General features: G+C 32.2%; 7 protein-coding genes across 9 annotated transcripts; 3 read left to right on the top strand and 4 right to left on the bottom strand.

The window, feature by feature from the left end:
* Positions 1–269: 269 nt before the first annotated feature.
* On the top strand, positions 270–6021 carry LOC124834822 (3-epi-6-deoxocathasterone 23-monooxygenase CYP90C1-like). The gene is made up of 9 exons (XM_047309617.2): positions 270–728; positions 2615–2939; positions 3036–3185; positions 3430–3711; positions 4771–4860; positions 4973–5051; positions 5152–5258; positions 5358–5485; positions 5570–6021. The coding sequence occupies exons 1-9, from the start codon at positions 517–519 to the stop codon at positions 5658–5660; spliced, it is 1464 nt and encodes a 487-aa protein (XP_047165573.2). The 5' UTR covers positions 270–516; the 3' UTR covers positions 5661–6021.
* Positions 6022–9359: 3338 nt separating this feature from the next.
* DIM1B (Ribosomal RNA adenine dimethylase family protein) lies at positions 9360–11151 on the bottom strand. The gene is made up of 2 exons (XM_047309612.2): positions 10660–11151; positions 9360–10545 (listed from the first exon to the last, which is right to left on the bottom strand). Exons 1-2 carry the CDS (start codon positions 11026–11028, stop codon positions 9865–9867), a joined length of 1050 nt encoding a protein of 349 aa, XP_047165568.1. The 5' UTR covers positions 11029–11151; the 3' UTR covers positions 9360–9864.
* Positions 11152–21232: 10081 nt separating this feature from the next.
* Positions 21233–26896, top strand: BGAL3 (beta-galactosidase 3). The gene is made up of 19 exons (XM_047309610.2): positions 21233–21592; positions 21682–21777; positions 21873–21985; positions 22093–22159; positions 22300–22392; positions 22527–22670; positions 22910–22998; positions 23077–23182; positions 23275–23362; positions 23582–23700; positions 23805–23969; positions 24130–24314; positions 24632–24741; positions 24825–24934; positions 25222–25332; positions 25415–25528; positions 25615–25817; positions 25904–26240; positions 26339–26896. Exons 1-19 carry the CDS (start codon positions 21413–21415, stop codon positions 26465–26467), a joined length of 2559 nt encoding a protein of 852 aa, XP_047165566.1. The 5' UTR covers positions 21233–21412; the 3' UTR covers positions 26468–26896.
* A 6304-nt stretch (positions 26897–33200) lies between these two features.
* On the bottom strand, positions 33201–35308 carry TRX1 (thioredoxin H-type 1). The gene is made up of 3 exons (XM_047309616.2): positions 35131–35308; positions 33661–33783; positions 33201–33542 (listed from the first exon to the last, which is right to left on the bottom strand). The coding sequence occupies exons 1-3, from the start codon at positions 35224–35226 to the stop codon at positions 33399–33401; spliced, it is 363 nt and encodes a 120-aa protein (XP_047165572.1). The 5' UTR covers positions 35227–35308; the 3' UTR covers positions 33201–33398.
* A 3988-nt stretch (positions 35309–39296) lies between these two features.
* On the bottom strand, positions 39297–41121 carry RTH (RTE1-homolog). Of its 2 annotated transcripts, none has more exons than XM_047309628.2 (3): positions 40962–41121; positions 40160–40457; positions 39297–39840 (listed from the first exon to the last, which is right to left on the bottom strand). In XM_047309628.2, exons 2-3 carry the CDS (start codon positions 40430–40432, stop codon positions 39418–39420), a joined length of 696 nt encoding a protein of 231 aa, XP_047165584.1. In that variant the 5' UTR covers positions 40433–40457; positions 40962–41121; the 3' UTR covers positions 39297–39417. The 2 variants fall into 2 exon arrangements, with proteins under 2 accessions (XP_047165584.1, XP_047165585.1); XM_047309629.2 differs by having other exon boundaries at positions 40160–40461; positions 40962–41115.
* A 1425-nt stretch (positions 41122–42546) lies between these two features.
* Positions 42547–45316, bottom strand: LOC124834813 (protein WALLS ARE THIN 1-like). Of its 2 annotated transcripts, none has more exons than XM_047309604.2 (6): positions 44862–45303; positions 44703–44765; positions 44499–44615; positions 43798–44200; positions 43384–43535; positions 42547–42983 (listed from the first exon to the last, which is right to left on the bottom strand). In XM_047309604.2, the coding sequence occupies exons 1-6, from the start codon at positions 45038–45040 to the stop codon at positions 42809–42811; spliced, it is 1089 nt and encodes a 362-aa protein (XP_047165560.1). In that variant the 5' UTR covers positions 45041–45303; the 3' UTR covers positions 42547–42808. The 2 variants fall into 2 exon arrangements, with proteins under 2 accessions (XP_047165560.1, XP_087956046.1); XM_088099920.1 differs by having other exon boundaries at positions 42817–42988; positions 44862–45316.
* A 1507-nt stretch (positions 45317–46823) lies between these two features.
* On the top strand, positions 46824–53747 carry LOC124834812 (FG-GAP repeat-containing protein). Its single transcript, XM_047309603.2, has 13 exons — positions 46824–47006; positions 47123–47281; positions 47517–47765; positions 47845–47964; positions 48437–48511; positions 49057–49152; positions 50123–50218; positions 50916–50969; positions 51064–51267; positions 51767–51892; positions 52140–52205; positions 52319–52618; positions 52930–53747. Exons 1-13 carry the CDS (start codon positions 46944–46946, stop codon positions 53404–53406), a joined length of 2085 nt encoding a protein of 694 aa, XP_047165559.2. The 5' UTR covers positions 46824–46943; the 3' UTR covers positions 53407–53747.
* Positions 53748–60948: the final 7201 nt, after the last annotated feature.

Here is a 60948-nt window from a genome sequence, read left to right as displayed (position 1 = left end):
GACTACATTAACTTTTTATTTTCAAAATTTTAAAAATGAAAAACTAAATTAATGACACTTTAAAATTTAGACAAAGATATTTAATCAAAAAAAATATTAAATGGTGTTAAGTTTTGAAGAACAATTAATGTTTTGTTGAAGAAATAATTAAGGAAGTGAGCGATGACAGAGGAGAGAGAGAGAGAGAGAGAGAGAGAAGTAAGTAGTAATGGCACGAGAGTAATATCCCTCTGAATTGAGTAAAGACAGAATAAACCAGCGTGGTGCATTAGGTGAACCCAGTATGGCCACCTCAATAAATGATTGTTTTTGAGCCCTAAATTTTCACTTTTCACTATCTATCTCTCTTTCTTCTCTTCTCTTCTCTTCTCTTCCCTTCTCAGTCTCTCTCTCTTTCTTTCTTTCTTCTCAAAACAAGTTCCTCCTTCACTCAAACATTTTACCTTTCTTTCTCCCTCTCTTTTCACCAAGTGCAATAACACATCTAGCTGCATCACAGGGTGAGTTTTTGGGAGCATGGAATGGATCATAGGTGTGTGTGTTGTGATGGGCATGTTGTTGATGAGTTGGTGGATTCTACTATATGGGAAGAATGATGAGAAGACGATGGGAAAAGGCAAAGTCCCAAAAGGAAACTCTGGTTGGCCTTTACTCGGAGAGACCCTTGATTTCATAGCTTCTGGCTACACTTCGTCTCCTGTCACCTTCTTGGAAAAACGAAAGTCTTTGTAAGCTTCTATCCCCACACCACATGCCTATATACATATATATATATGTGGATCAGTTTTATTTCTGCTTTTTTTCCACGACACCAGTGTCATGCATGTCTATCTAATATGCTCTCAAAATTCCAATGCCTTTTTCTTCTTCTGTGCATGTCTATCTAACATGCATCCTCATTCATTTGTCAATTTTCGAAAGTGAATGTTCTTTGGAATGTTATCGTGTACACACACATACACCAAATAACCAAAAAAATGAATCAAAGCCGCAAAAACTTTTTGGTATCCACCGGAACCGTATCATGTTCCTCTCTAGTGGTCTATTCCTTGTGAAGGCCCAATTTTTTAAGATGTCTAAGGTCCTTTACGATCTTCGCATGTGTTCGTCACAATTTTGTCCTCTTGGCCCACATGTTAGTTAAGAACTATTAGTTCAACTGATGGTGATGGACTATTCTTTTCCTTAATTAATATTTTCGATTTCACTTCATTCACACTGATTTTTCCCCTAATCCATATGGAAAATATGCCACATAAAATGTTTTCTTTCACCTTTTGTTTTAAAACATATAAAATAATTTCGTATTATTTTCTCTCAATTTCTTATTCAATATTCATATCTATTTGGTTTTGAGAATGTTTTCAAAATATTTGCTTTAGAAAAATAGAAATAAGTGCGAGATTGGAGAGGGGTTTCTCCAATTTAAAAAAAAATCAAATCTTCAAAAAAAAATTAGCGTTTTTTTTAGGAGGGCAAATGATCTTTCTCTTTTTCTCGATTCTTTTTTCTCATTTTTTAGTTTCTTAATAAATACTCTCATCTTAATAATAATAATAATAATATAGATCAAAGGGTTAAATTAATTTTTTTAAAATAGTACAAAATATTTAGTCATAGCTTAAGACTTTTGTCAATGTTTTTTTCTTAATAAATTCGGTTATCGAAAGAGAAGTTTTGAGCAACTTGTATCTCCTTTTTAAAATTGATTTAGTTTGCAGTTTTCAGTTTTAAAAAGATAACTTGTGATGATTTTCGTTGGCACCCTCATGTAAATGAACTAGCGATACTAGGGGTATAGCAGGCGTGTACGGACTCACCTGGACTAAGCATCGATTTTTTTACCGAGAAATGTATCTATATTTAGCTTTGTTCGTTAAGAGTGGATGGAATACAGTGTTTTGAGCATTACTTTCTTTGGAACGATCATGAAACTAAGGACGAAACACAGGATTTGGTTTCCTTTAAATGTAGAAAACGTGTCAGTAAAAAAGTAATACTCTACAGTATGTCTGTTGTGTTTTGTATATTTTCTCTACTATAACAAGTTTTCAGGAAAATAAATAAACATTAAGTTCAAATATTGACACGTTTTTTAATCATTTTGTGTGTGTCTTTCTCGTACTAGAAATTTTCGCTAATAATGGAGAGGATACACGCTCATATTGTTATGTAAATTTAACTGCTTCAAGTCACTGGAGAAAGTTTGAGTTTTAAAAATTGAACTGGAATAGTGTTATGACTGCTCCTTGTTTATGCTAACTAGTAAAAATTGAACTGGATTAGTGTTATGAATGCACCTCCCTGATCTAATAGTAAATGTCCACTCCATCGTGGTCCTGGTTGCCCTCACATAGTCTCATTCTTAAGAGATTTTGGAAGAAGAAAAGAGCAGAAAAAGCCTGCTTCTGCAGTAACTACAACTAGCTATAGTAGATTGCCTCTTGAACTGTGTGGGAGGGAATGTGATATATTTTGATCCCTGCCTGCCACTGTATCTATGAGCAGCAACTATACATATACATTCTTAGCCTTCCCTTAATAAATACTGCTACAAAACTCAGAAAAAGCAACAAGGCGTTTATGTTATATACTCAATTTCTATTGTGTGTAGGTACGGGAATGTGTTCAAGACATGCATTTTGGGGAGCAATGTCATAATATCGACTGACCCGGACGTCAACAAGGTGGTTCTGCAAAACCACCAAGGCAACTTCGTCCCTGCTTATCCAAAATCAATTAGAGAATTGATGGGAGAACAATCCATACTCAAAATGAACGGGACCATGCATAAGAAAGTGCACACTCTCATCGCAGGGTTCCTCCGATCCCCACATTTTAAAGCTCGAATCACCAGAGACATTGAACAGGCTGTCAAACAATGCTTGGCATCTTGGACTTCCCACCAACCAATATACGTTCAAGATCAAGTCAAAAGGGTTTCTTCTCTTTCATTATTCGCTCTATATATATCTTCTTTCCCAACCCCTTACTTTTTTCACTTTCCTCAACTTTTTCTTGTGCGCGTACACCAGATTACATTTCCTGTTTTGGTCAAAGTTCTGATGAGCGTTGGTCCTGGTGAAGAATTGGACTTCCTGTATAGAGAGTTTGCAGAATTCATCAAAGGGTTGATTTGCTTACCCCTCAAATTTCCCGGAACAAGACTATATAAATCCTTGAAGGTCCCATAAACTTTGCCTAACTATATTATTTTTGTTATCGTTCTATGTTTATAGAACAAATAATATATTCACATGACGGCTCAAAAGCTTTTTATACTACGCTATCATAATGTTGTAATATTGATAAACCTAGCATGTCATTAATTTAAAGGAAATGCGTCTTATCTGTAATCTATATAATAAAATAATTTATAATAAAGTTTTTTACTTTTGTTATTATGTGCTGGTGTGTGAATATGTGCAGTCGAAAGATAGGATGGTGAAGATGGTGAGGAAGATAGTAGAGGAGAGGAAGAAGCTAAGGATAGATAATGGTGCAGATGACGAAGGTGATGCAGTGAATGATGTACTGGAGGCACTGTTACAAGATAAGGGTGACTCCAGCTCAAGCGCACGCCTGAGTCCAGACATGATTAGCCAAAACATCATAGAGATGATGATACCGGGGGAGGAAACACTTCCTACAGCTATGACCATGGCCCTCAAATTCCTCAGTGACTCTCCTATCGCTCTATCTAAACTTAAGGTTCGTTCAAAATCAATAATATGGTACGTAAATAAAATTTTACTATGATGTTGTGGTAAGACAAAACTGTGATACTATGATAAAATTAACGAAACGGAAACAGTTGGTAGTTGCGACTGAAGATTGGTTTTAGTCCCTAGAAGGGATGGTCCAGGTGTGGACCAAAAAATAAATTCCCATGTAACATACCATGACAATTATTTAGGAAGCTGGCAAGGTTGGAGGTAAATTTTTTTGTTAAATTTCATCGACATAGTATGTTACATTGGGATTCTTTTGGTTTTGTGACAGTTTGGAAGAAAATAGCGTTATGCCCTAGAACGGTTTTTGACTTGTCTAAGAAGTCGCTTTCCAAATCAGCACTATAGAAACTCACACGAGGGAGTGTGGGCCTCACGTCGTGTGTGAGAGTGCTTCCTGGCCGTAGATGTGTTGTTGATGTGATTTTAACTCAACGGCTGAAAAAATAGGTCCACAAATTGAATTTCTGCCGCCAAAGGACCCATCTACTCCTGTCACATTAACACCGTAGCTGCTGCTGCAGCAGCAGCAGCTTTTCTTAACGAAGAAACTTAAAGTGATTGGCATATTTTACTTAGTTTCTTAAATGAAATATGAAATATATTTTCTAAAGTAATTATTCTAAATTCAACAATCATATTATGTATGAATGATGCTATAAAAGATTTACATTGTTCATCCATTTTAATTAATTTTATTAATACGTCTTCGCTCCTTTACTTTGATGCCTACACGTGTGATCCCTTGTTGAGTACTCATGCCCCAGCGTTGGCAAGGGCCACATATATAAACAATAGTACTTGTACTTCTTTGACATTTTTTTTTCTTTCTTTTTGTCAACTTATCATTCCCTTCGGGGTTCTTTTATTTTATTTTTATGGCTTTCTCTCTGGGTCCATAAGCCGGTATTTTTCCTGTATGGTATATATTTTCACAGAATTAAATATCAAATAGTATTTCCATATTTCACATGAGGTCACACAAGCAAGTCTAATGTTCGAAAGGAAGTTTTATATTTGGTTAAGCTGATTTTATCAGGAGGAGAACATGGAACTGAAGAGACTAAAGACTAATTGCTCAGAAGATTATGCATGGACTGATTACATGTCACTGCCATTTACTCAAAATGTGAGTCTCTAATGTTAAGCTACCACATGCAAATCAGCCGAAATAACACAATAAGTTTTCCTAGTATATGACGTTTTTGTTCATTGTTTTGCCTTCATTTCCTTTCTAAAAGGTTATCAGTGAAACTCTCAGAATGGCCAATATTGTCAATGGCATTTGGAGGAAATCGCTCAATGACATAGAAATTAAAGGTGAGTTATTTACAAGAGGAAATAGTATTGTTGGCCTTCTATAACGCACGTAGAGAAATTAAATTCTAATGCATGTAGTTTCGTCGTTCTGAATATCCAGGGTACCTGATTCCGAAGGACTGGTGTGTCATGGCATCTCTTACCTCGGTTCACATGGACGAGAAGAACTATGAAAACCCTTTTAAATTCGATCCATGCAGATGGGAGGTGAAATTCTAAAGCCATATCTCACCATGTATATTAAGGAATATATATTCAGTTCATAATTACATCAGCTATTTCTTCTAATGCTCAATTTGGTTGCAGAAAATTGGAGCTGTGGCTGGTTGCAACAGCTTTGCCCCATTTGGCGGTGGAAATAGACTGTGTCCTGGATTAGAACTCTCCAGGCTCGAGCTCTCTATTTTCCTTCATCATCTTGTTACTACTTACAGGTCAGACAAATATTACATTTGTGTATAATTGCTTAATTGATAATCGATTATTTTAGCGAGTAATTGGTTTCAATTATCATGCAGGTGGGTGGCTGAGAGGGATGAAATCCTCTACTTTCCAACTGTGAAGATGAAGAGGAAGCTCCCAATTTTCGTGCAACCCATTAGCGCTTGACTGGATTGGATTACACCATTAAGAAAATGGCGAGAGACGTAACTAGTTCACTGTTCTTGCTTATCTTAATCTATAGGGTAAATTATTGAAATTAAAGGGTTGTATTGTATTGTATCCATCACAGAAGGAGTAGAATGAATAAAATTAAGAGAGTGAAATACATAAGCATTCATAAGTATCCATTCTTCTACTACTCTTTCCCACAATGATAGATATATGCAATTAACATAAATGAAGTGAACAGAATAGACCAAGATGGTGGGCTTGAAGAAAATGGGATAATGTATTATTGTGTTAGCTGTTAGCTGATATGTCACATCTGTTTTGAGAGGAGAAAGGTACCTGAATTGATTTTGGAAAAGAGAATGCAAGTGGGGATGGTTGAAGCTAACTCTTCCATGGTGAGTGTATACATTTAATTTATGTGTGTTTGATGGCGATGCAATGGTTGTGGTGGGTTTGTTGTGCATGTGGGATTTTGGGTACATTTGGTCCCATGCCATGACACTACCTCGTGCTGCACTACACCCTGTTACTATCTCATCAATTGGTGGACTCCTAGTACAACTCTAGTACCAGCACCATCATTCTGCAATCACTATCCATCAACATCACACTATCAACATTACACTCTTCTTAACTACAATTATTGCACACATAATTAGGTTTAGACTTTACATTTTATCACGTCACGCATGCCAAATTAAGTTAGTTCGAAGCCGTGAAAGGAATGTACAAGTCAACTCTTGCACAAGTGTGGAAGGAGTTTACAGAAACCCACCTGAACATTTATTAATTAACTTGTGAAATTTTTTATTGCTGATTGAAAATGGAAGTGGCATCCCACGTCCCCTTCCACCTCCTTCCAATGATTTTCACCAAATCTCGTCTGTACGAATCAACTTTTTTCCTCTCATCATTGTTCGTGAATACTAAACTTAATACTGCTAAACCAAATTTACAAAGGTTAGAGCATTTGAGTGAACAGAAATCACGGGAATCAAAATGTTTAAGAAGAAATAAAGATTAATTTACAAAATACTACACGTTACTTTTAAAACTTAATGACCAGTCTATTGAAGGAAGAATTCACTCAAAATAAAGAATACCAATGAAATCTGAGATATATCACGTAAAAGATTGATACCCTTTTCATTAAAAACCTCAAAACAATGAGTCCCTGTGTATATGAATGCTACTAATATAAGCATCACAATTTGGATACTAAGCACAATAGTTAACATGTATACATTCTATTTGAAACTTCCAAATGGTTCAAAATAAAATATTTACAATATGGGAAGTATATCAAAATTAAATATATATAACTTCAATCTCCTTTAGTAGCTTTTTTGCTGTCCATTATGTTACAATATCAACTGTTCATATATAATATACAATCATAATAGTTGGAAAAACCAAAACCTAAAACAATATCATCTATACAGTCATAATAATTAGAAAAACCAAAAACAAAACACGTACAATCATAATATTAGAAAAACCAAAAACAAAAACAAAAAGGGTAATCTAGTATAACTATAACAATTTACAATAGTCAAAATCTATCATAATTTTAACACAATTTATTCTATTAATAAAATCCTCATATATCAAACATCATTATTCAAATGTCTTTAAAATATTTCCCACAGTAGATCAACATACTTTGACATTTGATTCTACCTACGAAAGATACTTATATTAAATAGTAGACTTTGCGTACTTATCACCTTAATCAGAATTTCTGACCTCAAAACCAAGATATGATAAATTCAGTATTGCTCGTTAGAATAATACTCTTTCACACCAATCTTATTATAGGAATCTTTATCGATTCTCAGAACTATATTTTTTTATACGAATGGGATACAAGTAAATTTAGAATAATTCTTTTACATAATCTACATTCAATGCATCTTAACTCAATATCGGTGTAATATTTTCTTTTTGAAAATTATTACACTATCAACATTCATGCAACCAAATATCATACATTGCATATCAAACTAATTCATTATTTTCAATAAATCAACATACAAGCTTAATTAAAATAATTTAAATCATAAACCAGTATAATGAGAGGAAATTTTGGGTTATTAGATTTTATAGGGGTGCAAAAAGAAATACCCACGATGTCAATAGATTGGGTATGATAAACAAACCCAAAATATGTATAAAATATTACGTCAAACAAAAAACAAGGAACCCAAATTGGAAAAAAAAAACTAAATTAAACAACCAATTTTATTTCATGAACTGTACGAGTTTAGGTTGACCTAAACCTACTTGTAGGCTTATGGATTAATTTGTTTAATAAATCTATAATACATTTTAATATAAGATAAAATTATTACAAAAGAGTATTTTATTAAAACATGTATGATTTATATGTAAAATTCTTATATATGAAAATAATTTCAATTTTTAAGAAGTATAATTTTTTCTTATTTAATTTACTTTTTCTTAAAACAAGTAAAAAACGGGTCTTTTGGTTCTACCATAACATGACTAGACCTAAAAATTGGGATGACTATAGGTTGAGTTTATATTGTTAAGTAGATCATGCAGAATGAATTCTATTTTGTTCATATTATCTTAATCCATTTCAATTTTTACAGAGAATATGTTTATTGGTTGAATACTAATATAAATAATATTTAATTTTTTAAAATTAAATATAAAGAGGGAATAAATATATAGGCGTTCGCCTCATCCTAATCCTATACATGTCTTCATTTAATTATGAAAATATATTTAATTTATTATATAATCTAAAAGAATTATGATAACTTTTTTTATTCATAATTTTGTAATTTATTTTTAAGCCATATATTTTATTATTATTTTTGTTTTTATAGTTGTTGGATTTTTATCCGATTGCTATTTCATACCCTTTATTTTATATTTGATACTTGACATTTGGAAAGAGAATGTGTATATTTTTTATATTGAATACTTAAAGATATCATATTTTGTTAGTGATTTTTATTTTTTATAAGGAATTATTTAATTAATATTTAAAATAGTAAAAAAAAGCGAATATCTTGTTTACTCTTTCCTAACATAAATGGAGATGGGAAAGAAATTTCAAATCTTTTTGGATATAATAAAGAAGATGAACTTTTACTTCGATGATCAAAATTAGATAGTTAAATCCACACTCACTTCATTGGCATTTCTAGATGAGCTCTAGACAAACATGAAAATTGAGAAAAAAAATATGCAAGAAAGAGAATATTGAGTTTGAAAAAAAAAAGGAGAAAAGAAAAAATAATGAGAGGGAAAGTAAATTTTCAAATGTATCACTTGATATTACTGAGTTATGTAGTCTCAAAAGTGATTATTCTAGACTGAAACATGCAAGGAGCCAATGAGTCTTTGGCAAAGATTTGTTAATTGTGGTATTGATGCCTGAAGAGCCCAAAGCTTGTTTTATTAATAGATATACACATGTCGTAATCCAGTTTTTAATACATTACTGTACACGTTCCTAAGATTGCTAGATCAAACGAAAAGTGCGTTTTAGATTTACAAGCTAAGATTTCGACAGAGCCCCCGATTGCACCATACTATTCCAAAATTTCCTCATCAGCAACAAATAAACTAAACAGAAATATCCTAACCATATTAAATCAAATATTCTTGTTATATATGCAATGTTGTCAAAGAAAGAAGACAGTATAATAGATTATAAGATGCACTAAAAAAAAAGTTTATTTGGAATCAAATATTTAAACCAGAAACTAACATACGCATTTTCTATCATGATCCTAAGGATATAACAGCATTCTTAAACACCAGGATGCCAGAAGCTAGTTTCAACTTGTGCTTTTGAATTGAATCCCATTTAGAAAAAAGAACTGCCCTTGCTCACTTCCATGTACTGCACTATAAGTTTGATCGCCAATGCACCCATGAGGGTACATCTTTTGGTCCTTTTTCACGTTAAGACATATAAAGAGCTGATTTCGGTCCTTCAATGTTATGATGCTGCTTTATTTCAGTAAAACCAATCTTGACCAATCAATCCAGACTAAATGGTTAGAGTTAATTGTTCTCCCTTCCCATATTCTTTCTCGCTCCCTCGTGATTTTTTTTTGTCTCAAAAATATTACCAAATGAAGAAGGCTTGAATTCTAGTAAAAAAAGAAACAATGATAGTGTTATACAGAGCCGTTGATAAACATAAAGGCAGGGTGCACTAATAATCGGCATCAAACCTATCTTCCCTCTTGAGATGTCCATGGTTTGCAAAATAAATGCCAGCTTGATTGAACAAAGAGAGCAAATGCAGAAGCTCCTCGATAGAAAGTTTTACAGGCCTTTTATCTTCAAACTCTCCCGTTCTAAGCACCCCAATAATCTTTTCCTTGAAGGAGATAAAGCCTCCTTCATCTTCAGCATCATCACCCTTGTGGGAAGAAGCTTTATCGTTTTCATTAGAGATTTTGAGCAACTCAAAGACTTTCCTCTTATTCTTAAAAATTGCCCCCAGTGTCTTGTAACGGTTATTAAAACAATTCGAGGTGAAAGCCCTCCACTCACGGAGATCCACATTGGGAACCTGAGGCTTAGGGCGGATTATGACCACAGAAGAGTCAACTTTGGGGGAAGGGAGAAAGTCCCTCTTGCTTACATTCATCACAAGCTCTACATCAGCCAGAAGCTTCACATTCACCGACAGCCGGCTAAACTCAGAGTCACCGGGATTAGCCAACAACCTTCGAGCGAACTCTTTCTGAAGAAGAAGCGTGGCACTCCGAAACGGCCTCGGCCCATACACCAGTTTGATCACGAGAGGGGAAGATATCTGATAAGGAATGTTGGCCACAACAAGATCAAACCGCGGGAACAGGACTTTCATTGCATCTTTTTGTATAACCTGCAAAACCAAAACCCACGTGTGACGCTTTCTTCCTTAACTTTCTACTTTTGGCTCAGGCATTTCATCAAACAGGTGAGGTGTGAGATACGGTATGAGTAAGTCAACAATTACCCTGAGCTTATCTTTGAGACCTTGTCTAAGAGCGCGCTTCTCGAGAACCTGGACCATGCGGTGGTCAATCTCGAACGCTACTACCTTGTGCGCAGCTTCGAGAAGCTTGAGGGTGAGGTTGCCGGTGCCAGGTCCGATTTCGAGGACAGTGTCGGTTGGATTTATGGCGGATTTGCGAACGATGGTATCAAGAATTCTAGGGTTGATGAGAATGTGTTGACCTTTGCTCTTGTGAAAATGTAAACGCTCTTCGCCAACTCCATCTCTATCTCCATCTCCATGCACTTGCCGCACTGCTCGTAACCTCCTAGAAATGAACCCAGTTACGGGTACCACCCTCCTCAACATGCTTCGTTCATTCCCAAACATCGATGTAGAATACAAACCTACTCTGCTCCTTTCTTACATTGGCCCATCAAAGCCCAAATCAGGCAGTTTCTGCCTGCAACTCCATAAATTCCCCCCTCCACTTCATATAATAAAATTCTATTTTTTGCTCTTTCTGAAGTGTACAGCGTAGAAATAATTTTCAGAAGTAAAAAATGATTTTTATATGGATTTTTGTTCGTGTAAAAAATGATTTCAGAAGTAAAAAATATTTTTATATGGATTTTTGTTCGTGTAAAAAATGATTTCAGAAGTAAAAAAAAATTAGCCTGGATCCAAAACCCAACTATATTTCCTTCTGTTTTTTGATTAAGGGGTAAAGGACTTCATGTACTTCCATATATTTCTTCCTACATTTTCATATAAAAAAAAATCATATTGTGTTTTTTTAGATTGTAAAATCTTAAAGTCAAAAATAATTTTTAAATTGTGAAATGTAGAAACTAAATAGGTCCCGAAGCTTTTTTATTTTTAGTCTTTCGAACTTTTAAAAGTCTTTTCTTTTACTAATTATACAATTTAAAAACAATTTTTAATCTTCTGTAATCTAAAAATAAAAAATAACTTTGAAATTTAACTACGAAGGTGGAAAGTATTTCTTATACAAAATAATCAAATTTGATTCACATGTTCAAAAAGTAAAAGGCCATGAACGACAAACATAATGAAGGCGATCAACATAGTTAGTAAACATTGACTCTAGTTTAGAGTCTATGACAAATTTCTATATTTCTATCATGACATCTCATGCCTCAACATAATTTACTAACATTTTGTATTTGACTTTTACATTTTTCAGAATGTAGAAGCAACCTAGGAGATCATAACAGTAAGGGAATACAATGCCCATGACATTCATCCAGGTCTCTATCACTAGCAATGACATGTGGACCACCCTCATATGTCAGAAATAATCCTTTAAACCTTTTCAAAGCCCAAGTGAAATTGTTTTCTTCTTCACTTGATAAAAATGCAAAGGTAGCTAAGAAGGTTAACCCTGTAGATGTCATCTTAACTATCTTAAGCAATAACAATCGATATTGTATGTCGTACCCATCAAGAAAATAATATTAAATGTATTCAACAATTTCATTGCATTAGATCCAAAAGAGATCACAACCCATCATCATTAGCTGTTACAATTTAGCTCTTGACCATCTCAATGATTGTTTGTAAGTATATCTTATGTGATATATTTACTTGATTATTGTAAAGTTACAATCATTATTTTCTTTTAGAGCCAATAGAATATTTGTAGGTTTCACTTGACTCTTAGTCATATCAATAAGTAATAATTGTTCAATGAAATTTAACCTCGCAGCAAAAGAGTGACCAAGTAAACTTTGTGTCAAATAATGGTTATGATATCCACATATAACCTTCAACATTCATCCCTCTCCATTAGAATTTGGTTTGCCCTTCAACTTAAAAAGACACTTGTATTTTCTTGTGTCATATATATTTGGCCGAATATCAAGTTTGTATTTCTTGTATTTTCCATCCTTTTCACCTATGACAAATATTTGATCAATTGTAAAATTATTTGTATAATCTTCCTCTCACACTTCATTAATGAAGAAGAGAAATCTAATACCAAACTCGATTTTACTTGTGATTTCATCAAACCGAAAGGATAATATTTCATCTTACAATATAATCACCTATAACATAATATCTTCACCACTCAATAACTTACTTCATTGGTAATAATACTTAGGCTTAATTACCTACTTAGTCCCCATGTTAGGAGGTAATTTTCTGTTTAGTACCCAGTTTTAAAAATGTAGGCATTTGATACCTATGTTTTGAAATTTGTATCAATTCAATCCTATCCAGTTAACGACGTTATAATTGATGCGAGAAATTAAGGACGTTAATGATAGCCTGGGTGGAATAGCTATCAAATGTTTGAATGCATCTTCATTAACGTCCTTAATTTCTCGCATCAATTATAACGCCGTTAACTGGATAGGATTGAATTGATACAAATTTCAAAACATAGGTACCAAATGCCTACATTTTTAAAACCGGGTACTAAACAGAAAATTACCTCCTAACATGGGGACTAAGTAGGTAATTAAGCCTAATACTTATAATAATACCTCAACAAATTATGAAAAAAAAGTTCCAACAAATTAAAAGCAAGAAAAACTTAAAAAAAAGAAGTAACCAAATTTTGAGGGTAAAGGTAGTAACTATATCTCGAAATTAAGTGAAGTAAGTAATTAGATTTTGAAATCATGTGAAGTCTTAATTGGATTTCAAAATTTAACGATTACGTTAATCAAATTTTGAATCTGGTGAATTTTTTATCCAAAATTTGAAATTTAGTAATTTTTATAATTAAATTTTGAAATCCTATTAATTTTAATATATGGTGATTTTTTTAAGGATTTTGAGATTTAGTAAACTTTTTAATCATATATTTCAAAATTAATTGATGTTTTAAATTGGATTTCGACATTCGATTTGCTTTCTAACAGGGAAATGCAACATAAATAACGAAAGAAACTTAAATGAAACACATATACGTGACGTCGAAGATGAACAGACCACCAACAAGAGAGATAACCATCAAAACTCTGCATGAGAAGTGAATATAAATAAAACCAAAGGAATCATGAAAGAGAAGCAGAAGAACGAAATGACCTTGGGATCACAAAGGAAAAACAGAAGAACGTAGTGAACTTGAGGTAGTAAATATATAAAGATAAAAATTAAATGACATCTTTTATTGAATATTATATGCGTCTAATTGGATAAGTAGTCATTTGAGTCATTCTCCCTGCACCTCATTACCTTCGTCCTCCACCTCCAATTTTACTTTTTTACCCTTCATTTAATAAAAAGTTATTCTCCTAATCGCACTTTTGTAGTCGCACTTTGAAGTGCGTTTATTATATATGTGCATTTTTTTCTTTTTTCATGCGTTTGCTGTCATATATTTTTCTTTTTTCATACTTTTTTTCTTTCATGTTTTTTTCTTTCATGTTATTATTTAATTCAATAAACAATTTAATAATTATTTCAATTTCATAAAAAATTAAAAAACTTAAATAAAATTAAATACATAATAAATAATATATTACGAAAATAATAATATGTTCAAAAATAACAAATTCAACAAAATTTAACAAACAAATAAAATAATTCAAAATATATTAAAAGAAAACATTTTATTTAACAACTAACATAAAAAATTAAATTTATTATACTAACCTAATAAAAATAAAATCTAATAAAATAAATATATACTAACCTAATAAAAAAAAATTAAAAAACCTATAGTTTCAAAAACCTAACAGCATTTGAAATCCGGTAAAAACTAACGCACTTCCATGTGCGGTGAGCCGCTTTCCGCAGATCGAAATGCGGTTTCTCTGCCCACCTTTCCGCACTTCCAACTGCGGAAGTCTGTGACCGCAACTCCAATGGCGTTTAAGCATCGTGCTCTCCAGCGACAAACACGAACCGAATCTCTGGCAACCAGCACGAAGCGAACACCCAACCAAGCACATGCATAGATTGTATGACAGGAAACAAAGCAGATGTATGAAGGGTACTAATCTGGACAGCAGAAACACCTGAGATTTGTGAGGAAAACAACCACGAAGGAGGACGAACGCAAACAAAGCTTGGCAAGGGCGGAGACAAAAATAACAGTGGTAGAGGATACAGGGGAGAGAAGAATGGCAGAGGAGGAGGACAGAGACGAAAGAGGGAGGAGTGATTTTGAAAGGGGTGTAGGGTTTGAGTTTGAAATGCGGCAGAGTTAAAGTTTCAGTCAACTTTTTCAAAATCCAAAATATTCTCCTTGACTGTGCCAAAAATATACTTGAAATTAAAATATATTTTGGAGGTGCAGGACGAAGGCCAAGAAGAATCACTCTACTCATTTTTATTCGGTACAGAAAAAAGTGCCTTAGGAGGAGGGAATCCACTGGATCCAAACCGACACAAGCCCAATATGTAATCTATAATGATATCTGGAAGGTCAAACTGAAATGTGGGACCTGATTGGATAGTAATTATGATTTCCTACAGTCCTTTATATGGTCAAAGGGCAATGCATGGAAAGCTTGGAAATATGATTTCTGAATGTTTACCATGCATCATTGCAGACGCGTATTGTGGGACAGAGATGGCTTTGTGTTTGACCTGATCATGCAACACCATTGGAGTCATCTTCTTGTCAATGGTATCATACCAAGCTTTCTGCTTCACATACGAATGATTGGAAACAAACTCTGGCCAATGTGTTGTTCTGCTATCAAAATGAAGAAACTAAAACGAACCAATCATTGTTTCATGGTTACTTCATTTTTGGCATCTTAATCCAAAATGATTGGGTCTTGCTTTCGTTAGGTTGTCTCGTAGTTGTGTAATCCTTTTCTATGACAGACAATAACAAGCTGATTTTTAATTTTCACTGCTCAGTCTAGTGCCAAAATGATTTGATTCAGATCTTTTTTAATCATGATTTTCTTTATCCTTAATTGATAAACTTTTCTTTTATCGTTTCTATGGGCAAGGTGTTTTAATACTCCATTAACAGCAAAACTGAATCAGGTTTATATCTAACTTCTAACTAACCAGGTTTTGCTGGATTGTCTTCTTCATGTTACTTTCCCCTCTTTCCTCAATTTGCTAAAACCAAGTAACCAGAGATTCTCACTAATTACTAATACTAATTCAGTTAAAATTTTATTTAAAACTCATTTTAAGTAAAACATGCTTTCAATTCACATAAGCATGGCTAAAACGAGAAAGGGAATAAAGAAAAGAAAATACAAAAATTATATTAGTGAATAAACACGACTAGTGTGTGTGTGTGTGTATATATATATATATATATATATATATATATATATATATATATATATATATATATATATATATATATATATATATAAAATCATATATACTACGTAATTACTAAAATATTATTGCCGTTGCTAATTATTTTATACTCTTTTGAAATATTTTACAAAAGCAAGGTATTAAATTAAAAAGTAAATATATATACAATTAACGTTTTGGAAACTTTAAAGTCATCAACAAAAAATAATTCCAAGTATACAAAACTTTCCTATCAATCCTCGGGTAGATACTTGGAATTATTTTTTATTGATAATTGAGTCATGGTACTTTTATTAATACGGACGATTTCTTACTTTACCCTTGAAAGCAAATATCTTGTTTTAAAAGAGATCGTTTTTATTTCATTTTATTATTTGGTTACAAAGAAAAAAATAAAAATGAAATAAATTATCAATACCCTCTAAAAAACAAAGTTTTCTTTACCAGATATCTTCACTTTAAAATAAAATTATTACTTTCTCGCGTAATGAACTCGTAAGCCTATGTAAGCAATGTATAATGAACTAAGTATTAAATTAATGTTGAGGTTTAATTGAATGAATGTGTGGAAGCTTTTCACGTTTTTATTTGTAATTGGCAAGCAAAAGAGCATAGAAGGAGGGAATGTCTCACTTTATATGACTGAAATAGTGGTCACTTACCTTATCTATTATTTTTGTTTTATTCCACGTATTCCGTTTACTAATAATAAGTTTGTAAATAAATGTCAATGTCAGATAAAATAACTGAATTTTACCAAATATAATAAAATATATAGAACCATAAACTCTGGCCACGACACAAATTAAATAAGGAAATAAAATTTCTAAAATTTAGGATGCGGTAAAGGTTGAATCTATTAACATATTCATAACATTCACAAAGATAAACTGTTCTTTTACAGGATAATAAAAGACATTCACCTTTAAATGTAAATTATCCATAGACGTTAATGAGGAGCTACTTTAAGGTTAAAATTTTAAATATTTTTAAAAGGAAATAAAAAATATACCATAAATTTAGTTTAATTTTATACTGCCTTCATTTTTTACATAATATCTTTCTGGAAATATAAATAATGTAGTTTGAGACATGATTTGTAAGCTAATTTAGTTACTTTCTAAACTGCGTTTCCCTTGTTTACACTAGAAACAAATTTATTAATTTTTTTCTACAATAAATGAAAAAGTTGAAGCAAACACTACCACAATTCCATGAGGATCCCTAATTACTGTCTTATTGAAACTTTAAATTGGTGTTATCATTAAAAGATATGGCTTCATAATTATGTCGAAAGATAATCTTTCTCCATGAAAGTATTAAAAGATGAATAAGAAATCTAAAAATATTCACTCAATAAGCAAGAGAGGAAAGTGTATACGGATCGGAGACAATTTAAAATGTTGTTACTTTATGCTTTTAAAGAGCATCTTAATATGACCATTGAATATTTCACAGGAGCAAAGTGCGTGGAGCGAGATTTATGGACGAATAACATAAAAACATGCTTTATTTTATATCAAAGAACATGTTTTTTTAATCGTAGTCATTCACAATTTACATAAATGACAACTATTTATATACTAGTATGACCATTGACTCAATTAATTACGGTATATTGTTATAGGATTATGGTGTGAAAATATTTCAAAGTCCAGGATCTAGGCTATGTAGTGGGTGAACCAAATCAGCGTACAAAGTTCCAAATCTCAAATCTCAGTCCGTTCTTTTCGGCGTTAAACGTTGTCTAAAAACACGAAAGCAAATATAAAAATTATAGAAACATCAAATGTAATTTAACAAGAATTTAGGAGATTGTAAACGACAGTGTGAAACGAAATTATGGGAGGGTTGAGAACAAAACACGCCCACGTGAGTGCTTCAGCTTCGGGGACATATATAATGAATCAAACAACAATATTTATGATGGGAGTACTCTCTTCTAAACAAAATCAATTTATAATAAATAACTGTAAATTTTATTTTATAAACTTAAATATCGTTAAAATTTATTGTTTGTTAAATATATTATTTTATTTAATATTAAATCATTTACTTATATATATATATAAGTAAATATAAATTTTATTTTATAAAATAATTTTTTAGATTGTATTAGATTTAAAATCTATTTTCTAACTATTTATAAATTTTATTTATTTATTTTTAACTTTTGATCTTAAATATGTCGCAGTGTTTGAAACCTAAATTAAGGGCACATGCATGGTAGAATAATTTTTCTGATATAACTAATATGGATTAAAACTAAGTATTGTAAGGAATGATCTACACACAAAGCAAGTGCACAAAGTACACTTTTGCTTTCTCTATCTTTATACTGTTTTTGCAAACAAAAAGGTGAATATTCTGTCAACGAATAACGAACTTTAATTCTTTATCTGCGACCAAGATATTCACCAAAGCCAAGCTCATACATAAATAAATAACAAGGTCCCCAGTGAGAGAATAACTCAAAACCATCCCTATTTGGCTTTGATTGGAATAACAAGATCAAAGTTTTTCATAATTTAATTTTTCATGGTTAGTTATTAACTTTAGTTTTTATCAGCTACAGATTTAAACTCACAATTTAACACTTTCTCCTTTCCCTTTTATGACCCAGTGAACCTTATATCTCTTATAAAAAAAGTACAGTACAAGTGTGAGCGAATATATATAGGTGGGATACAATAATTTGTTTTTTAATTTTTCAAGTAGTATATTGTAATTAATATTTAGGTGGATACAATGATTTTTGGATAGGAATTCGATTTCTGGGTAATCGAATTCTGATTTGAATTTTTGTGAATTTAATTGAGTTACAGTTCAGAATTCAGATTTGGAAAATCAAGTTTTGAAATGAATTTTTGAGATTTTAGTCAAGATGTATATTAGAATTTGGTTTCTGAATAGTTAAGTTTTGACTTAGTTTTTCGAACAGTTAAGTTCTAACTCGATTTTGTGTGATTTTAAACCAAATCAGAATTTAGTTATCCGAAAAATAAATTATAAAATACATCTCGATCAAATTTACCAAAATTCATTAGAATTTGACTTCTCAAAATCTAAATTCACGAAAATTCAAGCCAGAATTTAGTTATCCAAAACTGATTTTTGACCTGTGCAAAAACTATGTTATTCTGATAAATATTAAGCACATGTACTACCTTGGAAATAGAAAAAAAAAAGGCAAAGTATACTGAGATAAAAGTTCTATATATATAGGAGTGCTAAAACTTGTTTAATACAATAAAGTTGATTTTCTGTTCAATCAACTTGTATGCTTTCTCATATTTTATTAACAGAGATGCATATGATGGTTCTGAATCACTTTATAACCCACCACCGGTATATCGCTAAAATATGTGCAGTGGCCGCACCATAATCTCAACACAAACTCAGAACTTTGTAGTCAAATTTTGACTTCACACTTCTTTATTCACTTAGAACTACCACTTTGTCAAAAGTTATCCAGAAAGGAATTTTATACCCTTTTTTTATATAGCTTAATTTTCCCTTTTGGCCATATATATGACCCCCATTTCACGTATAAAAATGGACTAATTTATTTCCTTAGTACATGCCATTTGCTTTTTGTTACGGTTGGTTTTGGTGAACTTGATGGACGAAATTATTTAATATATATGCTCGAACCGAATTATCACTAGAAATTGAAAAATCTTTGACTATTTTTGTACATGACTGTAGATGTAGTATTCTAGCGAGTGTTTGACGAATTACATAATAGAAATTCATCTTTATATAGTTATTAAACTTAATTAATAATTTAATTTTTATATTTAAGTTTATCATTTATTTTTATCTTTTTATTTTTTTTATTCAATTGACTATCTATTTTTATTAAATTAAATTAATGTAGTCTATTTTAATAAATCAAACGTACCTTAAAAGGTGATTATATATTTGTTTAAACTCTCTTCTCCAATTCTAACTCCTTTTTTCGACAACACCCACCACCACCCACTCTCTCATTTCCTCTCACCAAGCATTAATTATTTAAATTAATTCTATTTAACAAAAATATAAACTTAATTAATATAAATATAAAAACTAAATCATTAAACAAGTGAATAAAATAATAATAAATAAAAATAGAGATATATATTGAAAGTGGATTTAAATTAAAATAAGTCTCAACATCATGAAATCCTATATTCATAATATGTTGCATGATACTTCTTACATCATATCAAATTTATCGTAGCTAAATAATATATTAAAAATAATAGTTAATCTGTTAATATTTATTATTATAATCAATAAATTATTTATAAAAATAATTGACTTATAAGATAATAAACTAACATTTGGAATGAAATTACTACAAAATATAAAATAATGTTAGGTTGTGGTGTGGTTCACTTAATTTTTCCTTATGGTTGGGTCGTTAGGGGAAAGATTGAGGCAAAAGAAAAATAAAGTCGGTAGGAATTTGGTATTACTTGAAAAGTCTAAAGAGAGAGAAAAAAAAGGCGAGGCTGGATTTTCTCTTTGTATGGTATCCAAGGCGAGGGTTTTGTGTGTTATGGTTATAGTAATCATTTAATTTATTATTGGTTTGATTATGCTTTTAAAGAAAATGTCGAACACTGTGAAGTTGTGACAGTGGTAAATTGGCTGTTCTGAAGACAATGGATAATATATGGGTTGGCTCACAGTTGGTTCACATGAAATGACCAATTAAAACCACAAAGAAACAAGGAAAAGGAAAAAGGGTTTCGTGTTCACATGAAATCTGGGCCATAAATATGGCATTCATCCACTCACCCATCAAACCAACCCATATATTGCTTAAACTGTTACTAATTATATTACTAATTCTATGTTAAGATCTATACAACAGACAGCACAGTATGAGAAATAACTGTTTCACGTATTGTAGCACGTTGTTCATACAAACGAAGGAGCACCGCTTTTTATGCGCGAAACTAACTTCAGCGTTTACTCGTTAAAATAACACTACTAATCAGTCAACTAAGAAGATTTATTTACTTGAGTGATTTAATTTTAAATTTAAAATTTAAAATTTTAAATAAATTCTAAATGTCTAATATTTTGTGCATTTAATTATAGAGTTGTTGCCGTGGTGATATTTATTTGGATCACATTCTTTGTGTTATGGTTGTTTGGCACAGAGAATAGACATACCGATGGGTACATTATTATTACATAATTATTGTTACGTTGGAGCATTGGTTGGTCGCACAGAGCCACGCTCAGAGCGGTGTTCTCGACACCTGTGGCTACGAATGAGTGTGCGAAAAAAAAGCATGTTTTGTGTTACGTGTTTTTCCTTTTATAAATTGGTCTACTAAGCACTCAACAGTGGGCGGAGTGAGTTTATTAACTTCACCACTCTCTTCTCTTTCTCTATCTCCTTGGATACCAAAACCATAGCACTCAAACCAACACCCCGACTCTACCTTTTTCTTTCTTCTCTCTCTTAGCATTCCCCATTCTCTTCTTTCTCAGTGGTGGGGAAAGCATGGAAACCACCTCAGTTTCCAAAATACACTTTGCATTGTTTTGTTTGGCGTTCTGGTTGGCTGTTCAGCTGGACTGGGTTCACTGTAGTGTTACCTACGACAGAAAGGCCATTCTCATCAATGGCCAAAGGCGACTCCTTTTTTCTGGCTCTATACATTACCCAAGAAGTACCCCAGATGTAATTTTCTTCTTCCATTTCCTGCTATTTTGTTTTCTTGTTTGCCCATAGAAACTTTACCTTGTTTACTGTTGTTTTTTCCTGTGTAGACGTGGGAAGATCTGATTTACAAGGCCAAAGAAGGAGGTCTGGACGTCATTGAAACCTACGTCTTTTGGAATGTTCACGAGCCTTCTCCTGGCAATGTATTTCACTGACACTCTTTCAGTTCCTTAATTTTTTTTTCTTGTTGAAATTGAGGTTTATTATCTCTGTTCTCTCTTCACGCAATTCGTTGCAGTTCGACTTTGAAGGAAGGTACGATCTCGTGAGGTTCGTGAAGACAATACAGAAAGCGGGGCTATATGCTCATCTTCGCATTGGACCTTATGTCTGTGCAGAATGGAATTTCGGGTACCTTCAAAAATCTCACACCCTTGTCTGTTGTTTGTTTCTAACTCGAGGTTTCGGTCTTGTGGGGTCTTGTTCGATTCTTCAATGACTTCTCTTGTAATGTGCAGAGGGTTTCCTGTTTGGCTCAAGTATGTTCCGGGCATCAGTTTTAGAACAGACAATGAACCTTTCAAGGTCTCTCTCTCTAGCGCGTGCGCCTGCACATACACACACACACACCAAAACCAATTTTCATTACATGAACCGACTAAAGGAAAGTTGGAATTTCTTTCTACTGAAATGGTTTTTTTGATGACCCGTGAACGGTGTTGCAGAGGGCAATGCAAGGGTTCATTGAGAAGATTGTGGGAATGATGAAGAGTGAGAAACTCTATGAATCTCAGGGTGGCCCTATCATTCTTTCTCAGGTGTTGTGTAGCCCTCCATTTCTTAGTTGCTTTTTGTGTATTTATCTTCAACCACTAGTGACTGTAGACTTTTCAGTTTAGATCTGACTAAGTGGCCATAGTAACCGTGATATATGCACAATATGCTGTTTCAGATTGAGAATGAGTATGGGGCACAGAGTAAATTACTTGGACCTGCTGGCCAACGTTACGTAAACTGGGCTGCAAAAATGGCTATTGAAACGGGAACGGGGGTCCCCTGGGTGATGTGCAAGGAAGATGATGCACCAGATCCCGTGGTGAGCATTCTCATTCTTCCTTCCTCTAGAAAGTTATGTACTGTAGCATGCTGTGCTTATATGCACCATGAACATATCTTTGTATTTTGATTTGTTATTATTATTATTCTTGTTGTTGTTATCATTATTATTATATAAAAATGGAGCATAACGAATTGTAGCCCCAACCTTTCTTTTTCAAGAACCTTGCATGTTTAGGAGTGTGGTTCATAAATCTGTTTGTTTCCTTTTAATGGCAGATAAACACATGCAATGGCTTTTACTGTGATTATTTTACTCCTAATAAGCCCTATAAGCCTTCAATGTGGACTGAGGCTTGGAGTGGCTGGTAATAATTTTTATTGTTATCCTCTAAGTTTGGAATTAAAGAAACGAGCTTGTATAACTTTCTCTCTCAAATATGTAGGTTTTCTGAATTTGGAGGTTCAATTCATGAAAGACCTGTTCAGGATTTGGCATTTGCAGTTGCCCGGTTCATACAGAAAGGAGGATCTTTTGTTAACTACTACATGGTTGGTTTCTTATCCACTAACTCCATTGAGAAATTGACAATGAAGATGATGACAACAGCATTTACTCTAGTAATTTTCTTTTGCACATGTAGTATCATGGGGGAACCAATTTTGGCCGTACAGCTGGAGGCCCTTTCATCACTACAAGTTATGATTATGATGCTCCACTGGATGAATATGGTGAGAACTGAAAATTTTGTAATTTATGTAACTGCTGGCTATTGCTGTCTTTTTATTTAGTTTATTCATTTACATTTATATCGACAATTTTCCGTCCGAAAACTTGTTCATTGGTCTGAAGTATCGCAATGTAAATGCTTTCGTTAGTTGTCCCAACATTAACCCTAGACCATATTGCTGATTGTTTAACTGACTACATTTGTTAAACAAAAATGATAGGTTTGATTAGGCAACCCAAGTATGGTCATCTGAAAGAGCTTCATAAGGCTATCAAGATGTGTGAGCGGGCTTTAGTTTCAGCTGACCCAGCTGTTACTTCATTGGGGAACTTTCAACAGGTTTAACATACTCCCTCCCTCCCTCCCTCTCTCTCTCTCTCTCTCTCTCTCCACTGTGCCGCAACTTTCTTTACTGATCCTAGTTAGTATTTTCTTTTTTCCAGGCTTATGTATACTCTGCAAAATCTGGAGACTGTGCTGCATTCCTCTCAAACTATGATACAAAATCTTCTGTTAGAGTTATGTTCAACAATATGCACTATAACTTACCTCCGTGGTCCATCAGCATCCTTCCTGATTGCAGAAATGCTGTTTTCAATACAGCAAAAGTATGTAACAAAAGTCTGAGATTTGAAATCGTATTCCTTTGGTACTCTGCGATCACCATGCTTCCTAGCACACAATTTATTCACCTTCAATATCGTCATCGATGGTATTCAACAATTTAAAATTGTCTAAAGCCACTAAATTCATCTTCTCTTCCGTTAGGTTGGAGTGCAAACATCTCAGATGCAAATGCTGCCAACAAATACTCATATGTTCTCATGGGAGAGATTTGAGGAGGACGTTTCTTCTCTTGATGACAGCTCTGCAATTGCAATCACTACTTCTGGTCTCCTCGAACAGATAAATGTGACACGGGATACAAGTGATTATCTTTGGTATATAACTAGGTAAGCTTGATTTTCTAAATTTGATTAGGCTTGCTTCTTAAGTAAGCTAATCTCGTGTTGTTTTAATTCCACCCACCACACATTGACATTTTGATCAGTATGTAGTCATCATGCTTAACAATTCTCTATGTTCATTTTTCAAATGGCAGATTACTTGCATTAACCATGAAAATAAATGGTTAATTTTATAGATGCTTAATATGGAATTGACATCATGAGATGACTTTGACATTTACTGGAATCTCTCGTAGGATCCTGCTACTAGACGTTTGGAAACCATTTTCTCCTTACTAATTATTTCATATCTATTTTTCTAGTGTTGATATAGATTCATCGGAATCTTTTTTCCGAGAAGGCAAACTACCCTCTCTCATTGTTCAATCCACGGGGCATGCCGTGCATGTTTTTATCAATGGTCAACTTTCAGGTGTGTAGTCTGCTTTCTTCTTTACTAGATCTCGCTCCCATGTTATTAGTCGAAGGAAACAAGATAAATATGATTGAAAACAGGTTCTGCCTTTGGAACACGAGAGGATAGGAGATTCAGATATACTGGCGCAGTAAACCTCCGAGCTGGAACAAACAGAATAGCTCTGCTCAGTGTTGCTGTTGGACTTCCTGTAAGTTTTTTTCCACCTTTACTTTCCGAAGAAAAATCCTACTACATCCAAGTATCGATCGATGCAATCCATTGTCAAAAGTCAATTTTTTGGAAAAACCATTTAAGGTTCTTCTTATATGGTTTCTTCTTGAGTTTTCTTATGAAAGATCTTTTAACCTTTTTTTAATTGAGCGAGTTATCATCAGGTCCACTAATTCTCCTTTTTATTATCTCAACTGTGCTTATAAAGGCTTTATTCTTGTCTATTAATAATTACTATCATTATTTTCGGATGTGTTGTCATAGAATGTAGGAGGACATTTTGAGACTTGGAGCACAGGAATACTTGGTCCTGTTGTACTCCGGGGACTTGACCAAGGAAAGTTGGATTTATCTTGGAAAAAGTGGACTTATCAGGTTGCTTAGTCTTACTTTAGTTTCTTGAGTAGTCTTGGTTACAAAGGAATTTTTTATCGAGACATGCTAACTTTTTAAACAGGTTGGGCTGAAAGGAGAGGCCATGAATCTTGCATCTCCAAATGGTATCACTTCTGTAGAGTGGATGCAGTCAGCATTAGTTTCAGACAGAAATCAACCACTGACATGGCACAAGGTAAAAATAAACAGAAATGTGCTTAAGGCTCATGGAAACCAATTACAGGCCATAGAAAATGATAAAATTTATTGGTATATTTGCAGACTTATTTTGATGCTCCAGATGGAGATGAGCCGTTGGCATTGGACATGGAGGGTATGGGTAAAGGTCAAATATGGATTAATGGACAGAGCATTGGAAGATACTGGACTGCTCCAGCTGCTGGTAATTGCAACGGTTGCAGCTATGCAGGCACCTTCAGACCTCCAAAGTGCCAGGTTGGTTGTGGCCAACCAACCCAGCGGTGGTAAGTATTATTTTTTGTCGACATTGTAGGAAATGCGTGGCACAGTCAGGCTCAGAGTCCCTTATATTTGGCACTAAATATTTCAGGTACCACGTACCTCGATCTTGGTTGAAGCCAAAACATAATCTGCTAGTTGTTTTTGAAGAACTTGGGGGAGATCCTTCAAAGATTTCAATTGTACAGAGATCAGTGAGCAGTGTCTGCGCTGATGTGTCTGAGTACCATCCAAATGTTAGGAATTGGCACATTGAGAGCTATGGGAAATCAGAAGAGTTCCATCCCCCCAAAGTTCACTTGCATTGCAGTCCTGGCCAAGCCATCTCTTCCATTAAATTTGCAAGCTTTGGAACTCCTTTGGGGACCTGTGGAAATTATGAGCAAGGAGTCTGTCATTCTCCCTCTTCTTATTCCATCTTGGAGAAGGTACTCTTCAACTCCATTTCTTAATCCAACTCATCAACTTTGCAATAAGATTTTCTAAAGACGATACCATAACTAATGTTCTTTGTTATTTATCTCAGAAATGTATAGGGAAGCCCAGATGCACGGTCACTGTATCAAACAGTAATTTTGGGCATGACCCTTGTCCAAATGTGTTGAAGAGGTTATCAGTTGAAGCTGTTTGCGCTCCAACCAAGTGGAGGGGATGAATGATTAAAAGCACCATTTTAAGTGCAGTATGCAGTGACTAACAAGAAAAAGTCAAGAACAATAATAGTATAGGTAATGTAAGTGCCATAGTTGTTTTAGGGAGACTTAGTTACTACATTCTGATATGTTGGTGCCGAAGGCACGAGGTTTATGATTTTTATTGAGTGATGTGTCAACGGGATTGTGTAAATTAGTGATTATTGAATAGGAGAGAGTTTTAAACCAAGAGTTCAAAATTTGGACCCTTGTGTGTGAATTTGGAGTGGTAGTTTCCTGCCTTCAAAGTTTTAACTACAGGCACGGAAAAGGTAGGAACTTTGGTTGGTGTGATGTTTTTCTTTTTTCTTTTTTGTTTTAGTTTATGGGGTAAATTAAACTCCAAATCAGGTTTAAGTTAGGAGCGGATCCTACTGTAACCATTCTCTGCACTTTACCTTCTATTTTTCTTTCTTTTTGCTTTTATGTTGCAGAATCTACCAATGGCTTTAATGTTTAAGTGTCTTTTTAAATTTTAACTGATTTTTCTACCGTTTTTTAAATTTAATTATATTTTTAGGTAAAAAGTTATTTATGAAATAAATAAAAATTAATTACAATAAAATTATAAAAGTTATTTATATTTAATTTTATAACTATAATAACAACAATAGTAATAATTTTATTATTTTTTATTATCATAAAAAAAAGCGTTTCATTGGTTCTAAATAATGCAAATTTAGTGTTATATTCAACGACGAAGATAAGAAGTATTATCAAACAACTTCAAAAAAGAGACGGTGTAACATCCCAAAAATACGGTGTAAAATCATATACGAGAATTATCACATGTTAATAATACCACAGATCAGTTTTACACAGAACGAGATATAATTTTGGCCGAACGGCCTTACACAATAACAGGGGATTTAAAAACTAAAGCTAGCTACTACTAGACCGAACGTTTACCAAAATATACTAATACCGCACGGTCTTTACAAAAGATAAAGCCAACACCAGACCGAATGTTCTCAAGGTTCGGCCTTCACTTCCGTTGCGTCTTCCAATACTTCTTCCAGCAGCTCTTCTCTTTCTGTTCACATCCACACAGATGATCATTGTAACAGGACAACGAAAGGATGTACAACACAGACAAAAATGATAAACAGGGTAAGCTTATGTAATTTAATTTATTCAATCACAACATACAACATTCATAACAAAACCAACAACGACCACATCATAATTCATACATCCATGCATGCAAATAACGACCACATGACTCTGACTATCCGGACTGTATGAATCCTGTGTAGCTACGACGTTCGTGCACCCGGGTGATATAGTAACTGGGATACCCTCAACAACTGTCACTCGAGGTTGATCCGTTTCGTCCAAGTTAACCTTATGGACTAGGACCTCCTGCCATTCCCACATGTGACTTACTCCTCTCTACATGAGAACGAATAATCATGGAATATCAGGATGAACGCCTGCTAAGCTTTGCCCACATTCATACTTTACCAAATCAATAACCACTTTCTGAGATATTCCTCCCTGGAATACTCGTTCATAATCAAACTATTTAATACACATCACATATCAAATTCTCTCATACTTTATCATCCACATATTCAAATGAAATAAGTTCATACGTTCTTATCATAGCCCAAGTACGACTGGTATAACGCTTCTTAGAAACTAACAAGACTGAGCGCTACTCATCTACTTCAATAAACAGACTCCTAAGAGTTCAAACCAGACGCCACGAAGCCTAGGCCGAGTACTAAGACTCTAGGCCGAACACCTTTTAAAGACCAACACTGATTTACACTAAATACTAATACTAATGAGAAACTATGGAGTAACAAACGCTATCTAGTTTGAATGAAGACTCTGATTCTAAGCACAGTAATAATATATTACAGAAAACAAGATCCAGCGCCTGGTTTAAGACCGAGCCCTGTAGAAACCGAACACTATTCGACGAGCGTTGGTCCAAGACCAAGTGATTATCAGGAACGAGTGCTACTGAGACTGAACGCTTGGTCCAAGACCGACCACTAATAAACTTACATAAAACGAATGAATTTATATATATACAATTGAGCCACCACTTATTCTGAATGAAAAAGAACGATAACGTCTACGACCGTAAGTAATATGTATAACACATTTACTAAACTGTTTAGAAAGTCTAAAGAAGAACTACTCTTAAGCTGAATACTCACTCATACATATCTACTATTCTATCATGATCGTTATTAACGAAATTCCTTGTATAAGAAAACCTAATATAAACGGACGCTTGACCAGATTACCACCTTTACTCAGAATACTACAGTTGACGATCAATCCCTATCTCAACTCAATTCACCCCATGCATCATTCATCCATCCACACGTCCAAACAAGCAGTACACACATATCTCATATTCATCAAATAATCAAACAACGTATCATGCAAACATGCTAACGCTCAAACAAGAATTTAATCAAATTATATAAGCTTCCCTTACCTCGACACGTAACCGAACGTTCAACTATGCAGAATTAGAGCTCCCTACTACCAAAGACTTAACGTCCGACGACCACGTTTTAGAAATATTGAACCACAAAGAAAACCAGAAACGCTCAGAATAATACTACCTACTCAGGCGACCAGAACTAGAGGGTTGCATGCGAGTCTAAACGAATGTGCCTAAAGAGAAAGAACTCACCAGCTCAGAATCACAAATCGATCGGTTTAACTGGAAGCTCTTGACGCCGGGAGTGTTCCAACGGTGCCTGAGAGGTGATAGGAAGAAGAAATGGTGAGGTTTTCTTAGAGAGAAGGAGGAGAAAAGAGTTTTAGCAGTTTGGAGAAGAAGAAAGACATGTAGAGAAGTGACACGTTATTTGAAATCTAGCCTTAAATATTGTCGTCACCCAAAACGAACGACCACTCTCCTGCAGCTACCTGTTTTTCACTGACTGAGACGCTCACTCCCTTCTTGGCACATGGGTCCTACTACTTGGGGTTTTTGGGTGAGTTTTAATGGGGTCTGACAGATTGGAAAATAAAACATTTAAGAATCTCACAAAATTGAGTTCAACTTAAATTTTTTTATATTAAATTGATTTATTGAATTATATTAGGAGTTTTAATGAACTTAATAATCTTTTGTAATGTAGTTGGATAAAATAAAAGACAGTTTAGTAAGACTATAAATGTAAAAATATGTAAGTTGCTAGTCTAGGTTTAAATGGCGCCTAGAATCTAGTGACACTGAGCGGTGCTTGGCAAAAAATACTCAAGAACTTGTACCTTTAAAATAACTTACATTTAATTTAATCACTAGACCAGAACATTTTGTTATGAAATGAATAAAAATATATTTAATAATAAATCATATTTTAGATAAGATATTGCTTATTCAAACAAAATAACATATTTCACATCTTTTAAAAACACGAATTATATATATAATTAATAATAATAACAATAATCTATAAATTTTAAATATTCATTATTTTAAATAAAAAAATAAAATTTAATACAAAATGAGATCAATTGCATATTAATACTACTGCATTTGAGAAAAATTCTAATTTAAGTAATGATAACAATTAGACTAGTAATACACTTATTTAATACATGATATTATAATAAAAATAATACTTTGATAATCCTAAAAGAATATTCACTTGACAACTCTCTAATAATACATAATGTCTATTAGAATTTCAAATTAAAGATAAAATAAATATGATTAAGATAATATTATTTTGAATTGTAATATGAATATGAATGTTTTTCGGTCTTTAGTATCACCACTCATATTATAATTGTTTGTAGAAAAATATGATGATGTAAATATTATGATGTAAATAAAGATTAAAAGATGTCATATTTTTCTACCAACATAGAAACCAAACTTTTGACACATGAACAACATTGTATTAGGATTAGAAGGAGGATTATGGAAAACCAAAATGAGGCTAAAGCATTGTTTACCTCTTGTACAAAGTAGAGCAAACCAAGAGTAAGTTTTTTTCTGATTCATATCCAAACTGATCATGCCAACAAATGGAAAATGACCATAAACTTTAATTTCTTACACTAAACAAGTTTATATAAAGAAAAATATAACTTGACACGCATAATATTTTACACTCATTTGATATTACTCATATTTACTTTTTACCTTTAAAAAAAAACAATAAAAATTTACTCTTTTAAGACCATTTTACTTTTTTTAAATATGTCAAATAAATGTTAATGTGTGTCATACTACTCTTACTTAGCTTAATTATCTCCTAAACTATGTCATGGATCTTCTACATTCATATTTTTAACAAAGCTGACTTCTTAATTATTGGCTAAAAGATGACTAAATGAAATTATAAAATTATGCAAAATAGTAAAAGTAATATTACTAAAATGGTAAATCTCTCTTAAGTAATATACTAATTATCTAGAAGTAAGAACTATGTAATTAATTTATGGCTTAATACCTCTTTTGGTCTCTCGAAAGAGGGGTTGTGTTCAAAATGGTCATACATTTTTTAAAAAGTAACAAATGATCCCAACTTGTGAAAAAATGGGTCAAGTTAATCCTTTTTGCTAACAGCGTCAAAAATAAAACGGTGCAGCTACCCTTGGACAAAACTTAATGACGTGTCCAGTTTATCTTATTGTGTGGTAGTTGCGTGGCAGTGAAGTTAAAATTGTGACAAAAAAAATAGATTGTGTGGCAATGTTTTGACAGAGGTTAAAAAAAGAGAGGTTGGGGTTTGGGTTCGTCCTACTTGGTGTCTGAGGTGAGGAAAGCGTTTGTGGCGAGATAGGAATGACTTCTTCCCAAGGGTGTTCTTTGTGTTCCAATAGATGGGGCAAATGATCTTTGCGTTCGTCCCATGTTGATGCTTCTTTTTACTTGCCTCTACAAAACTATCAAGTATTTTACTAAGATCGAGAACTGCATATTTTAAATCTTTTACAGAAATCCCAGTTTTCAAGCCACTAAGAACACGCCAAATTACTGGAGTGTCCTTCTTGGTGGAGAGAAGCAGCACCCTAAGCAACTTTGCACTGTACTCCACCAAAAAACCTATTTCATAAAATTCTAGGAGCATTTTGTGGATACATGCCAAGCTCTTTACACAACGAGACTTCCTTATCACAATTAATGCTTCCAACCTATCACACAAAATAAAGATATAAGCCATTTTGTGGACCACTACCTGAAACTTATCATTAGACATCCCAATCCGAATCCTATAAATTAGAGTTGTCAAAACGGGTAATCTGGCCCGATCCAACCCGACCCACCATGGGTTGGCCACTTAGTGAGCCAACCCAACCTGAGTCGAAAAAATTCGAACTCGACCCAACCCACCATGGGTTGGTGGGTTAAACGGGTTGTCTCATTGGCTCACGTAATTAACCTTTTTTTCACCCTCTTCTTTTGAAATTCTTATAACATGTTACTTTGATCGATCAAATTAAAACAGGAATAATTGAACCAATTGATATAAAAGAAAATGAAACAAAAGAAATATATTGTTATATATATTCTAAGCTATCAAGCATAAAATTTTGCCAATTTAGTTTAATGAGATATACACAACCGTTTGACCAAGAAACTACATGTAGCCATTAACAAAAATATATAGCACAAGATAAAACTGTCATGCTTGTAGATAAGTCTAAAAGATAAAACAAATGATATATTCCTGAATTATCCAATCTATAATATTATCCATTTATTAAATTGGAGTTCTGGATAAATCCACAATATTATGCTCTCTTTAAGCATTTTCTTCTTTATCTCCATCTATAATATTATCCAATCTATAATCTTAGGGTTTTATTTGCAAAGAGGAACTTTTGGAAAGACAGCAACACGAAAGGCTCTATTGCTAAGTAAAGGTTGTGCGTTTTGAATAATTAATTTAATTAATTTGATTTCAATAAAAAAAAATAGGATTTGAATAATTAATTTAATTAATTTGATTTAATTAGAAAAAATAGGTGGGTTGGTGAGCCAACCCGACCCACCACGGGTTCAACCCGTGTGAGCCGGATTCTTAGTGAGCCGGGTCAAAATTGGCTCGCATTAAAATTTTTGCATTTTGTTCCAACCCAACCCGGCTCAAACTTGTGGTGAGTCGGGTTGGCTCACGAGTTTCAATCCATTTTGACGGCACTACTTTAAATGCAAACGGAGACCACTTGAAATTTCACCTTCAATGAGATAAACACTAACCCCAATTTAAACACAGTTTTCACCATAATGTTTAATCCCAAATCACGATTTCATTCTAACCCTAACCCCTCTTTTTTTTAACCTCTCACAGTACATTGTCACATACTCAATTTTTTTCTCCCATTTTTAATTTTACACATCAATAAACCTAACTCTGTCATACAATCACATAAAATTGACATGTCATTAAGTTTTGTCCAGAATGACAGTTGCACCGTTTAATTTTTGACGCCATAAGCAAAAAGAATTAAATTGACCTGTTTTTTCACAAGTTAGGATTGTTTGTTACTTTTAAAAATTGTAAGACCATTTTGAACACAATCCCTCTTTTGAGGGACAAAAAAGTTATTAAGCCTTGATTTATCCATGTCGGATAATCTATTTTATATAAATAATGCATAATGGAATATGAAACCCCACGACACATGTTTTTGGTTGAATTAAAAATTCTCCACACTCATCAACATGTAAAATAAGAAGAACTGATGTAATTATGATTCATGATATAATATAACAAAGCACACCCACTATTATTTAAGACTTAAGCCAAGCACCAGTTTGTATCCAGAAAGAGATGACATAGTAAAAAGCTACTTAGTGCAATAGCAAAAATACCAGATAAGTCTAATACAAGATTCTAAAACATAAATACCAATGGATAAAATGTCTTTAAAGCTGAAAGTAAACTGCTGAGATAAGCAAGATTAAGCATTAGCTGCAGACACATGTTTGTCTATTGTCTGCTGCAATTCTTCCTTCTTTGCTCCCACCACTTTGCCCAGAAGAGTTCCCTCTTTCACAAACACAAAAGTCGGCATTGCCTCAACAGCAAAATCTTCAGCAACAGTCTGCAACCAACAAATTATTTATCATTATTCTCTAAACCAATATTTTAATCTCTTCTTTTTATCTGCTGCTATTTGGGTAGGAAAATTATAAACATAACTACGTGATTATTTATTTTACCTTTAATTCGTCTACATCCACCTTCAGAAATATGACATTTAAGTACTTCTTAGCCAGCTCAGCCAGGAATGGAGAAATGAAACGGCATGGTCCACACCAAGAAGCAGTAAAATCCACCACAATCTGAAACAATTACCAATGAAATATGACTACAATATATCACACATTCTTATAAGATAAAACTCACATGTTTTGGACTCTTTATACTACTTTCAAAAGAAAACATTTTTATTTTTCAAAGCGACAATTTTCAGTTTCAATTAGAGAATGTATGAAACATTTTATAGGTTCTGTCATCAGTTATATGATGATGTTAGCTACAAATGTAAGTGATCATAACTGCTTGTAGTGTACTGCAGACTGAAATTTGCAATGCATGATTAGGTTAAAATTTATGGGTATAGGTGAACCACACAAGTAGATTATCCAAGAAGACTCAGCTGAAAACAAAATAATTATTTTAACAAATTTCAATATCCAAATAAAGAGTGAAAGTTTTCGAAGTAAAAATAATTTTATATGCCCAATTTCATCAATCAAAAACATATATTTCACTTAACTAATTTTAAAAAAGGGAGTATATCTCTCATCACGTTTCCTCTTTTTCTGATTTTCTTCTCCACCCATCTCACTTCCTTATGGTTGTAAGAAAATCATAACTCTTACATAAGTGGAATTACCCCACAAATATTGTATTTCACAGATCTTGCTGATTTCAAAGCTTAATATTATCAAGCCATCGATAACAAACTAATCATCGTGTTTGATTAGTGTTTACGATGATTAACATATATATGGCACACGATTCATTTGATTACCACGAGACTTTTTGGTAAATCTGATATAGACAGCACTCAAGATCAATTCAAAATCAATTTTAAAAATCAAACTCAGGTGTTGTTTACAAAAAGTGCAATGAGTATAGCGTGCAAACACAGTAAAGAGAAATCATTATATATGATCCTCCACACACACACGATCTAATAAAACTGTAATTTCACTTATAGTCAATGAAAAACCCTATATTAACAAGTTCGTTTATATATAATGGATAATGAAAAATAAAATCAGTAGAGTCCTTCACAGTTTCTTTCCTCCTCATCGGATTCAGAGAAACACATTCTCCGGAAAGCAATACAAATCATCCCCACAAAAAAAAAAGAAAAAAACAATACTTTTTTCTTTTCAGAATCATCTTTGAATCAAGTTTCAGAACCAGCGAAGGATGAATCAAAATATAACAAGAAACGGCAAAGTTAAGCACAGATCGAATCCAACGATGCACGCTTCGGACAATTTATTAATAAAACGATACATGATATATGAGACGTCACATGATGTGAAAATGACAACAAAAACGAAAAAAAATTAAGAATCACAGCATAAATTGAGATCGATCGATCCATGCAGATATTAAAATTAAAATTAAAATTAAAATGAATAAAGATTAATGAGTTGATTGATACGTACGAGTTTCTTGGAATCATTGCCCTTTTGGAGTTGTTCCGTCCATGCCTCAATGGTGTGGCAGCCGATGACTTGTCCCTCTTCCGATGCGCCGGCCATTCTCTCAATCTTTATTTTCTCAGAAAGAAACCTTTGACAGTACAAAATTTCAATATTGAATATCGAACATAGCCATAGCAGCTGCTGTGTTACAACTTTAAATAAGCAACGCATATGGGTACCCACTCTCGCCAAAATGGGCTCTCCTTTCTCATTATTTACCACTTTGCCACCGACTATCATTTCTGCTGATGCGTACGAAATAAAAATTAATTGGGCAATAAATAAACAAAATCACCCTTCACTGTGTTGATTTCGAATTAAAAACACAGCTTCTCAAATTAATTCATTTTTTCGTGAAATATTTTCTGAATAAACAATTAATTGAGTCGTGCTCGCTCCATTAATCTTCCATGTAATTTGCTTATTTTTTATTTTGTTGTAATTGTTTAAGATTTATTAACTTAGTTACTGTACAAGCTGCACGTTGTGTATTATAAAAAAAGTATAATATATATAACTACAATTCGTCAAAAAAATCTTAAAGAGTGAGTGTTTCTAAATATTTGTTAATGTACATTGACTTATTTTTTTGTTAATATGTTTTCAAGTATTAAATTTTATTTTTTAAATAATAATAGTAATAATTTGTTAATATACTTTTTATTCAAAAAATGGGTATAACGTAGAATATATATATATATATATATATATATATATATATATATATATATATATATATATATATATATATATATATATATATATGAGAAGTTTTTAGCCTAATAATTTACTTTTTATGGACGTGAATTTTATATTCATCTGAGTGAATGGCAGAATTAAAGCATTTTATTTCCTCTCTATCATTTTGGAATTTTGTATGATTTAAGAAATAAAAGTAGGCGTTTTTACCCTAAATAGGCATGTCTTATTAACATAAGATCCAAATTTTGACATAAAATTTTGATCCTTTTGTGGATTTATTGCTTAAAATGAAAAGAAAAAGTGCATAGTTTCTACCATAAGTAGTCATATATTAATTTTGTAAACACATAACGTTAGATCCTATAAATTTTAATAATTAAAAAATATATAAATGTGATTAAATATTTTAAATAAAAAATAAAATGTTTTGTTAGTTAAAATTAAAGGATTTATTTTATTTTAAAATATTTTCTAATAATGAATAGTTATTCAATTAAAAAAATTATTAGATATTAGTTAGTATTATTGAATATTGTGATACTTATACAAATTAAAATTTGATCCAAATATTTGGATTTAAAAAGAATTCAAACTAGTTTTGTTACAAAAATGGATTTAGATCCAAAATCTGATCAATTATTTGGATCTATATTGAGTCTTTAAAAATCCAATCCATGTTCATCACTAGGAAGAAGAAAGAAGTAAGGGGTAAGAGGTAGGTGAAATTCACATTTATTTTGTTTTTCTTTTATTGTCTTCTTATGCATTTATGCATTTGTACATAGTGAATTGACGGTGATGAAGAATAATGTTGTGTAATTATATTAAAGGTGAACTTCGGGACTTTTGAGGAAATAATGGAAAGCGGTACTTATGTATTTCATCGGGGCTCTCAAGGGGAATAATGGAAAGTGACACTGATATACTTTGTCGGAGTCAGTAATGGAAAGTGACATCTGTATGAATAAACTGCTTGTGAGTTACAACTTAGTTTCTTGATATTGAGATTACTAGTGATTGTAATATTGGGTGAGATAATAGACTTTGTGTGTATTTGTATACTATGTGGTTTGAGTTTGTGATTTTTTAGTGAAAAATACATTTAAACCTATAATATGATAAAAATTATTATTATTTGTTTACATTATCATACCTCTTCTATTTGATAGTTTTCACTATGTGATATTTTTATATAGTATAGATGTTAAAAAATATACATAATTCTTGAGAAAGAGGTCAATGTACGACTATAAAGAAAAAATTAACATACAAATACATTTGAAATAATATTTCATTCTTATATTTTTTATTTTTTATAAAGTTTGTTTATAAAATAATATTTTTTATTTAAGATTTCAAATAAAAGAGAAATAATGTTTTATTTTAATTATGTAATTTTTGTTAATTATATATTGTAGGAAGTGCAAAATTTAGGTATCACACAAGATACAACTTTAATGCATTTAATAAAAAATGAAGTCATTAAAAATTTGTTTAAAAATTATCCTATAAAATAGTAAAAAAATAATTAATAAACATATAACATTGTGATATTGACATAATTTTTAATCTTAGTTTGCTAAATAAATAAGTATATCAAATTAATTAGTTAATATGGACAATAGAAAGCTACAATTCGGGAGAGTAGAAATCTATGTGGGAAAGGAACCCTTTGAAAGTAATTAATTCAGACTTTAGAAAATAAACGGAATGCATTTTTCAATCTTGAAGTTTTGTATATTTTTCTTTATATGTTTTTTGATTGAATATTTCAATTTCCAAGGAAAAATCATATTATTTTTATCCCAATTATCAATGTGGATTTGATTTGACGTTTTTTGTTATGCTTTTCTGTCTAAGAAGGAAGACATATAGTCGTGCAGAGAACAATAAAATGGAAAACACAGCTGAACCTTTTGTAGGAAAGAAGGCTGGATCTATTATAGAACATTATCAATTGAATGATTTTTTTCACGAATACAATGTAATCTTAAATAAAAAGTTAAGTAAATAAGCAAAATTTATTTATTTTTCCAATCGAGAAGAGACACGAAAGATTAGCACTTTTAACCTAAAATCCTAAAATTTTAAAGTAATGAATTTTTAAATCATTCTATTTGTATACCATTTATATCTCTCATTTTATTTAACGTGAAACTTTCAATTCATTTTAAACTATTAACAATTTCTTTTAAGTGTGATTTTTTTCACATTATTATGATACTTTTCTCTCAAACGAATATCTAGTAGTGATCAATTTTTTTATATTGTTCTACAACAGAACATACTTTCCTGAAAGATTTTCGATATAAGAAATTCTTAAACTTTAGAGTTATTCATTTAATTTATACTATATTTATTTTTACCAAAATAAATTATCGATTCTGATATTACTGTAAGATTAAAAAAAAGACAGAGAGAGATTAGGTACCAATGAATTGTGAATATGTCACTACACTTCCATTTTAATAATTTATATTTAAAATCACACCATCTTAAGAAAAAAGCTAGTTGAAATGACTACAGTATTTCAATCTTCAAATGTATAATAAAATAATTCAAATTAATAAATAAACTAGATGCATTGGTAAATCAAACACGTGTTTTATAGTTTCGTATCAATGCTATGAAGCCTATTATAATTGAAGGCCAAGTTTAGTTGATGCCCCATAACCAACATCTCTCTATTAAAGTTACCGTATTTTTGTTCTAAGAAATGGCCATGCATAAGGCACAACTTGTACAAATAATGGAGGTGTTTACAAAGAGAATAATTTGGTACTGTTTATTTTCGGCCATCCTTTTCTGGATTCTTCACGATTTGATTTTGACGCACACATATTTCTCGTCCCAGAACAATTATCTTTTTTCAAGAGTTGGGTCATGCACCATTGTACACAAAGATGCGCCTCCCATTTTTTATTATTAAAAGGATTTATTTTAAAATAACTACAAGATAGCAATGTTTAATTTCGCACAACAGAGACTATGTTCTCGCTACTGACATTGTGATTTAACAAAACAAGTGCAAATAAAAGCTATAAGAAAAAGCTCCGTAGGTGCTGCAATCAAGGGTGCACATGCCACTACTCTTGTATTCCTGCGAAATGTTGAAGTGTTGTCTTTTTTATGTGGCAGACTTGTGCTCACTGCTTTTTCATGTTCGTGAAAGTCACAATAGCTTGATTACTAAAAAAATATCCAAGTCCAATTCAAAACTCAATGAATAGGATGGCAGTACCCTTCGTATTTCCAAACGTAAAACGCAGTTTGTGAATGACCAACGCCAATCAAAGTCCATTTATACCAACCTCAATCTATTACAGAGACGTAGGACAGAATGTCTTAGCATCAATAAGATGTGGAGCAGGATGCTGCAATTCAATTAGTTAACAAAATCATACCAATAGAACAACAAGTCCTACTAAAGTAACAAGCCTTTGACAATAAAATTAATCTGAACACAGTATATGATTAATTAGCCATGTTTCACCAAAAATAGCACGTATTACACTTGTATACGAAGTAGAGCCAGAGAACCGGATACTACAACTGAATCAGGTTCTTGAAACAATAAGTACCAAGCAGGAACCAACCAATAAGAATGGAAGTGAAAAAGAACCAAAACTTCAAGAAAGTGAAGCCCCCGAATGCGACTCCAAGAAAAAATACAACCACAAATGGTATGATAGATCGAAGCATAGATGCTTTGCTGACCCAACGACCATTGAATAAAATGAAAATTGCAAGGTTCACCACATTCCATCCACCAGACAAGAAATCCAACCTGTTTAAATTATTGACAACAAACGAGTGGCAGTTGCAGGTAAAGAGATTGTAAGATCGATGCTGGAATTCTTGAGTGCTTTTCCTCAGTGCATCATCCCAAGTCCTTAAATCAACTATATTTTCTCCCTGCGTGTAGTCTTCCTCACCATTGTACGCAGACTGGCCCAAAGGTATGCAACACTGCCAACAATTTTTTTAAACAACACTTGAGAAGCAATACATGAACAGAAAACCAACGAGCTAAAATCAAGTTCCTGCAAAATATAACTTTGTACAGCTTCCATTTAGTATATATCACAGCGTGATGAAAAAATAAAACCCCAAAAGGAAGTTAGACTCAAAATTGTTAGAAAAAAAAAACAAGAGTCTCACAATATGGTCCTACTTTCCGTTTCTTGATTTGTACCAGCTTTAGTTTAGGACAATTTGTTTATTAAGGGGAAGTAGACCATTTTTATGTTCTCTTGACACAAAGAAAGACTTAAACAATAGAATATACCTTTTCTTTGGGAATCTGAAAATAGCGAGTGGCGGCTCCAAATGCAAAATGGTCTACACACACAAAATTAGGCCCTGCAAAATCCAATATTACTCCATCCTCTCTGCAGATGCCAATGTGCCCGATGCAAGGAATGAACCACGATATCACAGGAAGTGGTGACCACACAATAGAGCATGGAAATCGAGCCATTTTGGGATCAATTTGCATAGTTTGCGAATAACTTCTTTCCATCATCTCCTCCTGTTGCTCAGTATCCAACTCTTCTCCCATTGTAAAAGTCGGTAAAACTATATTACTGACTTGACAATACACAACAATCCATTAAAAAACCGAAAGTCATGACATCAAACAAGTTTATAACCAAAGGCGTATACTACATAAATACATATATATGTTTGTCTGTGTATTATTTGAATCTAAAGCCAAAAAAATCATTAAGAAGCAGGTGTAGTGTCTAATATTTCCAAATTCAGGATTCACGTGAAGCAACGATGGAACTCAAATGTTGTATGTCTCACGTCCTGAATTTCTGGTTTCAAGAACAACCACGATGCAGTGCACTAAGCCTAGTTTGACTGCTACATCGTTTCCTAGACAGATTTGGGTTTCGAAATTCAAGATTTAGGTACGGTTTCGCGAAATGAATTGATGGGAGAATGATTCCTAAACTGACATAAACAATATGTGCGATTCATGATGAAATTACAAAGCAGAAGAAACCCTAGGCTAGCATACTCATGAATTATAGTCTAGACATAACATATAAGAGAAATAAGAGAAAGGGATCCGATCCAATCACCTTGTATAGCAGACAGAAGAATCTGTACCCTGCCCGCACACTGTGCAACAGAGCCTAGTAAACGCAGTGTGTATAGACTAATTATCTTCTTAACTCTTTACTTTTTCAGCTTATTGGGATTATTGTTGTTGTGCATCTCACGTCCTTGTTAGAGTGTGAAGCAAATATTATTCAAACTCTTTTTTCTACCGTCGCATCTTAATTTTAAATTTTAATTACGTTTTTTTAATGACCAAATTGTGTGAGTATTTATATCCGGCCAAACTGAGAAGTCTAAGTGGTAAACGAATCGATAAAAATATGAAATTAATTAGGGATATGGAGACAAAATTGGAAATAAAATGTGACTTTTAATGGTTTTGAAACTAAAATTATGGAGAAGAACTTTAGTTGTTAATATTTTCTTATTTTATTATTGAAAAGAGTTCAATTGATAATATTTCATTTTCTTTCTTCCAAACTTACTAGATTTATTTTATATCTTTTAAATATTAGTGGAAAGAGTTAAATCTATTACATATTTTTTCTTTTCCTTCTACTTTACCACTTTTGGGATAATGTTCAAATTAATGTTAATGAAACTACTCGATATTTTTTTTAAAATCTCTAAAAAAAAAGGTTTTTGATTTGAGTCCCAATCTCTAAATTACACTAGTCTCATTATTTTTTCTTTTTCGTGGTTGCGAACCTAAAAATTTCTTTAATTCCTTTCAAAAGAATATTAAAATAGGCTCATGTATTTCATCAACCTCTTAATTATTTGAAAAATACTATCTATATATCTATAATTATTATATATAAAGAAAATACACCCTTTGGTATCCTTCTTTGTTTTTTCAATTTACCCTCTTAATAATTACTCTTTAAATTTAAATAATTATTTACAATAAAAAAATATTTTTTAGTTTTGTCATTTTAGTAACTACTTTTTTAAATTCATATAATTACTCATTATAAATAAAAATATTATTTACTCTCACTATTTTTCAAATTTAAATAACTACTCATAATAAACAATATTTACACAATATTACTTATAATATTTTTTGTTTTAATAACTAAAATTTATTTTATCAATAACTATATATTTATAAGTGTTTTTGTCGAATCGAGATATACTCATAGATGCATTAATCTTTTATCTAGATCAATATGTCTTAGGTAATTCCAGTATCCACTATTTTCTTTAGTAAGATTGTAATAGATGATATCACATGAATAATGATTATTTATAATACCTGAATTAATTTGTACCATAACAGTAACATATGTGTTTTTTGATTTTGTTATGCAGCATATGTACACTAACCTTCATCGAAATAGTTAAGTGTGTCATCGATCATCTAAACTAATATGTACTAAATTTGCATATGTACACTAACCTTCAAAACCAAAATAATTGATAGTCTTATCGAAGTGTCTTTAATATTCTCAAATCTATGTAGTAAACATACAAATACAATAACTATATCCACTTTTTATTTTTTTAATTGTATCCTTTCTAATTACTATTTTTATAATTTAAATGATTTATAGATATTTAAAAATTACCTACACAACACAGTAACGTTTTCTATAAATATAATTGCTGTAAACGTAAAACAGGTTTATTGCGCGCAAATATAAGTGTATTTCATTTGTTTTTTTCAGAATGAAACGGAATGTCACCTAAATGTTTAGGAATTCAAATTCCCCTAACTATGATTATCATCAATAGCACATGTTGTCAAAAGTAGTAACAAAACAACTAATAACCCTCTATAATGGAAGAAATATTGCCACACGTGGTCATACCACAAGTGACATTTACATTTTTATAATCATATTAATTTCTTCTCCCATTACTTCTAAGAGCTTTGTGCAGTAATCAACGGTTGGTTAAGAGAAAAAGCGTCACTTCTTTCTTCCCAGTGATTATTGGAATCAAGGGGGACTATGACCTCTCTGAGAGTCTTGGTTTCTTGACTTCTTCCCCATACAACAAGATACAAACCGAATATGATTAAGAGTGCTCCAATAATCCTGCACTTCAAAACAGAAAATAATAAAATTTATGTACTATAAACCACTGTTGTTATTATAATTTCATAATTTACATCAGAATCTTATGATCCAACACCTTGTAGTTATATACCAAGATGAATCTCAAATGATTTTGCATCTTAAATGAATCTATGAAATTGGTATCACCCATACAATATACTCGTTCATCAATTCTCATGAGAAAAACAAATTTTTAAATAGAAAGAAATTTGACAGAGGCATTGTAAACCTATCTTACTTATCATTCAACACCTCTAATTAATTGTTGAGTCCATGATAGTCCAACTCAAACTTCAGAGCCTTTAGCAGATAACATATTTTGCTCCATAAAAATAAGTTTAAGAAAACAATGAAATTTACTTGGACTATCAAAACCTACCCTCCCAAGAAGAATTCTTCACCGAAAATAATAGATGCCATCACAGCTACTAGTAATGTTTGTAAAGGTAGATAAATTGAAGCAAGAACTGGCCCTCCTTTGCCAATAGTCCATATCTGTATTGCTGATGCCAGCCCTGAAGTCACCACTCCCTGATACAATTCAACCTTTTTTTTCATCTCAGATCCCATACATAAAAACAACTCACACCATAAACACCAACAACTAAATCAGGTTTCTTGATGTCAAGGTCACCAATTTTGATCCGTGATTAAGTTCAAAGCAAATTTAAATTAAGCTTGCTACAGTTGTGCCTCAGAAAAAAGAAAATTCAGTTTTCGTGTAGATAGAAACATCAAGTGAACAGACATGCTGATGAAAATGTAAATAGAACAATCAGTCTAATTTACAAACCGAGAACAAAACACTGTAGATCTCTCCACTAGAATTGAACTGCCAGGCTTTGGAATCCTTCTCAAAAAAAGCTGCAATTGTCAAAAACTGCACAACACCAAAGAAGCACGTAAATGCAGAAACTGTGAGCGGGGCTGAGTATATTTTCAGAACAAATGCTTGCATCACAATCCAACCAGACCAACATAAGGAGTGACAGAAGAGATAGATGCCACCCAAGTTCCAGTCCTTTCCTGGGGTATCCCCCATCATGGTCAAGTATTGTTCCTGATTAAATCCTAAACGCGGAGAATAAATAACAGGTCCCTTGTAAAGGGTAATGATTGTAGCTCCACCAACAGAAGCAAGGACACCAAGGACCTTAGCCACACCATCAATTCTATTGAAGTGAACGCTCTCATATCTGCACTTCCCTTGTATAAATGAACATATAAGTTATACTCATGAGCTTAATTTATATACAATGTGATGTCGCAAAACATTTTCAATAAAATTTGACCATTTTTTCATGTCATCATCCAATTTGCTAGACTTTTGACAGAGGGTTAACAACACATCTTTTATCAAAAATTACAAAATCAGGAGAAAAACTTGTCAAATAAGAAGTGAGAATCATAAAAAAAAGTCCTTTTGAATACATTTTACCACAATAGATTAGAGATTGTGTTTCATTTCTTTAGAGGTTAAAGATTGTAGCTTGCCTGAGTAGTGCAGCCATCAGAAAAGTGAGGGCAGGAACTGAATTCTGCATAGCAGCGGCAAACGTAGGTGAAGTTTTCTCCAAACCCAAGAGGTAGAATCCTTCTTTCATTGTTATTCTGCCAGAAACAAAAGTGGGGTTTTAGTAGTTACGCCTAACATATATGTCTGATTGAAAAATGAATGGCTTCATAAAGGGATAGTACCCAACAAGTCCAAGTAGGAAAAAGTGTACCACACAGTAAGTGGTTATTGATGGCCTATCTTTCCTTGCAGAGAAGAAATCAGATACACAAATGAAATGAAAGGTTAGATAGCTTAACGGGGGATAGGTAAAGGGTTCCTATAAGAGCTAAACTGCATACTTCTCTGAAAAATACGCGAGTGGACCCAGAAGAACCAAGGCGGTGATGTTTCTAAAGACAGGAAATATAAGCTTGCTTACTCCTGTATCAAGTGCAATTCTCAGAAATATATGATTTCCTGCATAACAAAATTGCAAAAAGGTTAAGGCTATGTGCAGATTAGCTCGTTCGGGCAACATGTTTCTTAGTCTTTTCTGTATTGTTTGCTGATAGTGATAATTCGTATCCCACTAGAGAAGCAGAATAGGATGAGGAGTATGAAGAGTTCAATTTTTTAGAAACAGTTTGACCAGGGAAACAGGGAAGAGAGGGAAGGGATCTGTGGAAGATAGATCGATCTAACTTATGGACAATCAAAAGAAAAAAAAAGTATATAAATCCCATTTTTTTTTAATATATAATAACATCTAGAATCAGATCACTTCCTTGCATGCCATTGTTAATCACTCTTTGCTGTGATTTGATTCTATCTAAAAATACCATCTTTAATAAAGACAAGATCTCCATTTTAGTCCATATATAAGCGTGTCTTATCTTATATACCTTTTTTTATATATATTTTGACTTATAATAAGAATGAAAAATAAATTCTCCCCCTTGGAATGAGAAGTGAGATGGATTTTTTGGCTATAAAAACATGATAAACAAAAGTTAATGACAACATTGCTAAAATGATTTTGAAACTAAATCATCCGGATAAGAATCACAAGCATCTGTGTAAGTGTTGATGAGTATTCCTTTGTTTGAGCTCGATATCCTCCATTCATTAGTCTTTGTGTAATATAATAAAGTCCTCCAATATTCAAAGTCAAAGTAATTGCTTATAATGTTTTCATGAATGATTTATAATTAAAAAATGAAACACCAATGAATTCAAATTAAGTAATTGAACACACGAAAATGTTTTTTTTTTGTTAACAGAATGCTACTCCAACATAATTGTTTCTTCTTCAAAATTTTAATTACAAATAATTACTCATAAATTATTATTTTTAAATGAAATTCATTTAATATTACTCTATGGTAATTAGAAGTGATAAATTTACCGTATAATTCATAATATTTTCTAATCAATTTCAAATATAATTGTTTTAAAAGAAAAGGTTATATACTGATGGTGTGAATTATAGAGATTTATGTTCAGTAAAGTTGAAACTTCTATTTTTTATAACTTTTTTGGAATGAAAAAGATAGTATTATACACTCATTAAACTAATATTATTTACTTAATTAAATAATAGCATTGAAAAAATATCATACTTTTCTCCTATTGCCCTTCTCTTTCCAAAATGAAAGAAAGGAAGATACCAAAATTAGTTAAAAGGGTAGCTTAAAAATGAAAACTTAAACGTGAGTGGTAAACTTAGTTGAAGAAATAGGTGGAAGTTGTAAAATAATAAATAAGAATATGATTAATTATTAAATTAAATTTTAATATCAGATAATTTCATATTTTTAATAAGTATAATCTATATTTTTACTTTATTAACAAAATGTATAGCACATTTCTTATATAAATTAAAATTTAAGCAATATTTTTGTAACAATTTTTTTTATTGCAATTTGAAATGTTATAAATTCTTAATAAAGAAATAAATATTTTATAAAAATAAAATAGCCGAATAATTAAATTAGTATTGAAAATAATAGTAATAAAAAAGTGACATTAAATTAATAATTAAAAAATAGTATAATTGTGCTATAGTTAGAATTAAGGTTTGTAGATTGAAAATTTCAATTCTTATTTAATATGGAATATTGTAAAATATAAATTTTATTTGAGTAAATTATTTTAAAACTAATATAATAATTTATTAATAGTTATTGAAAAAATACATTATTACAAACAAATAAAATAGTTTTATCAAAATTTTACAAAATAGATAAAGATGAAAACTAACACACCAAATTCACCGTCGTTTCTAAAAGAGAAAATGGAATAAAAGTTATTTTCACTGGTTTTTCAGCCATAGAAGACCTAAACGGTGGAGTGTGCAAGTGAAGAGGTGTGCGAACGTTGAATGTTTAGGCGAGGGAGAGGAAGAGGAAGAGGAGAGATCAGCTGAATTGCGCTTGCAAGCCATGAGGAAGCGGGATTTGGCAATTCTTATGCTCTCCGCTTTCGCTATTTTCTTCACTCTTCAGGTTCCATTTACTTTTCCCCTGTTATCCAACTTTCTCTCACTCTAAAACCCTAATTTCGTCATTCATTATCACTCGATCCAATTTCACGTTTGTTTCTTAAATTGATCGCTGTTTAGCAAGATGGCGGTATTTCGTTCAAAGAGGCGTGGATGCACCTAACCGATGAGTATCCAATCAAATACGAAGCCGAACGTCTTCCGCCGCCTCTCGTCGCCGATCTCAACGGAGACGGTAAGAAGGAAGTTCTTGTAGCTACTAACGACGCCAAAATTCAGGTAGGTTTGATTTAGAACCTGTTTCCACTTATTTAATGCTCTTAATTTTCGTTCAATTGTATTTTTTCATGCTTGTTTTTGGCATCCTTCTCATTTCCAGGGTCAATGTGCGAGTGTATAGCACAAAAAATGTCTAGTCTTTACTTGATTGTTTGTTTTGCTTGGTAATAGCTTTGTTCTGACTGGTACCACTACTGTTGGTAATCGGGTTGTATGGTTGTGGTGGGGGTCTCAGGTTTTGGAGCCCCATAGTAGACGTGTCGATGAAGGATTCAGTGAGGCGCGTGTGTTGGCCGAGGTGTCTCTGTTGCCCGACAAAGTACGTGTCATGTCTGGGAGACGGCCTGTTGCTATGGCCACCGGCACTATTGACCGGTATAAAATTGGACAGCCGCAGAAACAGGTTTTGGTCGTAGTAACGTCAGGTTGGTCTGTAATGTGTTTTGATTCCAACCTCCAAAAGTTGTGGGAAAATAATTTACAGGTACGATGTTTTTAGCTGTGCTGTGATATCGTTATTACACCGTGTTGGGTTTTACTAATTCCTCTAGTGGTTGTTATAGGAAGATTTTCCTCATAATGCTCACCATAGGGAAGTTGCTATCTCTATAAGCAATTACACTCTAAAGCATGGAGATACAGGATTGATAATTGTTGGTGGCAGGATGGAAACGCAGCCACATGTATGTCTCGCTTTACTTATTGTTTCCTGGTTCATTACTATATTTTCCCACTCGACCCCTTTCTGTGTTCTAATAGCAAAACTTGCCATATATTGTGGATGATGTTCATCATCCTTTTTATAAAGTAAAGACCTTAGCAGCGTATGAATGACACTTGGTTGTGGCCATCTCGTTTTCTTTTACACTATGCAAGGTCAAATTTGAAAGTTCCTCTGCAATTCTGTTTGATGACGTATGTTAATAATGTATGTTTTGCTTTACTTCTTGGATTTCAGAATTTCTATTTGTTATTTGATTATTATAATTGTAACGTTTTTAGTTTATACAACTCTAATGTATGTTTAGAATTATTACTATTTAGTATTATCTTCTAATCCAAACTTGTTTCTTTGCTAAAATTGGTAACTTGGTCCTTTGGCTGCTAATTTTTTAATCAATTGTTTCAATATGTTGACTGTTTTCTGCTTTTTAGATTTTCATGGATCCTTTTGAAGACATAGGAGCAAGATTTGCTGAGCAAAAACGAAGAAGTACTACTGAAAAGGAGGTAAAGTCAGGTTGCTAGTGGGTGCTAAATTTTTTTGCCTGTTTTGTTTACCACCTTGTAGCATATTGAATTATACCCGTGAAAAACACTGATGTAGTTGTAGTGCTTAAAATTTCACTAAGGCTTGGTATAATTAGGCCAATAAACTCGGGATTTTGCAGCTAGTTGCATAAGAATCTTGACCTTAATAATCAGGCTGCTAAATAAATAAATAGGAGACTGTTTTAAATGTATGTTTGTATAAACTTCTTCATAAGTTAGAGAAAAAAAAAGGAAAACTGAACAAACTTTTCCATAGGTTAAAATTAGTTTATACATAACTTAATAAGTTTTTAGATAACCTAATACGAAAGAGTTTCTACAAATATGGTACCCTGCTACTTCAGTTCAATTTCCATTCTTGTCTTCTCCTATAGGTGCTTAGAGAGGAGGTTTTCTTTAAATTTCTTTTATTCTGAAAAATGTGTCAGGTAGATGTTAGTTCTCTTCTTATCCTTACGTGGTGGAAGATTTTGACTTTTTATTCTGATCCTTTCCCTGGGTAGGCTTCTGAAAACTCTGGAACTGTGGATTTACGCCATTTTGCATTTTATGCATTTGCTGGTCGATCTGGTGCTGTAAAATGGAGCAGAAAAAATGAGGTGCGGTACTCTATTCTTTGGTCTTCAGTATGTTCTATTGTTTGGGTGTTGTCATCATGCTAACTTTGAACTAAAATTTCATTTGTAATACTTGAGATTGAAAAGAAATAATTCTTGAGAGCTTAATTGATCCTTCATAATCTTCTATTTATAAAAGTAAATTGATACAAGAGTACATGATAATTAGGATAACCTTATTAGACACAATATAATCATGATAAATAAGGTAACCTAGACACAATATAATCATGATAAATAGGGTAACCCTAGACAATAAATAGGGTAATCTTAGAAACAATATAATCATGATAAATAGGGCAACCTTAAACACAATATAATCATGATAAATAGGGTAAATATTCTAACAGTAATAATGCATTTTTGTTTCTTTTACTGTCTCTGTTTGAATGATAGACTTTTCTATCTTTAAATTCAGTAAGTGTACTTTATCTATTCTACCTCGTTTGTTTTATGTTTCAAAGTTTATCTAGGTGGTTGCAATTCAGGAGAAACACGAAAACTAAAGAAAATGTATGATTTAAGTAAAAAAAATACAGAACATATTGAGCTATATTTTGTTGTCAATAAACTGTACCCTTGAAGAAGGATGCTAAAGGTATGCTGTTAGCATATGCACTAGCGATTTAATCCACTGGTGCCCGTTATATGGTTTACCGAAAAATACCCATGAAGGAAATGAAACCACCTTCCAACAAGCACCAAAGTTAGTCCTGTCACGTCTGGTTTTGGCACCAGATATTAGATGTTTTACAACCAAGTGAATTGATGTCATGGTCAAGTCTGATTGAATTGTGTGATTGATGCTAATCTGATATTTAACAATTAACTACAACCAAACCTTGGCTACATGGATAAACCAACGTTAGTGTTACTATGTAGCATCTATTTTGTTGAAAGCTAGTGTATTGTTATCCTTTAGTCTAATTGCTGCTATTGTCGTTTCATTTAGAACATTGAAGTGCATTCTTCAGATGCTTCACAATTACTTCCACAGCATAACTACAAGCTTGATGTTCATGCTCTGAATGCCCGTCAACCTGGAGAGGTACTTGCATTTTAGCTATTCAACTAAAGTGAGGTACTTGCATTTTAGCTATTCAACTAAAGTGTGCGTCTACGTGTAAGCTAGATTAGTGAAATGTGATAATCATATACAAGATTATTATTCTTTAGGGCCTTTCAGCAATCACCTGGCCAAATTTGGGGGAAAGCAATGAAAACCGTTGTTTTTCTTTTTGAATTACATTGACTACAATCACTGTGTCCTTTTAGTTCAGTTTAAATGTTACCTATAAGTGTTAAGAAGTAATCCAAAGTAATTACATTTTTCATTATTTTCCTTTTCTCATTAATCCCCAAAAGTCAAAGTTTCAGGCAAAGGATATGTAATACCATCCCTTCTCACGCATTCTATTCAATTGCAATAAGCTAAACAATTCAAACATAAATGTTTAAACGTGTTTCTGTGCTTATTGTCAACATATTCCTAGAATATAAAGTGTGCTCCTTGTCATTATTCATGTTATCCACCTTTTCTCTTACAATGATCAACCATTAAGATAAATATTTGCTTACTTGTATGAGCTTTTCCAGAAGAACTCCCGTCATCAATCCCTCCATTATGTGTGGAAACACTGACATATGCATATAGTGCAGTATTTTTGTTTAAATTATGTAATTGAGAAATCTTTTTGTTTTTTAATTCCCCTAAAATTTGCTTCCTGTGACATGTGAGATTCTAGTTTGAATGCAGGGAATTCAGAGAATCAATCTTGGGAGTCATGCCTCATCGCTGGGTACCTTATATTTGACATTCTTTGTTAGCCTTTTATACCAACTTTTAATATCAAATACTGTCCATACTTTACATTATACGAATGTGTTTATCAGGCTAGGAGAGAAGATACTTTGTTGAAGCTTGCCCACTTCAGACGGCACAAGAGAAAATCATTGAAGAAAACTCCTGGAAAGTCGATGAGTTATCCTTTTCACAAGCCTGAGGAAAACCATCCTCCAGGGAAGGACACAACCAAAAAAATTTCAAACATAATTGGAAAGGCAGCAAATTATGCTGGTTCAGCAAAATCTAAGAAGGTTATACACTAACCATGTCATGCAACTGCTAACAAAGCTCGTTATAGTTGATAATTTGTATTGGAAATCATTCAATTGTATTGACAGAATGATAATTACTTTCTATATGACTATAATTTGACAACTCAAAATTCATCCAGTAATAGAAACGCCCTGTTTACTTGGTAGCTGTTGCATATCCAATTTTTATTTTATGATTTAAACTTATGTTGGTATTCATTTGCATCATATATTGGTTATTTAGGTGCAAAGGCCTGAGTAGTAGTAGATCACTACTGTAGTGAAACATAGCATGTCTAAATTAGATATTCTTGAATAAGGGTTTGCTATGTTGAAATAAACTCTTTGCGTCATATTATTTTAGTTTTCATGCTATTGCCTAACATGTGATTGGTTTTCTAACAAATAAAATTGACATGTTATGACGCTGAGAAAATAAACTTTTTGATATAAAAGGGTAAAGAATTTGCAGTCATGATGTTTCTCTCTTGGAATGCAGCACCTTCCCTATGTTCCCACCATAACCAACTACACTCAGGTTTGGTGGGTTCCTAATGTTGTTGTGGCTCATCAGAAGGAGGGAATAGAAGCACTTCATCTAGCATCTGGCCGAACAATATGCAAGGTAAACATAAATCCTTTAGTCAACTTGAATTTGTTACTTTACCATGCACTTCTTGATTAGGTTAATACAATTTTATCCAAATAAGATAGAGGCCAAGGCCACTAAAGGCTGCAAGTATTTGTAAAGCTGAATATTCTGATACTATTTTCAGCTTATGGAGCACATTGATTCTTTGGTCAAAATACATCCTTCATATAATTCGTAAGCATTTTCATGTCTAATGGAATGATAAATTTGTTTATTTCAGCTTCATCTTCAGGAAGGTGGCCTGCATGCTGATATTAATGGTGATGGAGTACTAGATCATGTGCAGGTTCATGTCTTTAACCCATTCTAATTAAAAAATCGAGCTAGACCATATTAATTTAGCCTGATAGCAAATAGGGGATGTTATTCTGCCTGACGTCTGAAATATTCACTTATCAGGCTGTTGGAGGAAATGGTGCCGAGCAGACTGTAGCCAGTGGGTCTATGGAAGTGTTACGTCCTTGTTGGGCTGTAGCAACATCTGGTGTACCAGTACGGGAACAACTCTTTAACGTATCCATTTGTCATTATACCCATTTTAACTTATTCCAACATGGAGAACTTTATAGAAGCTACGGTCAAGGTTCAGATAGTGCCTCTTTAGAGGTAGCAACACCTATTCTAATTCCTCGAAGTGACGGTCATAGGCATCGGAAGGGAAGCCATGGTGATGTTATCTTCTTGACAAATCGTGGAGAGGTACAACATTTGTTCAATTGTTTGTTGAGCACCAATACTATCATTGGTTTTATTTATCTTTGTTTCTATTCACGAATAATTTATATGTTGGTTTTTTGAGATATATCACTATTGGGAGTTACTTCTCTAAAAGAAATGATTACTGAATCTTTTGAAATACGAAATTTATGGATTAAATTGGATTCAACCTTTTGAAATAAAGAGTTTTTGAAATGCGGGAGAAGCTTTGTCTAGCGCTTGGATAGTTTCCAATATAACTTACAATTTTATTGACACTGATATTGGTGGCCTGGAAAAATTGTTTCTTGCAGATTACATCATACTCCCCTGGCTTGCATGGTCATGATGCTATTTGGCAGTGGCAACAATCAACTGGTGTTACATGGTCAAATCTACCTTCCCCATCAGGAATGATGGAAGGTGGTCTGGTGGTTCCCACACTAAAGCCTCTTCCCTTGCGGTTGCATGATAATCAGGAAATGATCCTTGCAGCTGGGGAACAGGAAGCCGTGATAATGTCACCAGGAGGAAGTATATTGGCTACAATTGAATTACCTGGCCCACCAACACACGTTTTGATCTGTGAGGACTTTTCAAATGATGGGCTCACTGACCTTATTCTTGTCACCTCTAATGGACTGTACGGCTTTGTTCAGACCAGGCAACCGGGTGCTCTCTTCTTCAGCATGCTAGTTGGTTGTCTCATAGTCGTGATGGGGGTTATATTTGTCACCCAGCACTTGAATTCCACAAAGGGGAAGCCTCGTCCCTCATCGGTTCCTCGGTGAAGAGCTGGAACTGAAATTTAATACCAACCGAACTTGAGGCTAAAAGAAACAGTGAAGTGTGCGCAACCAGTCAAGAGCATTCAAAACGCGTAGAGCTTGAGTAAATCTCTATAACAGGTGCTGAACGGTTCTAGACTGTTGATTGTAAAATTTGGACAGAATGTAGGAAATTTGATGTTATAATATTATAAGGAAACTTATACTGTCTGCTTCATGGAATTTTGACCTGTCATTGAGGAAGCTATACTGTACACAATGGTTACTTGTTCAGAGTTAGTTGATGCACTAGAGAAATTCACCAGACGGTCTTTCTAATTCTTCCCAAGGATTTTGTTGCTTAAGGGAGGTATTTAACTCACCGTACCAAAATTGTTATTCATTTTTACTGAGAATCAATTCAGCTGATAATAATGCTTTTTTATCCACAGCTTCGAGAGAGAGAAAAAGAATGGTAGTGATAGCTCTTCTTTAGTTATTACCCCTGTCGAAAGCAAGAAAATGGTTAGAAATAGAAATCAGTTTCTATTATCCACCTCATTCATACTTTTCTGCGCAGCTATTTTCATGTATCAGAAAATTTAATAATTTATTTGAAAGAAGCCTGTTTCCCAAAATTTTTTTACTTTGTTTTTGTTTTAAGATGGAATTGAAGAGAAATAAAAGTTATGGTTTGAATTAAGGAAAAAGGATAAAAAAATAAGAAAAATGAAAAAAGTTTATGAAAATTAGTGAATTAGTGAATGATCTGATGGTTTGATAAATTAAAAAAAATTTTAATTAATAAAACTATATGATTATTATTTTGTCTCAATCATAAAAATAATTTAAAATAAAATATAATTAATGTAAATTATGTTAAAATATTAATTGTTATTTAAAATTAAAAAATTATATTTAATCATTTAGATAATCTTTATTTTCAGTTTTTTAATAGGTTTTTCATTTTTTTTTCTACCTAGGTTCTTAATCTTAAAAAACTAAAACAATTAGCTCTTACCGTTGGATTAATACAGGTGTCACGTCGTAATTTTTTGAACTTTTTTGAAGAATAAAAAATTTCTTAAGTGTCAAGTTGATATTATGTGATAATGACACTGTGGTGTGATTACATTTGTCTTAATTTTTAGTCATTATATTTTTATTTTATATAATTTTGTTTTTGTATTTTTATTTTGTCCTAATTTAGTTCTAATTTTATAATAATTAAACAATTTTGCTTTTCTTCAAATTCGAACAAAATTTGTATATAGATTTTACAATTATTTTTATACAAATTGATATTTTTTATTAAAAAAATAAAAAATTACAAATTAACATATGATACATTTTTATTTGTAATACTAACAAAAATAACTTAATTGTATTAAAGTTTTTAAAACAAACTAACTTCAAACAAATAAAAATAAAGAAACTTATTTAAAATTTTACTACAAAATTAAATAACAAATGAAATCATTTAACCTAAATAATACGAATAAGTAAACTATAAAAGTTAATCTTTCAATAATAAATATTTGTGTCAAGATTCTCAACTATTTATAAAAAGATTTCTAGAGTTAAACATTAATATTTGGAATATTTCGAAACTTTTTCAAGCAAAAAATTATATTTAATTAATCTTTTAATAATTTAATTTTTAAGACGAAATTATATTTCATATATCAACAATGTAAAAACATAAACAGTCAAATAATACTTATAGAATAGTATTTAAATTTTCAAATTAGAATAATATTTAAAAAAATTAAGACTAAATTAAGAAAAAATAAATTTACAGAAACCAAATTGAGACAAAATAAAAATATAAGGACAAAATTGAAATAAATGCAATGATATCTATTTTGATAGTGACACGTCACATTGTCGTTATCACGTGACATAATATTAATTTGACACATGAAAAATTTGTTTCTTTTTAAATTAAAAGAAAATAAAGAATAAAAATAAAAATATTAAAAAAATGTTTAAAAAATTCAAAAAACTACAAACTAACACATATCACCCTCTTTAACGGTGTTAGTAAGGATTAATGACAAGATTCAAAAATAGGGATCCAAGATAAAAAAAAATGAGAAACTTGTTTAAGAAAAATCACCAAAAACAAGAACTATCTAAGTGATTAAATAAAAAAATTGGGTTAAATATGTTTTTCGTCCCTAAAGTATCACAAGATTTTGGGTTTAGTCCCTACTCGAAACTTTGATTGCTTTTAATCTTTGTAGTTTTGAAACTATTACTATTAGTCCTTAAAATTGAAAGTCGTTTAAAATTGAACGACGTTAACTTTTGTTTGACGTGGCAAACGGCAAAGCCACGTCTTATGCCATCACTCTCTGCCACGACTCAGTCTGCTCCTCCACCGTCTACTCCTTCGACTTTATCCCTGTCGTCAACCACTCCACCATTGAGTTCTCCTCATCATGAGAATCCAAAGAAACAGATCCAAAGTTTTCAGCAAAATCTGAAGGCCACCACGACACATTAGATGGCCCTTGCTCTGTCGGCCCTGCATCTTCTCGTGTCTCCTCCATGTTCTTATATATTTGGAATGAAAAACCATTTTGCCACAATTATTAACCCATAAGAGAGATATTCAGGCTAAAGGTAGTTCTGATTATACAAAATCATTAATATAAATATTTCAGTGACCCAACTGCTTCAGGTAGAAGATCATGTAACCGACAGCAGATCCAAGCATTTAGTCTGAATTTGGATTGGCATCCAATAGCATTTGAATCTGGTTCAGCCGTTAATAGCTCGAAATCGTCTTAACGCATACAAACCAAAGCAAAGAGAGATAAAGAAGAAAGTGAGAGAGACCAAGAAATGAGAGACAGGGAGAGAGAGAGATTTGAGTTTTGGATTGATGGAAGAAGAAATCGATTATTTGCTTTTTGTTTCAGAGCTGCTAAGGAGAGAGTGAGACGGAGAAAGAGAGAGAGAGAGAGAGAGGAGAAGGGAAGGCAGAGGGAGGGCGTTAGTCACGTGCAGTGCGAGAGGGATCTGGGGACCTCTCCCCAACAGCCAGCTAGCAAAAGGGTTGATGTTCTGTTCATAATTTTTAGATGATTACGGTGGTCCGCCGCGTCAATGGCAACACAATGTTCCTCCTTTGCAAGATAATGTGGTTTCAATGATGCCTCCAAAGCCAACACCTCCATCGACTTTGGCTTATGCTGCTCAACCCCCTCCACCTTCGCCTCCTTTTATCATCACTAGTGGTGGGTCTCCGGCTCATAGTAAACCTAGCAGAAAGCCCCCAACAACAGTGGCACAATTATGGGTTTTCCGCGAAGATGAAGACACTGTTGTTTCTGTTTTCAATTTCTAATTCAGGTGAATCTTACGCGAGTAGGGTTCACGAACTTGTGATTTTCATTTTGCAGGTTGCTGGATTTCGATGTGGAGGCCCGTGACGCGATGCAAGGTGATTGCTGGTGACAACATGGTGGTCCACGAGAAGGATGGTGATTCTAGGGTTTCTTGGCAATTGGGATTTTTTTATTTCTAGTTTTGTAGGTGATGAAGATGAATGTGCGGCAGTGATGGAGTTGATTTCACGATGGTTATGGAGGTTGTGGCGCTGTTTGTAGTCCACAGTAAAGAGAAACGTGGCATACAATTACGAGCTACAAGAGAAAGCTGGCCTTACATGTGGCTCGTCGTTAGTCAAAATCTAACGTCGTTTAATTTTAAGGACTAAACATAAGATTTTCAAAACTAAGAAGACTAAAATGATCAAAACTTTCGAATAGGGACTAAATTCAAAATCGCTTGATAGTTAAAGGACTAAAAACATATTTAACCCTAAAAAAATTATATTAAAATAAAATAAGATAGATAAAATAAAGTTGAAATGAATTCTAAGTTATTACTTTAAATAAACTTAATTTCTATACTACTATTACTATTATTATTATTAGCACTATAATCAACATTATTATTATTCCTATTAACAATATTATATTATTATTATTTTTATTATTATAATCATGATAATAATCATAATTTATTATTATTATTATTAACTTATTATTCTGCAAAATCCATGTTTATATCTGTATCTTATGAGAAAAAATATTTTAATGCCACACAAATGGACAATGAATTAAACGAGGTTTAAAACGCAAAATTTCATGCCTACATCCTATTTTAAATACTCCGTGAGAGTGAAGACAATTGAAATAAAATTGTAAAAAATTATTAATGATTTAATGGATATGATATATAAAAGAATATTTTAATAAAGTAAAATTAATATAAAAATAAAATAAAATTAGTTAAAATTAATTTAAAATAAAATCTAAATTATTTGTTTTTCAATAAAAAAAATTAATAAGTAAAATTAATTTGAAATAAACTGACATTGGTTAAAAATAATTTTAATTGATAAACATCCTATTTTAAATAATAAGTGCAAAGGAATTATTACATCAATAATAAAATAGAACAATTAACAAACTCGAAATATAAAGTTTTATTATTATCATATGATATAATCATAAAAAAATACTTCATATACAAAGCACTAGACTAAAAACTATGCATTGGAATGATACTACAAACAACCAAAAGAAAACGTAATTGCTATAGGTATAACTACAAAAACTATTATACATATGAACCATCTTCACCTAATGCTTACTCCACAATCACATCATCTCCCTCTGCTCACACCCACCAAATGATCATAACCAACATGCGAACAAGCAATAATACCCAAACACAAAAGAAAATAAACATAGTAAACTAGTGTTACCAGACAAATCATAATACATATTATCATTTCATACATGAGTCATATTTCACAAATTCAAACCAAACATCTTAATCATGCCAAAGACTTAGAATTAATTATCCGAATTTAGTATGAATGTCAAGTTATGGTGAGTCATGCACTTGTGGTGGCCTCTATTGATTTGTAGAGTCATTACCAATGAGTTTTACCTTACTACACTCACAAGGTTACCGAGTCTTATGCCATACTGAAAGCACATAAACTAAGACTTTTTATTACTCTCACCACATGTATTAATCTTCTCTAATTAAGAATGAATAATCATTAGAGTGTTAGAATAATCCCCAAGACTGAGCTCCTTGCATTCATACCAACAATACTTTTATACAATCATTAAGAATTCTCCTTAGAACTCTTACACACCTCATTCCATTCAAACATAAATTCCAAGCCTTACAACAAATCGTACAACAAACCATTATAAATTTTTAAACCATACACATAAAAGAAAGGATTCAAAAATACCAAAGAACTCATACTCACTCGCCTAGCGAACAACCTCTACTCGCCTAGCGAGAGGCAAATTAGAAAGCCTCCCAAGCAACTCTATGCTAAACACCCCAAATACTCGCCCAACGAGCTCCAAAACTAGTAAGCTCCCCAAGCTGAGCGAGCTAGCTCGCTCAACCTTTGGAACTCACTGTCAAAACTCTCCTAAACTCATCCAGTGAAGCCATTTTGCTTGCCCAACCTCACTACATAATTCTGCAACGCCAAAACTGCATAATTAGCACTTCTAAACGACCCATGACCTATTCTAATCATTTTTACCAACTTCTTACTCTCCTAGATTAGATTCTAACCTATAATAGACTTAAACCAAGGCGTATAACTCAACTTATATTGGTTTTTCACTGTTATGCAACAAGATTTCAACTTAAAACAACTAGATTCTCACCTTAGAGACTAAAATTGAATTCTACAAATTCTAACTCATTTTTATGTAACTTAAGGACTCTAACAAGTTAGAAACAACTTACCAACACCCTCTAAAACGACCATTTTAACACATATCCTATAATTCAAAAACTCACTAGTCCAAACTCTAAAAAATAAACTTGAAAAGCAACCAAAACACTATTACCTCTTTCTAAAACAAATTTAAGCTAATTAACACCTCTAACAAGTCACAATTCACATTTAAATAGACTCTAAAACTGAATTTAATCTATTTCACCCTTAGCTCAAAAACTCACCTACTAAAACCCCATTTTTGAAGTCAAAATGACTAACGATTCTACATATATTTTGTTTCCTCTATATCAATTTCATACTATCAACCTTCACAACATCAACCAAACACAAGACAATAATCACCTTTAACCAAATTCATACAACCACTTTCATTCAATTACACATGCATATTAAAACAAACACACAATTCAAAGATCAAAATTAACATACATTCAACTTTCATACTATTAACTACCAAAACATGCTTTGCAACTTAAATTAAAAGAAAATACTAGCTTCCCTTACCTCAAAAATAACTATTAGAGCTCTAAGAACGCCCAACAATTGCTTTAAACATAAGGAACCCTAGAAACACCTACAAATCACTGAATCGTGATCGAAGGGGTTCCTAAGCATAATCATGAATAAAAAATTAAAAAAAAATAGAAATATACTTACTCTAAATCAGAAATTAATCGGATAAGAGTGAAGATTATATCAGGTCATTTTATTTTAAAATTCAATTAAGAAATAATTGAACATTTTATCTTTTGATAAAAGTTACTTGAACATATTTATTGAGGTGTGATTTTTAACACTTATAAACATGCATTTGTAAAAGATAAAATCCATTTAAATAATATTTATTTTAGAATGCATCTTACCTAACTTAAAAGTTATGAATGAATAAAATGATATTTTAGGATAAAATGATACATTTACAACAACGAGTCTTCTACTTTGATTTTTTTTTAGGAATTTTTTTTCTTGATTTTAGAATTGTTAATGAAACCACAAAAGTTTAAAATATGAAAAATTTAAAGACGGTTAATTAATATACCTTAAACAGTTTTTTTTTTTCACAACTAATATCACCGAAATATTAATAATATTAAGATATTATCATAGTTTTAAACTTACTTATCAGCTCTATAATAAAAAGAATTACAAATTATTCATCAATTAGCTAAACTCTACCTATAGTGGCATATGCTAATTGGCAACCAAAGAGTGGGAAATAGATAGAAAAGTTTATATATGATTTTACTAGATGCATGTATGTATGTTTATCTATAAAGATTCACTTTACTAGATGCATGTACGTATGTTTATATATAAAGAGTATTTCATTTTTTGGTATTTACTTTTTTCTTTTACTCTTCAAGTTACTAATTTATTTAAATTTAATTGATTTTGAAAATTTAACTATTTCTTTTTAAATTTAACTATTTTTTAAAATTAAATAAATAAAATGATTTAATAAATAAAGAAAAATATGTATAATTAAATTATAAAAGTTATTTATATTTATTTTAATAATTATAGTTTTATTAGTTTTTTATGTTAGAAAAAGGTAAACACATAGACGTACGTAGTATGTGAGTTTTAAAAGTATATTTGATTTTGATTGAATACTTTTTGAATAAAATATGCAAAAAGATTTATAAAAAAGTGTAGCATTGATCTGAAAAGAAATGATGTAGACTGTATAACTAATTACATTGGAGGTGTTTGTTACAGGAAGCTTTTATGTAGTATTTGTAGGTGTGCATGATGCATACTGAGAGACA

This window comes from Vigna umbellata, chromosome 10 (assembly GCF_029865625.1).
Source record: "Vigna umbellata cultivar VRB3 chromosome 10, Vumbellata_1.0, whole genome shotgun sequence".
NCBI lineage: Eukaryota > Viridiplantae > Streptophyta > Magnoliopsida > Fabales > Fabaceae > Vigna > Vigna umbellata.
This window is presented reverse-complemented; position numbering and strand designations above follow the sequence as displayed.

Bases quoted from the DNA above. Each gene is read 5' to 3' on its own strand.
- LOC124834822 (XM_047309617.2), top strand. From the start codon at position 517: ATGGAATGGATCATAGGTGTGTGTGTTGTGATGGGCATGTTGTTGATG. The intron at 2,940-3,035 runs GTTTCTTCTCTT...CGCGTACACCAG, and splicing joins TTCAAGATCAAGTCAAAAGG to ATTACATTTCCTGTTTTGGT. The intron at 3,712-4,770 runs GTTCGTTCAAAA...TGATTTTATCAG, and splicing joins TCGCTCTATCTAAACTTAAG to GAGGAGAACATGGAACTGAA.
- DIM1B (XM_047309612.2), bottom strand. From the start codon at position 11,028: ATGTTTGGGAATGAACGAAGCATGTTGAGGAGGGTGGTACCCGTAACT. The intron at 10,546-10,659 runs GTAATTGTTGAC...TTGGTTTTGCAG, and splicing joins GTCTCAAAGATAAGCTCAGG to GTTATACAAAAAGATGCAAT.
- BGAL3 (XM_047309610.2), top strand. From the start codon at position 21,413: ATGGAAACCACCTCAGTTTCCAAAATACACTTTGCATTGTTTTGTTTG. The intron at 23,970-24,129 runs GTATGTAACAAA...CTCTTCCGTTAG, and splicing joins CTGTTTTCAATACAGCAAAA to GTTGGAGTGCAAACATCTCA. The intron at 24,315-24,631 runs GTAAGCTTGATT...CTATTTTTCTAG, and splicing joins TATCTTTGGTATATAACTAG to TGTTGATATAGATTCATCGG.
- TRX1 (XM_047309616.2), bottom strand. From the start codon at position 35,226: ATGGCCGGCGCATCGGAAGAGGGACAAGTCATCGGCTGCCACACCATT. The intron at 33,784-35,130 runs GTACGTATCAAT...TAATTGTTTCAG, and splicing joins GCAATGATTCCAAGAAACTC to ATTGTGGTGGATTTTACTGC. The intron at 33,543-33,660 runs GTAAAATAAATA...TGTTGGTTGCAG, and splicing joins TGGATGTAGACGAATTAAAG to ACTGTTGCTGAAGATTTTGC.
- RTH (XM_047309628.2), bottom strand. From the start codon at position 40,432: ATGGGAGAAGAGTTGGATACTGAGCAACAGGAGGAGATGATGGAAAGA. The intron at 39,841-40,159 runs GTATATTCTATT...AATTGTTGGCAG, and splicing joins TTCAGATTCCCAAAGAAAAG to TGTTGCATACCTTTGGGCCA.
- LOC124834813 (XM_047309604.2), bottom strand. From the start codon at position 45,040: ATGTTGCCCGAACGAGCTAATCTGCACATAGCCTTAACCTTTTTGCAA. The intron at 44,201-44,498 runs GCAAGCTACAAT...AGGGAAGTGCAG, and splicing joins CTGATGGCTGCACTACTCAG to ATATGAGAGCGTTCACTTCA. The intron at 42,984-43,383 runs GTAGGTTTTGAT...TTTGAAGTGCAG, and splicing joins GAAGAATTCTTCTTGGGAGG to GATTATTGGAGCACTCTTAA.
- LOC124834812 (XM_047309603.2), top strand. From the start codon at position 46,944: ATGAGGAAGCGGGATTTGGCAATTCTTATGCTCTCCGCTTTCGCTATT. The intron at 47,965-48,436 runs GTATGTCTCGCT...TCTGCTTTTTAG, and splicing joins GGATGGAAACGCAGCCACAT to ATTTTCATGGATCCTTTTGA. The intron at 50,970-51,063 runs GTACCTTATATT...TGTGTTTATCAG, and splicing joins GAGTCATGCCTCATCGCTGG to GCTAGGAGAGAAGATACTTT.